The sequence below is a fragment of the Rattus norvegicus genome, chromosome 5 (assembly GCF_036323735.1).
Source record: "Rattus norvegicus strain BN/NHsdMcwi chromosome 5, GRCr8, whole genome shotgun sequence".
Classification (NCBI taxonomy): domain Eukaryota; kingdom Metazoa; phylum Chordata; class Mammalia; order Rodentia; family Muridae; genus Rattus; species Rattus norvegicus.
In genome coordinates, this window is record NC_086023.1 from 86549496 (window position 1) to 86621584 (window position 72089).

The following is a 72089-nucleotide window of genomic DNA, read 5'->3' on the forward strand; positions in this document are numbered from 1 at the left end:
AACCCAGTGGGTTATAGCTGAAAAGTTGAATCCCAATCCTTTCAGCTTGGCTGCCAAAGCAAATCAAAGAACAGGAAATCCTCATCAAAGAGAGTGATTTTCAACAAGATAAAGACGGAAAAGATTTCACAGAATATTCTTTTAACCACTTTTTTGTCCATTCAAGCCTCACTCAGCCTAGGATATTAGAAAGAATAATCAGTATGAATGCTCATTTAGGAAATTTATTGGGTTAGTAGTATACGAAACATGTGACTTAATCTTATGTTCTTTAAATGATAAACCTGCAAAACATGCACAAATATAAACAAGGTCTAAAGGAACCTATTTTTGAGGTCTATCATTCATTTCCTGCAAAGAATTGATTATCCCAAAAATACACATTAAATAATCATGAATTATTTGCTCTAAAACCTACCCAGAAGCTCTGGAGTTATGCTAAACCATACAACACATTCTTCTTGTTTGATCTTTTGCTGTTTATCTTTTGTTAGGATCAAAATGGCATTGCTTAGGTCATAGGCTCTCAACCTGTAGCACTCCACTCCTATGCCAAAATTCTATCTCCAAAATTATTTTGATTCCTAACAGTAGCAAAATTATAGTTATGAGGTAACAACAAAAAGTAATTTTGTGGATGAGAATGATATTAAATTACACAGCATTAAAGGTTCAGAATCACTGACTTAGGTATTTTGTAATCAAAGGAAAAGTTCAATGTCTACTTAGTGAAATGGCTCAATATGTAAAATCTCTTTTCTTTAAGATTAAGAAACCACTTTGATATTTAGTATTCTAGGTAGAGAGGCAGAACAGATTATATGCTCAGTATATCCTTGGGATGTGCCTGAACAGACGGTAGAGGAGGTGATGCCCAGATCAGGGGCTCCTACTTCTCAGAGAGACGGGACGGGAGGAAGGGGGAAGCATCTGTATGAGGGAAAACTTCAAGGAGAGAAGGGCTGAAACTGGGGTATAAAGTGAAAAATAAGCATTTTTTTAAAATACAGAAGCCTCTGACCTCCATGTATATGCAATCCCATATACACACACAAGAAATACATATTTAAATAAAACTTCGGAATTTTAATATAAATGTGAAAATGGCTTGATGTATTATAAAGTAAAGACATTACCCAGAATGTAGAGCTCAATTCAATTTATAAGACCCACATGGCAAAAGAAGAGAAATGACTTCCACAAATTTTCCTCTGACATTTACCCTACACAAAATCTATAGATAAGAACTAACAAACACTCACTTCTACACGTACACACACACACACACACACACACACACACACACACACTCACATACACACACACATGGAAACACACATATCTTTCTAGATTTAGAAAGATGGAAAGGCTTAAAATTTATGATTTACTTTTCACGATCGTTATAACAGTATTGTTTTAAAGAGAGAAGTAAAGAAACATAGAAGTTAGGACCCATTATATTCAATTAGTATGTACATTTATCAAATAAGGGACAATTTGACCAAATATGAGACAAATAGGAGTATTTTAAGTCATTTGAAAGACACATTAGTAATAAAGATAACACAAGTTTTTCAGTAGTTCCCATGTTATATCTTTGGGGAGTTATTTCTGAAAGACACCATAGCTTAAACTCCAGTTTAAAGGCACACTTCACTGAACATGTGCTTGGATATTACAGTTTCTCTGCAATAAACAGCTGTTTCTACAAAAACATGTGAGGTGTGAGATAGCTTAGTAGGAAAACATACACTCAGTCAAATTCTATCACTTAGAAATATATTATAGTAATTTAAACATGACAGCTGATACCTTGGTCTTTCTGACAGCCTATACCTAATTCATATCCAATAGCTCCTGACATTGCACTCACTGATTGCTATTTTGCAAAGTGTAGTCATCAGTATATCTTATGAGCATTAATATGTGTATATTTCTGCCTCAAATAGGTGCATTTTAAAATTAGTATCTAGGACAATACTACAAGAGCTTTCAAACCACTTAAAAAGAATCAAGGCATTCAATATGTAAAAGGTCCCCATCACTTGTATCCCACACAACTTCTTTACACATATCTCCTATTGTTTCCTATTCTGAGCACCTGCTTTTAGACATATTTACTTTCTTTTCATTCCTTGATCATCCCAAAATTTTGTCTGTACAAGGACCGTCACATTAATTTCACATTAGTTCTTCATTTCATGTGTCTTCTTTCTGATGTTTGCCTGGTTCCTTAGCCTCCTAAAAAGTTTCAACAGTCTTCTGCCTCTTTTATTGACCAATCCTTATATTTTCTTTATCTACATATCAATGCTATCCCCTTTCCCAGTTTCCCCTGTGGAAATCCCTATCCCATCCCCCATCCTCCAGCTTCTATGAGGGTACTCTTCCTTCCACCAACCATCTCCTTCCTGCCTCCCCACCCTGGCATTTCCCTACACTGGGGCATCAAGTCTTCACAGGACAAAGGCCTCCCCTCCCTTTGATGCTAGATAAGGACATCCTTTACTGTGTATGTGGCTGGTGCCATAGGTCCAACCATTTGTATGGAACTTTCTCTGAGCCGTCTTTAAAACTTAAAACATCAAACTTCTACATCTGACATGGCTCATGACATATTCCTATTTGCTGTGTCTCTTTTGTAAAGATTAACCTGAAAACCAGAAGTCTATTTTCTATGTATATTCCTAAGGAAAAAGAACTTATTTTTGGTATCATTTTGCTTATCTACACAACAAGAATTATTGCTAAACCATGAAAATGGGCTGAATATTAGGTGAATATACAAGTAAGTCAATGGACATAATACATAGTTGGAAACCAAATGTTCATCCATGAGAGGAAACTATCAACCTTTAGCTGTGAGGAAGTAGAATACAGTAGCTCAAGCACACATACCAAATGGAAACAATTCTATGGCCTACAGTGGGAGAACCATTAATTCTTGCTCTCAGAGTTAGAAAAACAAGATGATTTTAGTACAACCTGCATGCTGTGCTTCCTATTCTGAGATACCGTGAAAAATTCAGCTCTCTCAGAATTACTATTAAAATCCATCTTCTACCTCAATAATTTGTCTTACTGTCAGTTTTTACTCTTCATAAACAGAAGTTTCAAGCAAAGCATTAAATCTCTGCATTGCTGATTCTTTTCTATATGGCAAATGCTTAATCTGGCATTCACACATATATGATCTCACTGACTGTTCCTATAAATTCTTTATTGTAAACATCATTATTCTCATTTTGTAAGAATAAGAAACTCCAAGAACTCATTTACCAGAGTTACACAGGCAAGCCTAGAGTTGAAAAGCAGACACTTTTAGACAAATAACATGACTCCTTTCTTGCTCAATTGTGTCTTCTGAGGATTCTTTAGTCTTTTGTTTTCAGGGGAACACGTGCCTAATTACTAACATGCTTCCTGGTGATGATTCTTAAACTCATATAATGTCTATTCCTTTACCTTATGATAGGTCCTAAAATATTTAACTTACTGTCTTCATTTTCAATGAGACCACAAAGCTAGAAGACAATGAATACCATTGTTTTCTTATCTTCAGAAAAGTACCACTTTGATTGTCTTCTCCCATTTCATCCTTTCTTGTAAGTAACTAGCTGGCCAAGACTGCCAAAACATCAAAGTGTTCAGTAGCCAATTACAAAGAGATGAAGCAGACATCTGACAGGAAAGAACATTCTTTGGCCCTTGATAGACAGTTGATCTACAATTAAAGAGATGATTTATGACTTAAAGGAAGGGGCAGCTACCTATGTCATGAGCACATACACATCTGTACATAAACAATTCATTTTTCTGGAAACCAAAAATCAAATTATTTAACAGTGAAATTCCTTATTCTCAATACACAAATACTATGAATGGATTGCTCAAAATAACAGAGACCGCCAGAATTGTATGTCTTCTACCCTACTTCACTTGTTCTTTCTCAAACAACGTCTAGGATATATCCTTGAAATTAAAAATCAAAGTGTTGACCTCATTTCCAAGACTCTCAACAACTTAACTATCTCTTAAGACACCCAAACTATGTACAGTGTTCAACTTAAACATTAACTCTTCTATAAAACATTGAACTCCCTTCAGCAATTAATTCTTCTCCTTTGCTAGCTTTTTATACAATGAAGTACCTCTTAAAAGCCATTTTCACTATCTGGGAAGATGCAATTAGGATATTATTTCTCTGACTTGTATATTTCTCGATGAAAAAGCCAAAGCTATCTATGATCAGTAAAAAGGAAAATGCTGGCATTCCCTATCTAGACAACATTCTCATTATCTAAGTTTCTAGGTATTTGAGCCCCCAGGATGGTGTACGTCTGTAATAAAAATCACCATTAGCAGTTATTTTCTATGGGATATCCAATGGAACTGAATGAAAGCAAAGCGGTAAAATAAAACAGAAACAAAACTCCCCTCATAAACTTTAAAATATTCAATCAACCAACTCCCAGAGGCACTGCCACCTCATTTGTCAGTAGGGAGATATAAACCAACCAAACAACAAACAAACAAACTAGTACAAGAATATTCAGAAACAATAATTCACACTTGAAAGCAGCCTTTCTAGTGAAGTTTAATTAGAACACTGCTGAGGCTTTCTATCTCTGGCTTTAATGTACCTCTAGTTTTCAAATCTAATCAATGGTAAGGGCCCAATGAGCTGCCCACTGATAATATTTCCCTTCAGTTAGAGACTAAAGAATCAGTATTAATGTGGAAAAGTTAATGTTGATCTGAACTGCTGTCTCCAGTAAAGCAGGCTTAAAAACATAAGAATATCTAAAATCTTCTCAGTACCTAAATGTTTATGCTTCCTTTCCTTTTCCTTAGCCTGCTACATATTTAACAATGATGTGGAAGTCTTGTGTGAAGCTGTCATCCATATTACTTCATGTATACCTATTCTAGTGAGCCAACATCCTTTGTTGAAATGTTAAGCTTGACTTGTGAGCCAGACTCTTGGCCAGTGGAGTCTATATTCTTGCTCATCAGAAGTAGATAAGATGGAAAGATCTCCCATGCTCATGGATTGGCAGGATAAATATAGTAAAAATGGCCGTTTTACCAAAAGCAATCTACAGATTCAATGCAATCCCCATCAAAATACCAATCCAATTCTTCAAAGAGTTAGACAGAACAATTTGCAAATTCATCTGGAATAACAAAAAACCCAGGATAGCTAAAGCTATCCTCAATAATAAAAGGACTTCAGGGGGAATCACTATCCCTGAACTCAAGCAGTATTACAGAGCAATAGTGATAAAAACTGCATGGTATTGGTACAGAGACAGACAGATAGACCAATGGAATAGAATTGAAGACCCAGAAATGAACCCACACACCTATGGTCACTTGATTTTTGACAAAGGAGCCAAAACCATCCAATGGAAAAAAGATAGCATTTTCAGCAAATGGTGCTGGTTCAAGTGGAGGGCAACATGTAGAAGAATGCAGATCGATCCATCCTTATCACCCTGTACAAAGCTTAAGTCCAAGTGGATCAAGGACCTCCACATCAAACCAGACACACTCAAACTACTAGAAGAAAAACTAGGGAAGCATCTGGAACACATGGGCACTGGAAAAAATTTCCTGAACAAAACACCAATGGCTTATGCTCTAAGATCAAGAATCGACAAATGGGATCTCATAAAACTGCAAAGCTTCTGTAAGGCAAAGGACACTGTGGTTAGGACAATTGGCAACCAACAGATTGGGAAAAGATCTTTACCAATCCTGAAACAGATAGAGGCCTTATATCCAAAATATACAAAGAACTCAAGAAGTTAGACCGCAGGGAAACAAATAACCCTATTAAAAAATGGGGCTCAGAGCTAAACAAAGAATTCACAGCTGAGGAATGCTGAATGGCTGAGAAACACCTAAAGAAATGTTCAACATCTTTAGTCATAGGGAAATGCAAATCAAAACAACCCTGAGATTTCATCTCACACCAGTGAGAATGGCTAAGATCAAAAACTCAGGGGACAACAGATGCTGGCGAGGATGTGGAGAAAGAGGAACACTCCTCCATTGTTGGTGGGATTGCAAACTGGTACAACCATTCTGGAAATCAGTCTGGAGGATCCTCAGAAAATTGGACATTGAACTGCCTGAGGATCCAGCTATACCTCTTTTGGGCATATACCCAAAAGATGCCTCAACATATAAAAAAGTCACGTGCTCCACTCTGTTCATCGCAGCCTTATTTATAATAGCCAGAAGCTGGAAAGAACCCAGATGCCCTTCAACAGAGGAATGGATACAGAAAATGTGGTACATCTACACAATGGAATATTACTCAGCTATCAAAAACAACGACTTTATGAAATTCGTAGGCAAATGGTTGGAACTGGAAAATATCATCCTGAGTGAGCTAACCCAAACACAGAAAGACATACATGGTATGCACTCACTGATAAGTGGCTATTAGCCCAAATGCTTGAATTACCCTAGATGCCTAGAACAAATGAAACTCAAGACAGATGATCAAAATGTGAGTGCTTCACTCCTTCTTTAAAAGGGGAACAAGAATACCCTTGGCAGGGAATAGAGAGGCAAAGATTAAAACAGACACAGAAGGAACATCCATTCAGAGCCTGCCCCACATGTGGCCCATACATATACAGCCATCCAATTAGACAAGATGAATGCAGCAAAGAAGTGCAGGCCGACAGGAGCCGGATGTAGATCGCTCCTGAGAGACACAGCCAGAATACAGCAAATACAGGGGCGAATGCTAGCAGCAAACCACTGAACTGAGAACGGGACCCCTGTTGAAGGAATCAGAGAAAGAACTCGAAGAGCTTGAAGGAGCTCGAGACCCTGTATGTACAACAGTGCCAATCAACCAGAGCTTCCAGGGACTAAGCCACTACCTAAAGACTATACATGGACTGACCCTGGACTCTGACCTCATAGGTAGCAATGAATATTCTAGTAAGATCACCAGTGGAAGGGAAAGCCCTTGGTCCTGCTAAGACTGAACCCCCAGTGAACGTGATTGTTGGGGGGAGGGCAGTAATGGGAGGAGGGTGGGGAGGGGAACACCCATAAAGAAGGGGAGGGGGAGGGATTAGGGGGATGTTTGCCTGGAAACCGGGAAAGGGAATAACACTCGAAATGTAAATAAGAAACACTCAAGTTAATAAAAAAAAAAGAAAAAAAAAAGAAGTAGATAAGAGCCATGATCTTGTACTGCCAAGGCTAAATTTATTGCTTTGTGATTGATCTTAATGAACCTTCTTTCCTATGCTAAGTTTTTTTTTCTCATAAGACAAGGAACCAAGTCCCAACTCCAAGAAACAGGTTATGTGGAATTTAGATATTTCTGTCTTCCTTTGCTAATAAATAAGGTCTTCTATCTCCTTAGAGTAAAAGGAAAATATCACTAAATTGTGAATAATGCAAAAGCGACCTGCTTTGCTGTGTTCTTCAGATTCCTTTTACTTGGTTTTCAATAATACATTCATCTAACTCAGGATTGAGATGCAGATCATATTAGAGCACCCCTGTCTATTATTTGTACAACTTTATATCACAGGGGATAGATCTAGAAAACAGACTTGAAAGTCTGGGAAAGGTATGCATTATTTTTGAGTGATCGCATCTTTCTCTTCATTCAGTGAAACTCTAAGCTTGTCAAGAGTGAGCAGAGGAATAAGACTAATCTCCCTAACAATATTACAGGTTCATCAAAGCCAAAGGTAAAAGGAGCCAGTTGGCATAAGGAGTCATAAATTAGTATATAATATAGTGGTGTATGTGTACTTATGAACATGGACTGTACGTTTAGATGACTATTCAAAACCAAGCCTTGCATTTACTTTATCTTTTCATCAGCATGAGTCCTGAAATTTTTATATGCAAAGTTGAGATTATAATGTTTAATGAGATTGTTATTGATAAATATTGTATTAAAAACTGTTTTAGACATATGAACCCTTCAACAATTTTGTTGAACATGTCCTAAGAGGAAATATTAGAAAATGGAACAGGACAGGAGCAGAGAGCAGGGTCTGAGTATGGAAGTGTGAAATGTGAAACGTCTATTGCCTAAAGTGTTGTACTATGACATTCCCACAAGTTATATGGAATAGTTGGTTTTATTTAAAATATGAAGGCAATATGGTACCCATTATTTTCATCATGTTAGACTCAATTGGAGCTATTTCCTGAATAATTTGTAATATTAAGGTATGAAGAGGTTAGGAGATTGAATGATATTCTTGTTCTATTATTTACTTAACTATTGCTTAAAAGGGAAATGATTTTGAATGCTTTATAGTTTAGAAAAGCAGACTTAATGTAATATTGATATATTTTATTGCATACTTGTGCAGTTTGAATATGCATATATGTATATGACTGTTATAAAGATTTTTTTTCACATTATTGCCTACTTTAATCATTGAATCATCCTGTGGTCAGCTTCGGATTTTTGTCTTTTATCAGAAATCATTGTTAAAAATATTTTGTTCAGAATTTCTTTTATCATTAATAAGATATACTGGCACAACATATATACCCAAACATTAAACATAGTTATGGTGGTTTGAATATACTTGGTTCATAGGGAGTAGTATTGTTAGGAGGTGTGGCTTTGTTGAAGCTCTGGTAGGCTTTAAAGTTCACCACAGTGTGGAAGAGTGAGTCTGCTATTTGGCTTCCTTTGGATGAAGACACATAACTATCTGCTCCTCAAGCCCCATATATGCCTAGATGCTGACATGATCCTGCCTTGATGGTAGTACACTGAACCTGTAAGCAAGCCCCACTTAAATGTTGACCCTTATAAGAGTTGCCGTGGTTATGGTCTCTGTTCACAGCAGTAAAACCCTAACTAAGAAAATAGTATATATTATTTTTTTTTTTGCTCCTGCCTCCATGTTCCTGCCCTAACTTCTTTTAATGATCAATAGTGATGTGGAAGAGTAATGCAAGCAAACCCTTTCCTCCTCAAGTGGCTTTGGTCATAGTGTTTTATCACAGCAATAGTAACCTGAGGGCCCAGACTAGTATGAACAGCACCACCTCTGGAGCCAGTGGTCCTGGGTTATAAAGAAGGCAAACCGAGAAAGCAACAAGCAGTATGCCAGTAAGCATGGCCTCTGCCTCAGTTTCTCCTTCCAGCTTCCTGCCTTGAGCTCTGCCTTGGCTTCCATTGAGAATGGACTGCAAGCTGTGAGCTGAAATAAAACAGCTTGTCCCCAAGGTGGTTTTAGCCAGTGCTTATCACAGTGGCCAGAAGTCACTGGGACAATGAGTGACACCAGCACTGTTTGAGAATTCTGGGAGCAAGACTGAGAACAAAAAGCTGATGAAATAATGCTGGCAGCCAGTAAGAAGCTAGGGTTAGGGAAGATGGGTGAAAAGAATGAGATTTAAGAAGTGTAAAACTGAATCACATTGGCAATGGAGTGGCTAGCCATAAGGACAGATGGTAATCCAGTGTCACATGAGAAACTGCATGGAAGATCACATTCAATAGTTTTGCCTTGGAAAGGACTGTAAAAATCTTTATCAGAACAGAGTTTCACCCCAATCGAACAGGGGAAAAGAAGGGACAAAAATAAAGGGAAAAACTTACTTACATTCTTTTTTTTTTTTTGGTTTGAGGGTAGTTTATTTATTTATATTTTTAAATTTTTTTATTAACTTGAGTATTTCTTATATACATTTCGAGTGTTATTCCCTTTCCCGGTTTCCGGGCAAACATCCCCCTCCCCCTCCCCTTCGTTATGGGTGTTCCCCTCCCAACCCTCCCCCCATTGCCGCCCTCCCCCCCATAGTCTAGTTCACTGGGGGTTCAGTCTTAGCAGGACCCAGGGCTTCCCCTACCACTGGTGCTCTTACTAGGATATTCATTGCTACCTATGGGGTCAGAGTCCAGGGTCAGTCCATGTATAGTCTTTAGGTAGTGGCTTAGTCCCTGGAAGCTCTGGTTACTTGACATTGTTGAACATATGGGGTCTCGAGCCCCTTCAAGCTCTTCCAGTTCTTTCTCTGATTCCTTCAACGGGGGACCTATTCTCAGTTCAGTGGTTTGCTGCTGGCATTCGCCTCTGTATTTGCTGTATTCTAGCTGTGTCTCTCAGGAGCGATCTACATCCGGCTCCTGTCGGTCTGCACTTCTTTGCTTCATCCATCTTGTCTAATTGGGTGGCTGTATATGTATGGGCCACATGTGGGGCAGGCTCTGAATGGGTGTTCCTTCAGTCTCTGTTTTAATCTTTGCCTCTCCCTTCCCTGCCAAGGGTATTATTTTTCCTCATTTAAAGAAGGAGTGAAGCATTCACATTTTGATCATCCTTCTTGAGTTTCGTTTGTTCTAGGGATCTAGGGTAATTCAAGCATTTGGGCTAATAGCCACTTATCAATGAGTGCATACCATGTATGTCTTTCTGTGATTGGGTTAGCTCACTCAGGATGATATTTTCCAGTTCCAACCATTTGCCTACGAATTTCATAAAGTCATTGTTTTTGATAGCTGAGTAATATTCCGTTGTATAGATGTACCATATTTTCTATATCCATTCCTCTGTTGAAGGGCATCTGGGTTGTTTCCAGTTTCTGGCTATTATAAATAAGGCTGCAATGAACATAGTGGAGCACGTGTCTCTTTTATATGTTGAGGCATCTTTTGGGTATATGCCCAAGAGAGGTATAGCTGGATCCTCAAGCAGTTCAATGTCCAATTTTCTGAGGAACCTCCAGACTGATTTCCAGAATGGTTGTACCAGTATGCAATCCAACCAACAATGGAGGAGTGTTCCTCTTTCTCCACATCCTCGCCAGCATCTGCTGTCACCTGAGTTTTTTACCTTAGCCATTCTCACTGGTGTGAGGTGAAATCTCAGGGTTGTTTTGATTTGCATTTCCCTTATGACTAAAGATGTTGAACATTTCTTTAGGTGTTTCTCAGCCATTCGGCATTCCTTAGCTGTCAATTCTTTCTTTAACTCTGAACCCCATTTTTAATAGGGTTATTTGTTTCCCTGCGGTCTAACTTCTTGAGTTCTTTGTATATTTTGGATATAAGGCCTCTATCTGTTGTAGGATTGGTAAAGATCTTTTCCCAATCTGTTGGTTGCCGTTTTGTCCTAACCACAGTGTCCTTTGCCTTACAGAAGCTTTGCAGTTTTATGAGATCCCATTTGTCGATTCTTGATCTTAGAGCATAAGCCATTGGTGTTTTGTTCAGGAAATTTTTTCCAGTGCCCATGTGTTCCAGATGCTTCCCTAGTTTTTCTTCTATTAGTTTGAGTGTGCCTGGTTTGATGTGGAGGTCCTTGATCAACTTGGACTTAAGCTTTGTACAGGGTGATAAGGATGGATCGATCTGCATTCTTCTACATGTTGACCTCCAGTTGAACCAGCACCATTTGCTGAAAATGCTATCTTTTTTCCATTGGATGGTTTTGGCTCCTTTGTCAAAAATCAAGTGACCATAGGTGTGTGGGTTCATTTCTGGGTCTTCAATTCTATTCCATTGGTCTATCTGTCTGTCTCTGTACCAATACCATGCAGTTTTTATCACTATTGCTCTGTAATACTGCTTGAGATCAGGGATAGTGATTCCCCCTGAAGTTCTTTTATTGTTGAGGATAGCTTTAGCTATCCCGGGTTTTTTGTTATTCCAGATGAATTTGCAAATTGTTCTGTCTAACTCTTTGAAGAATTGGATTGGTATTTTGATGGGGATTGCATTGAATCTGTAGATCGCTTTTGGTAAAATGGCCATTTTTACTATATTAATCCTGCCAATCCCTGAGCATGGGAGATCTTTCCATCTTCTGAGGTCTTCTTCAATTTCTTTCCTCAGTGTCTTGAAGTTCTTATTGTACAGATCTTTTACTTGCTTGGTTAAAGTCACACCGAGGTACTTTATATTATTTGGGTCTGTTATGAAGGGTGTCGTTTCCCTAATTTCTTTCTCAGCTTGTTTCTCTTTTGTATAGAGGAAGGCAACTGATTTATTTGAGTTAATTTTATACCCAGCCACTTTGCTGAAGTTGTTTATCAGCTTTAGTAGTTCTCTGGTGGAACTTTTGGGATCACTTAAATATACTATCATATCATCTGCAAATAGTGATATTTTGACCTCTTCTTTTCCGATCTGTATCCCCTTGATCTCCTTTTGTTGTCTGATTGCTCTGGCTAGAACTTCAAGAACTATATTGAATAAGTAGGGAGAGAGTGGGCAGCCTTGTCTAGTCCCTGATTTTAGTGGGATTGCTTCAAGTTTCTCTCCATTTAGTTTAATGTTAGCAACTGGTTTGCTGTATATGGCTTTTACTATGTTTAGGTATGGGCCTTGAATTCCTATTCTTTCCAGGACTTTTATCATGAAGGGGTGTTGAATTTTGTCAAATGCTTTCTCAGCATCTAATGAAATGATCATGTGGTTCTGTTCGTTCAGTTTGTTTATATGATGGATCACGTTGATGGTTTTCCGTATATTAAACCATCCCTGCATGCCTGGGATGAAGCCTACTTGATCATGTTGGATGATTGTTTTGATGTGCTCTTGAATTCCGTTTGCCATAATTTTGTTGAGTATTTTTGCGTCGATATTCATAAGGGAAATTGGTCTGAAGTTCTCTTTCTTTGTTGTGTCTTTGTGTGGTTTAGGTATAAGAGTAATTGTGGCTTCGTAGAAGGTATTTGGTAGTGATCCATCTCTTTCAATTTTGTGGAATAGTTTGGTTAATATTGATATGAGGTCTTATATGAAGGTTTGATAGAATTCTGCACTAAACCCGTCTGGACCTGGGCTCTTTTTGGTTGGGAGTCCTTTAATGACTGCTTCTATTTCCTTAGGAGTTATAGGGTTGTTTATCTGGTTTATCTGTTCCTGATTTAACTTCGATACCTGGTATCTGTCTAGGAAATTGTCCATTTCCTGAAGATTTTCAAGTTTTGTTGAATATAGGTTTTTATAGTAAGATCTGATGATTTTTTGAATTTCCTCTGAATCTGTAGTTATGTCTCCCTTTTCATTTCTGATTTTGTTAATTTGGACGCACTGTCTGTGTCCTCTCGTTAGTCTGGCTAAGGGTTTATCTATTTGTTGATTTTCTCAAAGAAACAACTTTTGGTTCTGTTGATTCTGTCTATGGTCCTTTTTGTTTCTATTGGTTGATTTCAGCTCTGAGTTTGATTATTTCCTGCCTTCTACTCCTCCTGGGTGTATTTGCTTCTTTTTGTTCTAGAGCTTTTAGGTGTGCTGTCAAGCTGCTGACATATGCTCTTTCCTGTTTTTTTCTGCAGGCACTCAGCGCTATGAGTTTTCCTCTTAGCACAGCTTTCATTGTGTCCCATAAGTTTGGGTATGTTGTACCTTCATTTTCATTAAATTCTAAAAAGTTTTTAATTTCTTTCTTTATTTCTTCCTTGACCAGGTTATCATTGAGTAGAGCATTGTTCAATTTCCACGTATATGTGGGCATTCTTCCCTTATTGTTATTGAAGACCACTTTTAGGCCGTGGTGGTCCGATAGCACGCATAGGATTATTTCTATCTTTCTGTACCTGTTGAGGCCCGTTTTTTGACCAATTATATGGTCGATTTTGGAGAAAGTACCATGAGGAACTGAGAAGAAGGTATATCCTTTTGCTTTAGGATAGAATGTTCCATAAATATCCGTTAAGTCCATTTGGCTCATGACTTCTCTTAGTCTGTCGACATCACTGTTTAATTTCTGTTTCCATGATCTGGCCATTGATGAGAGTGGGCTGTTGAAATCTCCCACTATTATTGTGTGAGGTGCAATGTGTGTTTTGAGCTTTAGTAAGGTTTCTTTCACATATGTAGGTGCCCTTGTATTTGGGGCATAGATATTTAGGATTGAGAGTTCATCTTGGTGGATTTTTCCTTTGATGAATATGAAGTATCCTTCCTTATCTTTTTTGATGACTTTTAGTTGAAAATTGATTTTATTTGATATTAGAATGGCTACTCCAGCTTGCTTCTTCTGACCATTTGCTTGGAAAGTTGTTTTCCAGCCTTTCACTCTGAGGTAGTGTCAGTCTTTGTCTCTGAGGTGTGTTTCCTGTAGGCAGCAGAATGCAGGGTCCTCGTTGCGTATCCAGTTTGTTAATCTATTTCTTTTTATTGGGGCATTGAGGCCATTGATGTTGAGAGATATTAAGGAATAGTGATTATTGATTCCCGTTATATTCATATTTGGATGTGAGGTTATGTTTGTGTGCTTTCACTCTCTTTGTTTTGTTGCCAAGACGATTAGTTTCTTGCTTCTTCTAGGGTATAGCTTGCCTCCTTATGTTGGGCTTTACCATTTATTATCCTTTGTAGTGCTGGATTTGTAGAAAGATATTGTGTAAATTTGGTTTTGTCATGGAATATCTTGGTTTCTCCATCTATGTTAATTGAGTGTTTTGCAGGATACAGTAACCTGGGCTGGCATTTGTGTTCTCTTAGGGTTTGTATGACATCAGTCCAGGATCTTCTGGCCTTCATAGTTTCTGGCGAGAAGTCTGGTGTGATTCTGATAGGTCTGCCTTTATATGTTACTTGACCTTTTTCCCTTACTGCTTTTAATATTCTTTCTTTATTTTGTGCGTTTGGTGTTTTGACAATTATGTGACGGGAGGTGTTTCTTTTCTGGTCCAATCTATTTGGAGTTCTGTAGGCTTCTTGTTTGTCTATGGGTATCTCTTTTTTTAGGTTAGGGAAGTTTCCTTCTACGATTTTGTTGAAGATATTTACTGGTCCTTTGAGCTTGGAGTTTTCACTCTCTTCTACACCTATTATCCTTAGGTTTGATCTTCTCATTGAGTCCTGGATTTCTTGTATGTTTTGGACCAGTAGCTTTTTCTGCTTTACATTATCTTTGACAGTTGAGTCAATGATTTCTGTGGAATCTTCTGCTCCTGAGATTCTCTCTTCCATCTCTTGTATTCTGTTGGTGAAGCTTGTATCTACAGCTCCTTGTCTCTTCTTTTGGTTTTCTATATCCAGTGTTGTTTCCATGTGTTCTTTCTTGATTGCTTCTATTTCCATTTTTAATTCCTTCAACTGTTTGATTGTGTTTTCCTGGAATTCTTTCAGGGATTTTTGCGATTCTTTCAGGGATTTTTGCGATTCCTCTCTGTAGGCTTCTACTTGTTTATTAATGTTTTCCTGAGTTTCCCTAAGGGAGTTCTTCACTTCTTTCTTTAAGTCCTCCAGCATCATGATCAAATATGATTTTGAAACTAGATCTTGCTTTTCTGGTGTGTTTGGATATTCCATGTTTGTTTTGGTGGGAGAATTGGGCTCCAATGATGCCATGTAGTCTTGGTTTCTGTTGCTTGTGTTCCTGCGCTTGCCTCTCGCCATCAGATTATCTCTAGTGCTACTTTGTTTTGCTATTTCTGACAGTGGCTAGACTGTCCTATAAGCCTGTGTGTCAGGAGTGCTGTAGACCTGTTTTCCTCTCTTTCAGTCAGTTATGGGGATAGAGTGTTCTGCTTTCGGGCGTGTAGTTTTTCCTCTCTACAGGTCTTCAGCTGTTCCTGTGGGCCTGTGTCTTGAGTTCACCAGGCAGCTTTCTTGCAGCAGAAAAGTTGGTCTTACCTGTGGTCCCGAGGCTCAAGTTCGCTCGCGGTATGCTGCCCATGGGCTCTTTGGGGCAGCAGCAACCAGGAAGACCTGTGCCGCCCCTTCCGGGAGCTTATGCAGCCTCAGGAGTGCCCACCTGACCAGGCGGTGAGGTCTCTTTCCCACGGGGTCTGGGAGCAGAGAGCTGTTGTGGGCCGGGATCCGCGGGTGTGGGATTTCCGGTAAACACAGGACGTACCCGGTCCTAGAGGAGTTCTGCCTCTGTGTGTCCTGATTTCACCAGGCAGCCTTCTTGCAACAGACAATTTGGTCTTACCTGTGGTCCCGAGGCTCAAGTTTGCTCGCGGGGTGCTGCCCACGGGCTCTCTGCAGCGGCAGCAACCAGGAAGACCTGTGCTGCCCTTTCCGGGAGCTTCAGTACACCAGGGTTCCAAATGGCCTTTGGTGTTTTCCTCTGGCGTCCGAGATGTATGTACAGAGAGCAGTCTCTTCTGGTTTCCCAGGCTTGTCTGCCTCTCTGAAGGTTTAGCTCTCCCTCCCACGGGATTTGGGTGCAGAGAACTGTTTATCCGGTCTGTTTCCTTCAGGTTCTGGCGGTGTCTCAGGCAGGGGTCCTGCCGCTCCTGGGCCCTCCCCCACGGGAGCCCAGAGGCCTTATACAGTTTCCCTTGGGCCAGGGATGTGGGCAGTGGTGGGCAGTGTTGGTGGTCTCTTCTGCTCTGCAGCCTCAGGAGTGCCCACCTGACCAGGCGGTGAGGTCTCTTTCCCACGGGGTCTGGGAGCAGAGAGCTGCTGCGGGCCGCGATCCGCTGGTGTTTATATTATTTTTCTTACTGTTAATGTTTTATTTATTTATTCTTTCCATGTGGATTTAAATTTATCTGAACAGTTCATTGAAAAGCATTCATGTTTACTTCTATATAATATTCTCTTGTATAGAACTATGCATAATAATGTTCACTGAAAAACTTTTCAGAACATAGATGAGAATTCAACTTCATCAATTTTTGTAGTGACTCATATTTTCATTTTCTTAATTCTATATCTCTTTATGTCCAAACTAACTTGTGTGACTGGGAAAACATTCTTTCCCGAATATGTCAGAGGATTTTAGTAACTTTTATTTTAGTGTCTTCTTGTTGTTTCTGCTGCTGCTCTTGTTATTGTTGGTGATAATGTTGTTATTTTGGACTGTAATATAAAATTCAGTTTTATTCTCTGATCCAGCACTGCACTAGATGAACATTTCTTTCTAGTCTCATCTCCCTCTGCCATTTCTCTCTCCTACTTGAGGCAATCTGTGTTTTTCTAGTTCCAGCACCAAGAACTATACCATTCTCTAAGAACATCTAAATGTCTTTTGAACTTTGCCTTTATAATTTTATTTATTTTAAATATAATCTCTTTTCTCTCTCTTTCTCTGTCTCTTTCTCTGTTTCTCTCTCTCTCTCTGTTTGTGTGTGTGTGTGTGTGTGTGTGTGTGTGTTTTATGTCAAAGAGGTACTAGATATCTTTGAAAATTTAGTTTTAAAGTCATGTAAACTGGGAATGTAAAAATAGTTCAGTTGTTAGTAGAGCTGTTTTCTCCTCAAGATGTCTCTGGTTTGATTCTCAGCACACACCTGGCAGCTTACAATTATCTCTAACTCTTGTTCCATAGCATCTGTCCCTTCTACTGGCGACCAAAGGCATAGCATGCACATGGTGTACAGACATGCTTTCAGGCAATATCTTCACACACAAAACAGAAATAACTTAAAGAAAATAGTAAAGTCAAGTAGACTCCTGGTGATTGGAAACTGAACTCTATTGTAATCCATAATAAATCATGAATTGCTTATGTATTTATTTGTTTTCCCTTTTTTCATTGTATTAAAAAGAAACCTAACTTGTACATATCTCACCAGGTCAAAGTCCATATTCCTTTCCTGTTGTATCACTCATGTCTTCTGTCACTGTGTCTATGTGAGCCTCTGGTACATTAAGATAGACTGAGTGACAGTTGCAAAAATGAGCAGATCTAAGGAACCTGAAACTCCCTCTATTGGCTCTGTTTAGAAATCACTATGATCTTTTTTGATGAATGCATAGCAAATTGGATTTACCTTTTCAATTTTGCATTATTCTTGTGCTATTGAGATTATGATGAATAATAAGATAATAACAGCAATTAGCCTCTGGATGACTAATGGTCCCTTAAATTGATTTTGAACATTCAATTTGAACATCTTCCCATGGCCAAATTAGAATAGAGAGGGACAGAGAGTTTCCATACACATTACTGAGAAAGAAAGTGATAAAATCTTATCAAACACTGACAATGATGTGGAAGCTCCCTCAGGTTTGGAAACGACAGCAGATATAACTGCTTATATTTTCCTTTTGAAAATGAGAAATTTAAAGTTGGCTGGAGAATTTTATTTCTTTGTTGTTTATTTCAAGGTTTATGATATTTTAACATAGGAAACATATGTTACATTATAATTTTAGTACCTCTCAATATGATAGTTTTTATTGAACCTTCAGTAAGCTGAAGTGTAATATTCAGCCTTAACCATAGATTACTAATCTCACCATGTACCAATGCTTTTATACAACCTTCACCACCAAGTGAATGCTCTCCCCTACTATACCTGATATTCAATTATGACTATATTAGCTTAAGATGAAGTCTCAAAATCTAATGGTAACCATGAGTTTGGCTTCTATCTGGACTCCTTGAAGTTGTGGGAGGATGAGGAAAGACATGAATGAAATGCAATGAAAGGAAACTATCTTTTAGGTGTATAGTATATTAGTGGAGGGACTAGCTTCCTGGCAGTAAAAGCCCTATTTGTATTTTTAAATATTCACTCCTTTAATTTTTTCTAAAATATTTTCTTATAGTATTGATTATCTCTGAACAGTTTTGAGTGTTCCCACCAATCCTTGATGTTTCTAATAAGACTTAGTTCCTTTTTCATATATTGAACCAATCCAGAGATATGCAGAACTGTATTAATAATGAAATATGTTACTATATAAAAGATAAATTCACTATGCAAGATATTAAAATGATCTCTTTAAAAAGAATACTAATGGTAGAAGTTGGGAGTGAAGAACAGGTTGGTGAGAAAGACAGGCTTCAGTATCAAAATCCATAACAAATTCTACAGCTGAGTTATATTTGAGCTATCAAGTAAAGATAATTATTTTTTTGCCTGCACCCAGAGCTGACATGATCCCACAGTTGTCTGTACCCAGATCTCCTGGAGAAAGAGGCAGACTCCCAGAAGTGTAGACAATCCTGAGAGCACAGGGCAGACCACCAGTTCTGCTCACATTCTGAGCCAAAGAGAAACCCATCTGGAACCCTGTGAACAAAGGAACCAAGGAGCTTTTTCAGACATGATCCTTCCCCTTTCCACCTGTGCCTGGAACTGACCTTGTAACACAATTCTCTGTAAATAGATCCTGCTAGGAGAAAGCTGGTTTTCAAGACTGCTGACACACAGGCTTAAAGGAGAGTTAAGCCACTGTCGGAGACAGCAAGGCCAACTAACACCAGAAAAACCAGATGGCTTGAGGCAAGCACAGGAACATAAGCAACAGAAATCAAGACTACATGGAAACATCAGAACCCAGTTCTCAAAACAAAGCAAATACTGGATATGGTTTGGATTTAAAATCACATCTCATGATAATCATAGAGGACTTTAAGGAGGAAGTGAATAATTCACTTAAAGAAATACATGACAACAGAGATAAACAAGTAGAAGCCCTAAAAGAAGAAACACAAAGATCCCTTAAAGAATTACAGGAAAACACAGCCATACAGGTAAAGGAATTGAACAAAACCACCCAGGTTCTAAAAATGGAAATAGAAACAATAAAGAATCAGAAAGAGAGATGACCCTGGAGGCAGAAAACCTAGGAAAGTGATCAGGAGTTATAGATGCAAGCATCATCAACAGAATAAAAAAGAAGAGAGAATCTCAGGGGCAGAAGATACCTTTAAAAAAGGGAACACAACTATCAAAGATAATGTAAAACACAAAAAGCTCCTAACCCAAAACATCCAGGAAATACCAGATACAACGAGAAGATCAGACCTAAGGAGAATAGGTATAGAAGAGATCAAAGATTCCTAATTAAACGGGCAAATAAATATCTTCAACTAAATTAAAGAAGAAAACTTCCCTAACCTAAAGAAAGAAATGTCCATAAACACACAAGAAGCCTACAAAACCCCAAAAAAGAAACTCCTCCCGTCAAAATACTAAAGGTACAAAACAAAGAATATTAAAAACAGTAAAGGAAAAAGGCCAAGTAAAATATAAAGGCAGACCAATCCGAATTATACCAGATTTCTCACCAAAGACTATGAAAGCCAGAAGATCCTGGGCAGATATCATACAGAGCTTAAGGGAACAGAAATGCCAGCCCAGGGTACTATATCCAGCAAAACTCTCAATTAACATAGATGGAGAAACCAAGATATTCCATGACAAAAACCAAATTTACACAATACCTTTCCACGAATCCAGTCCTACACAAGATAAAAGATGGAAATCTCAAACACAAGGAAGGAAACTACACCCTTGAAAAAATAAGAAAGTAATATTCTTGCAACAAACCTTAAAGAAGAGTGCCACACAAACAGAATTCAACCTCTAACAACAAAAATAATAGGAAACAACAATCACTATTCCTTAATGTCTCTTAACATAAATGGACACAATTCTCCCAATAAAAAGACATAGACTAACAGACTTTATATGTAAAGAGGACCCAGGATTTTGCTGCATACTGGAAACACACTTCAGTGAAAAACATAGACACTACCTCGGAGTAAAAGACTGAAAAACAATTTCCTAAGCAAGTTGTCCCAAGCTGAAGTAGTCATTCTAATATCAAATAAAATCGACTTTCAATGAAAAGTTATCAAAAAAGATAAGGAAGGCACACTTCATATTCATCAAAAGGAAAATCCACCAAGATAAACTCTCAGTTCAGAATATATGTCTGCCAAATGCAAGGGCATACACCATTCATAAATGAAACCATACTAAAGCTCAAAGCACACATTGCACCTCACACAATAATAGTGGGAGACTTCAACACCCCACTCCCATCAATGGACACACAATGGAAATAGAAACTAAACAGAGTTACAGAGAAACTGACAGAAGTTATGAGCCAAATGGATTTAACAGATATTTATAGAACATTACATACTAAAACAAAAATATATACCTTCTCAGCATCTCATGTTATGGGCACTTTCCCCAAAAGTGACCATATAATGGGTCACAAAAAAAGCCTCAACAGAAAGAAGAAGATTGAAATAGTCCCATGCATGATATCAGATCACTACAGATAAAGTTGGTCTTCAATAACAACAAAAATGACAGAAAGGCCACAGGGCCATGAAAGCTGCACATGCTTTACTCAATGATAACTTGGTCAAGGAAGAAGTAGAGAACGAAACTAAGGACTTGCAAGAATTTAATGAAAATGAAGGCACAACCTATTCAAACTAATGGAACACAAGGGAAGCAGTGCAAAGAGGAAAACTCATAGCTCTAAGTGCCTCCAAAAAGAAACTGAAGAGAACATACATACACTAGCCAATTGATACCACACCTGAAAGCTCTAGAACAAAAAGAAGTAAATATACCCAAGAGGAGTAGACTGCAAGGAATATCCAAATTCAGGGCTGAAGTCAACCAAGTAGAAACAAAAAGAACTAAATAAAGAATCAACAAAACCAGGAGCTGGCTCTTTGAGAAAATCAACAAGATAGATAAACCCTTAGACAAACTAACCAGAGGGCACAGAGAGAGTATCCAAATCAACAAAATCAGAAATGAAAAGGCGGACACAACAACAGAATCTGAGAAAATTCAAAAAATCATCAGATCCTACTACAAAAGCTTATACTCAAAAAAAAATGTAAAATCTGGATAAAATGGAAATTTTTCTAGACAGATACCAATTACCAAAGTTGAATCAGGATTAGATAAACCATCTAAACAATGCCATATCTCCTAAAGAAATAGAAGCATTCATTAAAAGATTCTCAACCATAAAAGCCCAAAACCAGATGGGTTTAATAGAGAATTCTATTCAACCTTCATAGAAGACCTAACACCAATACTCTCTAAACTATTCCACAAAATAGAAACAGAAGGAACATTACACAATTTGATGCCACACTTATGTTTATACCTAAACCACACAAAGACCAAAAGAAAGAGAAGTTCAGACTAATTCCCTTTACAGATTTTGATACAAATACTCAATAAAATTTCAAGAACTCAAGAACACATCAAAATGGCCATAAATCATGATCATGTAGGCTTCCTCCTTCATGGGATGGTTCAATATGTAGATATCCATCAACGTAATCCACTATATAAACAAACTCAATGGAAAAAGAAAACACATGATCATCTCATTAGATGCTGAGAAAGCATTGGACAATATTCAACAATAAAAATCTTGGAAAGATCAGGAATCCAAGGCTCATACCTAGACATAGCAAAAGTAAGGTACTGCAAAACTGTAGCCAACATCAAACTAAATGGAGAGAAACTTTAAGCAATCCCACTAAAATCAGGGAATGGCATAATCTGAAGGGACCTACCGGATAAAGAGTTCTCTGCACCCAAATCCCGTGGGAGGGAGAGCTAAACCTTCAGAGAGGCAGACACGCCTGGGAAACCAGAAGAGACTGCACTCTGCACACATCTCAGACGCCAGAGGAAAACACCCCATGAGCAAACTTGGGCCTCGGGACCACAGGTAAGACCAACTTTTCTGCTGCAAGTGACCTGCCTGGTGAACTCCAGACACAGGCCCACAGGAACAGCTGAAGACCTGTAGATAGGAAAAACTACACGACCGAAAGCAGAACACTCTGTCCCCATGACTGGCTGAAAGAAAACAGGAAAACAGGTCTACAGCACTCCTGACACACAGGCTTATAGGACAGTCTAGCCACTGTCAGAAATAGCAGAAAAAAGTAACACTAGAGATAATCTGATGGCGAGAGGCAAGCTCAGGAACCCAAGCAACAAAAACCAAGACTACAAGGCATCATTGGAGCTAAATTCTCCCACCAAAGCAAACACGGAATATCCAAACACACCAGAAAAGCAAAATCTAGTTTCAAAATCATATTTGATCATGATGCTGGAGGACTTCAAGAAAGACGTGAAGAACTCCCTTAGAGAACAAGTAGAAGCCTACAGAGAGGAATCGCGAAAATCCCTGAAAGAATTCCAGGAAAACACAATCAAAGAGTTGAAGGAATTAAAAATGGAAATAGAAGCAATCAAGAAAGAACACATGGAAACAACACTGGATATAGAAAACCAAAAGAAGAGACAAGGATCTGTAGATACTAGTTTTACCAACAGAATACAAGAGATGGAAGAGAGAATCTCAGGAGCAGAAGATTCCATAGAAATCATTGACTCAACTGTCAAAGATAATGTAAAGCAGAAAAAGCTACTGGTCCAAAACATACAGGAAATCCAGGACTCAATGAGAAGATCAAACCTAAGGATAATAGGTGTAGAAGAGAGTGAAGACTCCCAGCTCAAAGGACCAGTAAATATCTTCAACAAATTATAGAAGAAAACTTCCCTAACCTAAAAAAAGAGATACCCATAGACATAAAAGAAGCCTACAGAACTCCAAATAGATTGGACCAGAAAAGAAACACCTCAAGTCACATAATAGTCAAAACACCAAACACACAAAATAAAGAAAGAATATTAAAAGCAGTAAGGGAAAAAGGTCAAGTAACATATAAAGGCAGACCTATCAGAATCACACCAGACTTTTCTTCAGAAACCATGAAAGCCAGAAGATCCTGGACAGATATCATACAAACCATAAGAGAACAGAAAAGCCAGCCCAGGTTACTGTATCCTGCAAAACTCTCAATTAACATAGATGGAGAAACCAAGATATTCCATGACAAAACCAAATTTACACAATATCTTTCTACAAATCCAGCACTACAAAGGATAATAAATGGTAAAGCCCAACATAAGGAGGCAAGCTATACCCTAGAAGAAGCAAGAAACTAATCGTCTTAGCAACAAAACAAAGAGAAGAAAAGCACACAAACATAACCTCATATCCAAATATAAATATAACAGGAATCAATAATCACTATTCCTTAATATCTCTAAACAACAATGGCCTCAACGCCCCAATAAAAAGAAATAGATTAACAAACTGGATACGCAACGAGGACCCTGCATTCTGCTGCCTACAGGAAACACACCTCAGAGACAAAGACAGACACTACCTCAGAGTGAAAGACTGGAAAACAACTTTCCACGCAAATGGTCAGAAAAACAAGCTGGAGTAGCCATTCTAATATCAAATAAAATCAATTTTCAACTAAAATTCATCAAAAAAGATAAGGAAGGACACTTCATATTCATCAAAGGAAAAATCCACCAAGATGAACTCTGAATCCTAAATATCTATGCCCCAAATGGAAGGGCACCTACATACGTAAAAGAAACCTTACTAAAGCTCAAAACTCACATTGCACCTCACACAATAATAGTAGGAGATTTCAACACCCCACTCTCATCAATGGACAGATCATGGAAACAGAAATTAAACAGAGACGTAGACAACCTAAGAGAAGTCATGAGCCAAATGGACTTAACAGATATTTATAGAACATTCTATCCTAAAGCAAAAGGATATACCTTCTTCTCAGTTCCTCATGGTACTTTCTCCAAAATTTACCATATAATTGGTCAAAAAACAGGCCTCAACTGGTACAGAAAGATAGAAATAATCCCATGAGTGCTATCAGACCACCACGGCCTAAAACTGGTCTTCAATAAGAATAAGGGAAGAAAGCCCACATATACGTGGAAATTGAACAATGTTCTACTCAGTGATAACCTGGACAAGGAAGAAATAGAGAAAGAAATTAAAGACTTTTTAGAATTTAATGAAAATGAAGATACAACATACCCAAACTTATGGGACAAAACGAAAGCTGTGCTAAGAGGAAAACTCATAGCGCTGAGTGCCTGCAGAAAGAAACAGGAGAGAGAATATGTCAGCAGCTTGAAAGCACACCTAAAAGCTCTGGAACAAAAAGAAGCAAATACACCCAGGAGGAGTAGAAGGCAAGAAATAATCAAACTCAGAGCTGAAATCAACCAAGTAGAAACAAAAAGGACCATAGAAAGAATCAACAGAACCAAAAGTTGTTTCTTTGAGAAAATCAACAAGATAGATAAACCCTTAGCCAGACTAACGAGAGGACACAGAGAGGGTGTCCAAATTAACAAAATCAGAAATGAAAAGGGAGACATAAATACAGTTTCAGAGGAAATTCAAAAAATCCTCAGATCTTACTATGAAAGCCTATATTCAAAAAACTTGAAAATCTGCAGGCAATGGACAATTTCCTAGACAGTTACCAGGTACTGAAGTTAAATCAGGAACAGATAAACCAGATAAACAACCCCATAACTCCTAAGGAAATAGAAGCAGTCATTAAAGGTCTCCCAACCAAAAAGAGCCCAGGTCCAGACGGGTTTAGTGCAGAATTCTATCAAACCTGCATAGAAGACCTCATACCAATATTATCCAAACTATTCCACAAAATTGAAACAGATGAATCACTACCGAATACCTTCTACGGAGCTACAATTACTTTTATACCTAAACCACACAAAGACACAACAAAGAAAGAGAACTTCAGACAAATTTCCCTTATGAATATCGACGCAAAAATACTCAATAAAATTCTGGCAAACCGAATACAAGAGCACATCAAAACAATAATCCACCATGATCTAGTAGGCTTCATCCCAGGCATGCAGGGATGGTTTAATATACAGAAAAACATCAACGTGATCCATTATATAAACAAACTGAAAGAACAAAACCACATGATCATTTCATTAGATGCATTTGACAAAATTCAACACCCCTTCATGATAAAAGTCCTGGAAAGAATTGGAATTCAAGGCCCATACCTAAACATAGTAAAAGCCATATACAGCAAACGAGTTGCTAACATTAAACTAAATGGAGAGAAACTTGAAGCAATCCCACTAAACTCAGGGACTAGACAAGGCTGCCCACTCTCTCCCTACTTATTCAATATAGTTCTTGAAGTTATAGCCAGAGCAATCAGACAACAAATGGAGATCAAGGCGATACATCGGAAAAGAAGAAGTCAAAATATTACTATTTGCAGATGATATGATAGTATATTTAAGTGATCCCAAAAGTTCCCCCAGAGAACTACTAAAGCTGATAAACAACTTCAGCAAAGTGGCTGGGTATAAAATTAACTCTAATAAATCAGTAGCCTTCCTATACACAAAAGAGAAACAAGCAGAGAAAGATATTAGGGAAACGACACCCTTCATAACAGACCTAAATAATATAAAGTACCTCGGTGTGACTTTAACCAAGCAAGTAAAAGATTTGTACAATAAGAACTTCAAGACACTGAAGAAAGAAATTGAAGAACACCTCAGAAGATGGAAAGATCTCCCATGCTCATGGATTGGCAGGATTAATATAGTAAAAATGGCCATTTTACCAAAAGCGATCTACAGATTCAATGCAATCCCCATCAAAATACCAATCCAATTCTTCAAAGATCTAGACAGAACAATTTGCAAATTCAACTGGAATAACAAAAAACCCAGGATACCTAAAACTATCCTCAACAATTAAAGGACATCAGGGGGAATCACTATCCCTGAACTCAAGCAGTATTAAAGAGCAGTAGTGATAAAAACTGCATGGTATTAGTACAGAGACAGACAGACAGACCAATGGAATAGAATTGAAGACCCAGAAATGAACCCACACACCTATGGGCACTTGATTTTTGGCAAAGGAGCCAAAACCATCCCATTGAAAAAGACAGCACTTTCAGCAAATGGTGCTGGTTCAACTGGAGGTCAACATATAGAAGAATGAAGATCGATCCATGCTTATCACCCTGTACAAAGCTTAGGTTCAAGTGGATCAAGGACCTCCACATCAAACCAGAAACACTCAGACTAATAGAAGAAAAACTAGGGAAGCATCTGAAACACATGGGCACTGGAAAAAATTTCCTGAACAAAACACCAATGGCTTATGCTCTAAGATCAAGAATCGACAAATGGGATCTCATAAAACTGCAAAGCTTCTGTAAGGCAAAGGACACTGTGGTTAGGACAAAACGGCAACCAACATATTGGGAAAAGATCTTTACCAATCCTACAACAGATAGAGGCCTTATATCCAAAATATACAGAGAACTCAAGAAATTAGACCGCAGGGAGACAAATAACCCTATTAAAAAATGGGGTTCAGAGCTAAACAAAGAATTCACAGCTGAGGAATGCCGAATGGCTGAGAAACACCTAAAGAAATGTTCAACATCTTTAGTCATAAGGGAAATGCAAATCAAAACAACGCTGAGGTTTCACCTCACACCAGTGAGTATGGCTAAGATCAAAAACTCAGATGACAGCAGATGCTGGCTAGGATGTGGAGAAAGAGGAATACTCCTCCATTGTTGGTGGGATTGCAGACTGGTAAAACCATTCTGGAAATCAGTCTGGAGGTTCCTCAGAAAATTGGACATTGAAATGCCTGAGGATCCAGCTATACCTCTCTTGGGCATATACCCAAAAATGCCCCAACATATAAGAAAGTCACGTGCTCCACTCTGTTCATCGCAGCCTTATTTATAATAGCCAGAAGCTGGAAAGAACCCAGATTCCCTTCAACACAGGAATGGATACAGAAAATGTGGTACATCTACACAATGGAATATTACTCAGCTATCAAAAACAATGACTTTATGAAATTCGTAGGCAAATGGATGGAACTGGAAAATATCATCCTGAGTGAGGTAACCCAATCACAGAAAAACACACATGGTTCGCACTAATTGATAAGTGGCTATTAGCTCAAATGCTTGAATTACTCTAGATGCCTAGAACAAATGAAACTCAAGACGGATGATCAAAATGTGAATGCTTCACTCCTTCTTTAAAAGGGGAACAAGAATACCCTTGGCAGGGAATAGAGAGGCAAAGATTAAAACAGACACAGAAGGAACACCCATTCAGAGCCTGCCCCACATGTGGCCCATACATATACAGCCACCCAATTAGACAAGATGGATGAAGCAAAGAAGTGCAGACCGACAGGAGCCGGATGTAGATAGCTCCTGAGAGTCACAGCCGGAATGCTGGCAAACAGGGGAATGCCAGCAGCAAACCACTGAACTGAGAATAGGACCCCCGTTGAAGGAATCAGAGAAAGAACTGGAAGAGCTTGAAGGGGCTCGAGACCCCATATGTACAACAATACCAAGCAACCAGAGCTTCCAGGGACTAAGCCACTACCTAAAGACTATACATGGACTGACCCTGGACTCTGACCTCATAGGTAGCAATGAATATCCTAGTAAGAGCACCAGTGGAAGGGGAAGCCCTGGGTCCTGCTAAGACTGAACCCCCAGTGATCTAGATTGTTGGGGGGAGGGCAGCAATGGGGGGAGGATGGGGATGGGAACTCCCATTATTAAGGGGAGGGGGGAGGGGGATGTTTGCCTGGAAACCGGGAAAGGGAATAACACTCGAAATGTATATAAGAAATACTCAAGTTAATACAAAAAAAGTTGGTAGTGGGTTCTTTTCTTTAGATGTGTGCATCCTGTTTTGTGTGTGGGCATGAGTACGCTGAGGAATAAAGCACTCATAAGCCAACACAATGAGTTCAGGCAGGAAAGGAACCTACGGTGCAAGCCTGAGAAAATCATTTCATCCCAAGATATGCACGAGCACACACACAAGGCAGACATGAATGTGTCTTGAGCATCAAGGGGTCAAGTCGCAGCACAGGTGAAAAGTAGCTATGTAACTTTGAACAGCGCTCTTTAAAACTGCTTTTGCTTTTGTTCTTACAGTAAAATACAGATTGTGATCATCCAAGTTTGTGGAAGGCTGTGCCAAATCGCTTCCTAAATCCTGGACTACTAGACATGTTACAGGTTGTAATTACTGTTTTTATGCGGGAGACCTTTTCTTGGCTACCCAGGATTACAAGCAAAGTCACACCAACTGGACTGGCCTAAAACCACTATTGCAAAAGACCAACCCTGCTCTCATTGAAAGGTTTTATTGCGGGCTGGAGAGATGGCTCAGCGGTTAAGAGCACCCGACTGCCTTTCCAGAGGTCCTGAGTTCAATTCCCAGCAACCACAAGGTGGCTCACCACCATCTGTAAGGAAATCCAATGCCCTCTTCTGGCAGCTACAGTGTACTTATATATAATAAATGAATAAATAAATCTTTTTAAAAAATCAGGGAATGGATAAGTCTGTGCATTATCTCTCTACCTATTCAATATGGCACTCAAATTTCTAGACAGAGCAATCAGACAACAAAGGTAGATCAAATGGATACAAATTGGAAAATGTGAAGCCAACATATCGCTATTTGCAGATAATATGTTAGTATATTTCAGTGACCCCAAATGTTCCACCAGCGAGCTCCTCAGCCTGATAAAAGACTTCAACAAAAAGGATGGAATTAAAATTAACCCTGAAAACTCAGTAGCCTTCCCCTACTCAAAGGAAACACAGGCTGAGAAAGAAATTAGGGAAAGGACACCTTTCAAAATAGTCAGAAATAATAGAAAATACCTTATTGTGACTCTAAGCAAGTGAAAAATCTGTATGACAAGAACTTCAAGTCTCTGAAGAAAAAAATTGAAGAAGATCTCAGAAGATGGAAAGATCTCCCATGTTCATGGATTGCAGGATTAATATTGGTAAAATGGATATGCTGCTGGAATCAATCTACAGATTCAATACAATCCCCATCAAAATTCCAACTCAATTCTTCATAGAGTTAGAAAGAGCAACTTGCTATTTTATTAGGAATAACAAAAACTCAGAAGAGTGAAAACCTTCCTCAAAAATAAAAAAAGAAATAATAAAAAATAAAAAAAAAAACTTCTCAGCAATCTCCATCATGACCTTAATTTGTATTACCAGGCATAGTAATAAAAACTGTCTGGTATTGGTACAGAAACAGGCATGTAGATCAATGGCATAAAATTGAAGACCCAGAAATGAACCCAGACACTTATGGTCATTGATCTTTGACAAATGAGCTAAAACCATCCAGTGGATAAAAGTAGCAATTTCAAGTATAGGTGCTGTTTGAACTGGCAGCCGCCATGTAGATGAATGCAAATCAATCCATTCTTATTGCCCTGTACAATGCTCAAGACTAAGTGTATCAAGGACCTCCACATAAAACCAGATTCATTCAAATAAATGGAAGAACAAGGGGAGAAGAGGATGGAACACATTTGCACTGGGGGATATTTCCTAAACAGAACTCCAATGGCTTATGACCTAAGATCAATAATCAATAAGTGGGACCTCATAAAATTGTAAAGCTTCTGTAAGGCAAAAGACACTGTCTTTAGGAGAAAATAGCAACCAACAGATTAGGAAAGGAACTTTAGCATTTCTACATCTGATACAGGTCTAATATTCAATATGTACAAAGAACTCAAGAAGTTAGACTCTAGACATTCAAATAACCCTACTAAAATGGAGTACAGAGCTAAACAAAGAACTCTCACCTGAGCAATATCGAATGGCTGAGAAGTACCTAAAGAAATGCTCAACATCCTTAGTCACCAGGGAAATGCAAATCAAAATAACCCTGAGATTCCAACTCACACCTGTCAGAATGGCTAAGATCAAAACTCAGGTGGCAGCAGATGCTGGTGAGGATGTGGAGAAAGAGGAACACTCCTCCATTTCATTTTTTGTAGGATTGCAAACTGGTACAATTACTCTGGACATCAGTCTGGAAGTTCCTCAGAAAATTGGACAGAGTACTAACTAAGGAACCATCTACATCACTCTGGGGCATACCCCCAAAAGATACTCCAACCTACAACAAGGACACATGATCCACTATGTTCATAGCAGCCTAATTTATTACAGCCAGAAGCTGGAAAGCACACCGTTGTCTTTCACCAGAGTAATGGATACAGAAAATGTGGTACATTTACACAATGGAGTACTCAGCTACTAAAAACAATGAGTTCATGAATTTCATAGTCAAATGGATAGAACTAGAAAATATCATCCTGAGTGAGGTAACTCAATCACAAAAAAACACATTATGTACTGACTGAAATGTGGAGATAAGTCAAAAGCTCAGATTTCCCAAGATACAATCCACAGACTACATGAAGCTCAAGAAGAATGATCAAAATGCAGATGCTTCAGTCTTTCTTAGAATGGGGGAAAATATTCATAGGAGAAGATAAGGAGACAAAGTTTGGAGCAAAGACTGAAGGAATGGCCATTCGGAGACTGCCTCACCTGGGAATCCAGCCCATATGCATACAGCCACCAAACCTAGAAAATATTGCTGATGCCAAGAAATGCATGCTGCAGGAGCCTGATATAGCTGTCTCCTGAGATACTCTGCCAGAGCATGACAAATACAGAGGTGAGAGCTCACAAGCAACCATTGGGCTGAGAATGGCTTCCTCACTGGAGGAATTAGAGACAGGATTGATGAAGTTGAAGGGGTTTCCAATCCCATAAACACAGCAATACCAACCAACCAAAGCTCCCAGTGACTAAACTACCATTAAAAGAGTACACATGAACAGCCCCATGGCTTCTGCTGCATATATAGCAGAAGATGACCCTTTTGGGTACCAATAAGAGGAAAAGCCCTTGGTCCTGCCAAGACTGGACCCCACAGTATAAGGGATTGTCAGATAGAGAGGTGGGAAGTGATTGGTGGATGTCTTGGGGGAACTCCTCATAGAAGAAGGGGGATATGGATGGGATAGGTGGGTTATGGCAGAAAACCAGGAAAGGGGATAACATTTGAAATGTAAATTAAAAATTCCAATGAAAATATTTAAAGAAAGAGATAATTATTTATATTGCATGGGATTTGAAGCTCCCTTCACAGAGATAAGGCATTGTGGTTCAAGATTGTGAGGAATGTCAAATTCAGATGTTTTATGAAACAACCCACATCCTACACATCTCTCAACATGAATATTAGCCCCCAAATTCTGTAACCTCAGACATTCAACACTGCTATGAAATTTCTTCACACTCTCAATGAGCTTTTATTTATATTGTTTGAGCCCCTAGTTTACCAGTTTCAGACTGTCTTCTGTCTGGTGCCTTACATCTGGTGAATATTCCACCCTGTGTTTGCTGAACATAATTCTTTCTACATTTCACTCACAGGCATGCGTGTGCGCGCATGCGCGCGCACACACACACACACACACACACACACACACACACACACACACACACCACAATCAAATACACAGGCAAATACACATTATGACTATTTATTATTTTTACTTGTTTTACCTGTATATAATTACTCTTTATTATAATTTATTTCACTAAAACTTTCTAGTGAAAATTTTATGAAGCTAAAATGTTTTACATTTTTGTAATTAAACCACATAAAATATTAAATATAAATGATTATAAACTTCCTTCGTGTGGCTGGAAAATAGAAAGAATATATATATCACATTTTCAGAATAAATGAGTGTAGTTGTCAGTATGCACATTGGGAGGCTTACAGCGGCCTATAATTCCAATTCCAAAGAATCTAATGCCTCTTTCCTTTGGAAGTTACACTCATGTGTACATATCTTCTACACACAAATAAACCATTAAGAAATAAATGTAATTCTTAAAAAATAACCTGTCGTTGTAACCAATAACCTATTGTTAAGGCTGAAGAGATGCTTCAGTAGGCAACACCTGAGAACAAGAACCAAATAATGCCAGACAGAGCAGATCAATACTCCTAGGTAACATGGGAAGCAGAAAGAAGGCATTTCCCATAAGCCTGTGAGAGTTAATATGCCAAATGAAGCTGCAGAAAGAAATCCTACTTCAAACAATTTAGAAATGAGAACTGAAAACCAAGGTTGTTCTCTTATTCCCACATAAGCACTTTCGCTTGTATTTGTCTACACTCATATACATTCATGTAAACACACACATCCATCATTCATTCATACGTACATACATAATACATGTAAACAAAGAAACTCCTTTTGTTGTTTAATTAAGCATTTTTCTTCATGTCTGCTTCATCTTTCAATGTAGTCTGACATTTTCTTGGAGGATTCTGACTTCTGTATTTTCTCCTATTTTTTTCCATGCCTCATCTCTTTAAACTGCACTTGGGAATTCCAAGATATAATTTCTCCCATATGATGAGTGATCTCTGCCCAGAATCTCCTTTTGACCCACTTCTATGTCCACCCTTCATTTTCACAATTCATTAAATAATATCTGTCTTGCTTAGAATCCATTGATAAAAAAGGAAGAGATTATTACTTCATAGGCTATATAGAATTAAAGTGTCACAGTAGAAATAACTGGAAACATTTAAACTCTTTAATTAATGTACTTTTTTATTTGTCTAGAAATTCATCAGTTTGTACCTTAATGATTATTGTCTTAGTTAGGGTTTCACTGCAGTGAAGAGACACCACAACCAAGGCAACTCTTGTAAGGACAATATTTATTGTGGCTGTGTTACAGGTTCAGAGGTTTCAGTCCATTATCATCAAGTCAGAAGTATGGCAGCATCCAGGCAAGCGTGTTGCAGGCAGAACTTAGAGTTCCACATCTTCATATGAAGGCTGCTAGCAGAATACTCAAACCCAGCCAGCTAGGACTAGGGTGTTAAAGCCCATGTCCACAGCGACTCACCTGCTCCAGCAAGGCCATGATTCCTAGTACTGACTCTCCCTGCATCACGCATATCTAAACCACCCATTTATATATTTAAATATTTCAGGACATATAATAATTCTAGAATGGTAAGAATGAATAAAATATACATTCATAATTACATATTGCTCTTTTACATTAATATTCAAGACCACATATGATACTGTAAATGGACTAAAATGAGAGTCTATGACATTAAAAAGAAGCTGTATTGCATAGCATAAAGTTAAGAAACTCCCATGTGTTTAGTGAGTTATGAGGGATAAAGACTACTAAGTTTCATGTCATTCATATACACAACACTTCATATATGATGAGAAAGGGTGTAGAATCAGTGGAGCTAACTATGATTAATTGACAAGAGTAGGAAAAAAATCACAGAAAAAATGACCATTCTTTCCTCCTGCACTTTACTTTAGCTTGAGTAGCCTGAGAACCTCTCCAACTATGCAACTGTCTTAGCAATGCTTAAATTAAGGGATGATTAAAAAATATATATAATGTAAAAAGATATCCTGTATATGCTTTAGAGTACATTTTTCTAAATATTATTTGACCTTCAGGTCGACATTAAGTTATTGATATTTTATTCCTTTTTTAGATTATACACAAAGCTAAAACAAATGAAAGATATGAATTGAATTGCTTAAGGTCACAGAAATAATAAACGTCAAAGCCAGAATTTAAACCTAGTTTTCTGATCTTTAGTTCATGATTCTTTCTACAGGAACAATATATTGCTAAAATATTAGATCCAAAGTGTATGTTAGAGATTATTTTATCCTAGGATGGAAGATACATTTGAAATAATGTGCCAAATCTAATCATTCACATCTGTTTAGAGTATGTGCTTGGAATAGGGAGATCCACTGATGGCTCCCTAGGAAAAGCAGTGATTGATTATTAATGTCTGCCACGGGCACATATGCCAGATACATTTCAGCCTGTGTCTATTTCTTTCCCTTCAATTTTACCAATAGAACAAAATGAACCTGAGAGTTTTTAAATAATTGCCCAAGAACACTTAGAACCATGTTTTAAGAACTATGACCATGCTACTACCTCACATGACTTCATAATTACTGCATTTAACATGAACCAAGTTCTTTCCCTAGAGTTCTGGGAGATGTGCAAAATCACCCACTTGTCAGAATTGTTTTCTGCTTCTTTTTCCCTGTCTCAAATGTGAGAATACATTGAACTTTGTGTTCTTAAGATGCTTTAAGTTTCTGAGAAAAAAATGAGTAAGACCATATAGCCAGTGATTGACAGACTCTGACTGATGATGTCTAAATGGATGAGCAAACACAGATTTGTCAAGTAACAAGCAGATATGTTCAACTCGATGCAATGTGAGGGAATCTTTCCTAAAGTGCTATGATCTAGTCCTCTCAGAAGCATCTTGCAACTTTCCATTGGTGTTTGGTAACCACAGAGGCTGGACTATAAAATAAGGAGACTCAGATTGAAGATTATTACTATCATTGGAATGACCTCCACACAGAAATAGGGGGAAAGAGCACACAGTTAGAAAAATGGAAATTTGTAGAATCGATCTAGACAATTAATCAGAAAAGTATTCGATGGTAGCTCCTCACTCATGAATTACTGGCAAATTAAATGAGACAATGCTCATAAATTATATAGCCAGTGCTAGGAAAATGATAGTTTTTCAACAAAGAATAAATAATAATATTTTAAAATTGAAATGGTTGTAGAATCTGTGCTAATACATATGTCTTTGAGTGTGTATTTTCACTCTGAATCACCTGCTTGACTGAACTAATTGTATTTGCTTTGTAGACATGCTTTTAAATTTTCTCCAGATCTGAAAATGGAGAACAACTTCAGCTTTAACTGGGAAACTCTTATATTGCTTTTCGTTTCACTAAACAAGGACATCTTATTAAAATTTCTGTTTTTCACATATCTGACTAAGGAGAATTATCAGGCTAGAAATGCTATTCATGCAAATGAGTCACAGAGAGGTTAAATGCTTAGCTCCAAGTCACACTGCTCTCCAGTGCTGAGCAAAGAAGAGGAACAGCATTTCTCAACTAACTCCTAATGCAAGAGTATTTGCTCTTCACTTAGTGTCAAAAAATGCCACTGTTACTCCTATCACTGTCATTTGTCCTTTTATCTGGATTCCTATTATCTTTTTCTCCTGTATCAATTTTTGTTCCAAATTAATAACTGTTTAAGAAGTCCTTTCATGCATGCTCTGTTGATCATTTAAACTAGAAGAATCACAATTGTTCTACATTATTAGCACATGATGTAGAAAGTAAACCCCAAACCATATTTTTCTTTTTAGCAGAGGTTTTACCCAAACATCAATTTGTGATTAGCATAAAAAGGATAGTGCTATGCTAAGCAACAAGAATATATTCTGACCACCATTATTTACCCACGTCTCTGACATAGATGTACTTAACTAATGTTATTAGGTCACACTCTGGACAGAGAAAGAAGGTCTACTCAGGCTTGTTGCTAAGGCTTGTTGGCTACAAGGTTCCAGAACAGGGCTTAATTTTCTTGTATTAGATATTAATTAGATTATCTGGGTGTGAAGCTGTGATGGTTACTATTTATTGTTAACTTCGTAGAGTCTAACTCTCTGAACACATCTATGAGGAAGTCTCTAGATAAGGTTAATTGAATTGGGAAAACCCATTTTGAAAGCAGGCACCACGATTCCATGTGCTGTGCCCTGGGCTGAAATGAAAGGTGAAAGCAAGCCGAACACTATTACTGTTGATCTATGGTATTGTTAACAGCAGCAGGCACTGTGGACACAACTCAAGCCTAGTTCCTTATCTTTACTGTTCTTTAACATGCAATTTTAAGAAATCACTTGATATTTTATTATTCAAAACCCATTAATTTATTCTGCTTTATTTTTCTGGCAGTATATATGGCTCTTATGCAAAATTATACATTTTACTATATATGTTTATTTTTTTTATTAACTTGAGTATTTCTTACTTACATTTCGAATGTTATTCCCTTTCCCGGTTTCCCGGCCAACATTCCCCTAATCCCTACCCCTCCCTTTCTTGATGGGTGTTCCCCTCTCCATCCTGCCCCTATTATCTCCCTGCACACAACAATCATATTGACTGGGGGTTCAGTCTTAGCAGGACGAAGGGCTTCCTCTTCCACTGGTGATCTTACTAGGCTATTCATTGCTACCTATAAGGTCAGAGTCCAGGGTCCGTCCATGCATAGTCTTTAGGTAGTGGCTTAGTCCCTGGAAGCTCTGGGTGCTTGGCATTGTTGCTCATATGGGGTCTCAAGCCCTTCAAACTCTTCCAGTCCTTTCTCTGATTCCTTCAACAGGGATCCTGTTCTCAGTTCCGTGGTTTGCTGCCTGCATTCGCCTCTGTATTTGCTGTATTCTGGCTGTGTCTCTCAGGAGAGATCTACATCCGGCTCCTGTCAGCCTAAACTTCTTTGTTTCATCCATCTTGTCTAATTGGGTGGCTGTATATGTATGGGCCACATGTGGGGCAGGCTCTGAATGGGTGTTCCTTCAGTCTCTGTTTTAATCTTTCCCTCTCTATTCCCTGCCAAGGGTATTCTTGTTCCCCTTTTAAAGAAGGAGTGAAGCATTCACATTTTGATCATCCGTCTTGAGTTTCATGTGTTCTGTGCATCTAGGCTAATTCAAGCATTTGGACTAATAGCCACTTATCAATGAGTGCATACCATGTGTGTTTTTCTGAGATTGGGATACCTCACTCAGGATGATATTTTCCAGTTCCAAATATTTGCCTATGTATTTCATAAAGTCATTGTTTTTGATAGCTGAGTAATATTCCATTGTGTAGATGTACCACATTTTCTGTATCCATTCCTCTGTTGAAGGGCATCTGGGTTCTTTCCAGCTTCTAGCTATTATAAATAAGGCTGCGATGAACATAGTGGAGCACGTGTCTTTTTATATGTTGGGGCATCTTTTGGGTATATGCCAAAGAGAGGTATAGCTGGATCCTAAGTATTTCAATGTCCAATTTTCTGAGGAACCTCCAGACTGATTTCCAGAATGGTTGTACCAGTCTGCAATCCCACCAACAATGGAGGAGTGTTCCTCTTTCTCCACATCCTCGCCAGCATTTGTTGTCACCTGAGTTTTTGAACTTAGCCTTTCTGACTGGTGTGAGGTGAAATCTCAGGGTTGTTTTGATTTGCATTTCCCTTATGACTAAAGATGTTGAACATTTCTTTAGGTGTTTCTCAGCCATTCAGCATTCCTCAGCTGTGAATTCTTTGTTTAGATTTGAACCCCATTTTTAATAGGGTTATTTGTCTCCCTGCGGTCTAACTTCTTGAGTTCTTTGTATATTTTGGATATAAGGCCTCTATCTGTTGTAGGATTGGTAAAGATCTCTTCCCAATATGTTGGTTGCCATTTTGTCCTAACCATAGTGTCCTTTGCCTTACAGAAGCTTTTCAGTTTTATGAGATCCCATTTGTCGATTCTTGATCTTAGAGCATAAGCTATTGGTATTTTCTTCAGGAAATTTTTTCCAGTGCCCATGTGTTCGAGATGCTTCCCCACTTTTTCTTCTAATAGTTTGAGTGTATCTCATTTGATGTGGAGGTCCTTGATCCACTTGGACTTAAGCTTTGTACAGGGTGATAAGGATGGATCGATCTGCATTCTTCTACATGTTGACCTCCCGTTGAAACAGCACCATTTGCTGAAAATGCTATCTTTTTTCCATTGGATGGTTTTGGCTCTTTTGTCAAAAATCAAGTGATCATACGTGTGTGGGTTCATTTCTGGGTCTTCAATTCTATTCCATTGGTCTATCTGTCTGTCTCTGTACCAATATCATGCAGTTTTTATCACTGTTGCTCTGTAATACTGCTTGAATTCAGGGATAGTGTTTCCCCCTGAAGTCCTTTATTGTTGAGGATAGTTTTAGCTATCCTGGGTTTTTTGTTATTCCAGATGAATTTGCAAATTGTTCTATCTAACTCTTTGAAAAATTGGATTGGTATTTTGATGGGGATTGCAGTGAATCTGTAGATCGATTTTGGTAAAATGGCCATATTTACTATATTAATCCTGCCAATCCATGAGCATGGGAGATCTTTCCATCTTCTGAGGTTTTCTTCAATTTCTATCTTCAGAGTCTTGAAGTTCTTATTGTACAGATCTTTTACTTGCTTGGTTAAAGTCATACCGAGGTACTTTATATTATTTGGGACTATTATGAAGGGTGTTGATTCCCTAATTTCTTTCTCGGCCTTGATTTCTTGTTCTTTCCAGGACTTTTATCATGAAGGGGTGTTGAATTTTGTCAAATGCTTTCTCAGCATCTAATGAAATGATCATGTGGTTCTGTTCTTTCAGTTTGTTTATATAATGGATCACGTTGATGGTTTTCCGTATATTAAACCATCCCTGCATGCCTGGGATGAAGCCTACTTGATCATGGTGGATTATTGTTTTGATGTGCTCTTGGGTTCGGTTTGCCATAATTTTATTGAGTATTTTTGCGTTGATATTCATAAGGGAAATTGGTCTGAAGTTCTCTTTCTTTGTTGGGTCTTTGTTTGGTTTAAGTATAAGAGTAATTGTGGCTTCATAGAAGGAATTCAGTAGGGCTCCATCTGTTTCAATTTTGTGGAATATTTTGGATAGTATTGGTATGAAGTCTTCTAAGAATGTCTGATAGAATTCTGCACTAAATCTGTCTGGACCTGGGCTCTTTTTGGTTGGGAGATCTTTAATGACTGCTTCTATTTCCTTAGGAGATGTGGGGTTGTTTCACTGGTTTATCTGTTCCTGATTTAACTTCGGTACCGGGTATCTGTCTAGGAAATTGTCCATTGCCGGCAGATTTTCAAGTTTTGTTGAATTTAGGCTTTTGTAGTAAGATCTGATGATTTTTTTTGAATTTCCTCTGATTCTGTAGTTATGTCTCCCTTTTCATTTCTGATTTTGTTAATTTGGACACACTCTCTTTGTCCTCTCGTTAGTCTGGCTAAGGGTTTATCTATCTTGTTGATTTTCTCAAAGAACCAACTTTTGGTTCTGTTGATTCTTTCTATGGTCCTTTTTTTTCCTACTTGGTTGATTTCTGCTCTGAGTTTATTTCCTGCCTTCTACTCCTCCTGGGTGTATTTGCTTCTTTTTGTTCTAGAGCTTTTAGGTGTGCTGTCAAGCTGGTGACATATGCTCTCTCCTGTTTCTTTCTGCAGGCACTCAGAGCTATAGGTTTTTCTCTTAGCACAGCTTTCATTCTGTCCCATAAGTTTGGGTATGTTGTACCTTCATTTTCATTAAATTCTAAAAAGTCTTTAATTTCTTTATTTCTTCCTTGACCAGGTTACCGTTGAGTAGAGCATTGTTCATTTTCCACATATATGTCTGCGTTCTTCCCTTATTATTATTGAAGACCAGCTTTAGGCCGTGGTGGTCTGATACCACTCATGGGATTACTTCTATCTTTCTCTACCTGTTGAGGCCAGTTTTTTGACCAATTATACGGTCTATTTTGGAGAAAGTACCATGAGGAGCTGAGAAGAATGTATATCCTTTTGCTTTAGGATAGAATGTTCTATGAATAGCTGTTAAGTCCATTTGGTTCATGACTTCTCTTATTCTGTCTACGTCTCTGTTTAATTTCTGTTTCCATGATCTGTCCATTGATGAGAGTGGGGTGTTGAAATCCCCTCTATTATTTTGTGAGGTGCAATGTGTGTTTTGAGCTTTAGTAAGGTTTCTTTTACGTATTTAGGTTCCATTATATTTGGGGCATAGATATTTAGGATTGAGAGTTCATCTTGGTGGATTTTTCTTTGATGAATATGAAGTGTCCTTCCTTACCTTTTTTGTTGACTTTTAGTTGAAAATTGATTTTATTTGATATTAGAATGGCTACTCCAGCTTGCTTCTTCTGACCATTTGCTTGGAAAGTTGTTTTCCAGCCTTTCACTCTAAGGTAGTGTCTGTCTTTTTCTATGAGTTGTGTATCCTGTAGGCAGCAGAATGCAGGGTTCTCTTTGTGTATCCAGTTTGTTAATCTATGTCTTTTTATTGGGTGTTGAGGCCATTGATGTTGAGAGATATTAAGGAATAGTGATTACTGCTTCCTCTTTTATTCATTTTTGGATGTGAGGTTGTGTTTGTGTGCTTTTCTTCTCTTTGTTTTGTTGCCAAAACTATTAGTTTCTTGCTTTTTCTAGGGTGTAGCTTGCCTCCTTATGTTGGGCTTTACCATTTATTATCCTTTGTAGTGCTGGATTGTAGAAAGATATTGCGTAAATTTGGCTTTGACATGGAATATCTTGGTTTCTCCATCTATGTTAATTGAGTGTTTTGCAGGATACAGTAACCTGGGCTGGCATTTGTGTTCTCTTACAGTCTGTATGACATCTGTCCAGGATCTTCTGGCTTCATAGTCTCTGGCGAAAAGTTTTTGTGATTCTGATAGGTCTGGCTTTATATGTTACTTGACATTTTTCCCTTACTGCTTTTAATATTCTTTCTTTATTTTGTGCGTTTGGTGTTTTGACTATTATGTGATGGGAGGAGTTTCTTTTCTGGTCCAATCTATTTGGAGTTCTGTAGGCTTCTTGTATGACTATGGGCTTCTCTTTCTTTAGGTAGGGAAGTTATCTTCTATGATTTTGTTGAAGATATTTACTGGTCCTTTGAGCTGGAGTCTTCACTTTCTTCTATACCTATTATCCTTAGGTTTGATCATCTCATTGAGTCCTGGATTTCCTGTATGTTTTTTTTGTTTGTTTGTTTTTTTGTTTTTTTCGGAGCTGGGGACTGAACCCAGGGCCTTGAGCTTGCTAGGCAAGCACTCTACCACTGAGCTAAATCCCCAACCCCCCTCCTGTATGTTTTGGACCAGTAGCTTTTTCTGCTTTACATTACCTTTGACAGTTGTGTCGATGATTTCTATTGAATCTTCTGCTCCTGAGATTTTCTCTTCTACCTCGTGTATTCTGTTGGTGATGCTTGTATCTACGGATCCTTTTCTTTTTGTTTGGTTTTCTATATCCATGGTTGTTTCCCTGTGTTCTTTCTTGATTGCTTCTATTTCCATTTTTAACTCCTTCAACTGTTTGATTGTTTTTTCCTGGAATCCTTTCAGGGATTTTTGTGATACCTTTCTATAGGCTTCTACTTGTTTATTTATGTTTTCCTGTGTTTCTCTAAGGGAGTTCTTCATGTCTTTCTTGAAGTCCTCTAGCATCATGATCAAATATGATTTTGAATCTAGATCTTGTTTTTCTGGTGTGTTTGGATATTCCGTGTTTGCTTTGGTGGTAGAATTGGGCTCCGATGATGCCATGTAGTCTTGGTTTCTGTTGCTTGGGTTCCTGTGCTTGTTTCTCACCATCAGATTATCTCTGATGTTACTTTGTTCTGTTTATCTGGTCTGTCCTTTCAGTGGCTAGACTGTCCTATAAGCCTGTGTGTTAGGAGTGCTGTAGACCTGTTTTCCTGTTTTCTTTCAGCCAGTTATGGGAACAGAGTGTTCTGCTTTTGGGCGTGTAGTTTTTCCTATCTACAGGTCTTCAGCTGTTCCTGTGGGCCTGTGTTCTGAGTTCACCAGGCAGGTCGCTTGGAGCAGAAAAATTGGTCTTACCTGTGGTCTAGAGGCTCAAGTTTGCTCGTGGGGTGTTGCTTATGAGCTCTCTGCGAGGGCAGCTACCAGGAATACCTGTGCCACCCTTTCCGGGAGACCCCATGCACCAAGGTCCCAGATGGCGTTTGGTGTTTTCCTCTGGAGTCAGAAATGTGGGTAGAGTGTATTCTTTTCTGGCTTCCCAGGCGTGTCTTCCTCTCTGACGGTTTAGCTCTCCCTCCCACGGGATTTGGGTGCAGAGAACTGTTTATCTGGTCTGTCCTTTCAGGTTCGGACGGTGTCTTGGGCGCAGGGGCCTGCTGCTCCAGTGCCCTTATCTACAGGATCCCAGAGGTCATATACAGTTTCCTCTTGGGCCAGGGATGTGTGCAGGGGTGGGCAGTGTTTGTGGTCTCTTCATGTCTGCAGTCTCAGGAGTGCCCACCTGTCCGGAGGGTGACCTCTCTCTCCCATGGGGTTTGGGAGCAGAGAGCTGTGGGCAGGGTGTCCGTGAGGTTGGGATTCCTTCTAAAAACCGGAAGTGTCTGGTCCTAAAGGGATTTTGCCTCTGTGTGTCCTGAGGCTACCAGTCAGGTCGCTTGGAGCAGAAAAGTTGGTCTTACCTGTGGTCCCGAGGCTCAAGTTTGCTCATGGGGTGTTGCTTATGAGCTCTCCGTGAGGGCAGCAACAAGGAGGACCTGCGCCGCCCTTTCCCCTATATGCTTATCTTTATGCAAATATATATTTACATAATACACACACAGAGCTTTTGCTTCCTTTGAAAATTTTTATTGGTTATTTTATTTTTTCACATTTCATATGTTATCCCTCTTCCAGGTTTCCACTCCACAAACTCCCTTTCCCACACCTCTTTCCCCTGCTTCTATGAGAGAGCTTCCCCACCCATGCATTCCTACCTCACCACCCTAGCACTCTCCTATTTTGGGGCATCAAGTCTCCACTGGACCAAGGACCTCCCCTCCCATTGATGCCAGATAAAGACATTCCTCTGCTACATGAGTAGCTCGAGCCATGGGTCCTTCCATGTGTAGTCTTTGGTTGGTAGTTTAGTCCCTGTGAGCTCTGGCAGGTCTGGTTGGTTGATAATGTTTTTCTTCCTATGGATTTCAAACTCTTTCAACCCCTTCAGTTCTCGCCCTAACTCCTCCATTGAGGTCCCCATGATCAGTCTGATGTCTGGCTGTTAGCATATCCAGCTGTGTATGTCAGGCTCTGGCAAAACTTCTCAAGAGAGAGCCATACCAGGGTTCTGTCAGGAAGCACTTTTTGGTATCAGCAATAGTGTCTAGGTGTGGTGTTTGCAGATGGGATGGATACCTAGGTGGGGCAGGTTCTGGATGACCTTTTCTTCAGTCTCTGCTCCACTCTTTCTCCCTGCATTTCTTTTAGAAAGGAACAATTCAGTGTTAATGTTATTGAGATGGGTAGGCCTTGCCTAAGTTCTGGATATGGTCTCAACAGGTTCTCTCTCTGCCTTGTTGGGTATTTCAGCTAATACCTTCCCAGTTGGGGCCTGGGAATCTCTTGCTTTCGTGGCATCTGGGACTTTCTAGTGACTTCTCCCTGTTCCCCATCACCCACTGCTACATATCTCCATTCAATTTCCTGACCCTCTGTACTTCTCAGTCTCATCCCACACCTGATCCTGCCCCCTTTGTCCCTCCCCCTCACAGATTCCTCCTTCCCTCTACCTCCCATGACTATTTTGTTCCCCCTTCTAATTAAGACTGAGGCATCCACACTTCGGTCTTCCTTCTTCCCGAACTTCATAAGGTCTGTATGTTGTATTGTGGGCATTGTGAGCTTTTATCCTAATATCCACTTATCCGATAGGTAAGTACAAACCATGTGTGTTCTTTTGTAACTGGGATACCTCACTCAGGATTATATTTTCTAATTCTATCCATTTGCCTATGAATTTCATGAAGTCATTTTGTTTCAATTTCTTCATCTTCAGTGTAAATCTCTGAGGATTCAAGGCATTGAATCTGTATCTTCTGAATGAACAGCCTAGCAATCTGATCAATTTAGAATTGCTTTGCAAACTGCTTAACAATTATCAATGAAGTAGAAGGACGCATATCACAAGATGTTCATAACAAATGAATCAGGCTAAGGATGGATATATATATATATATATATATATATATATATATATATATATTTCCTTGCTTTGAATCCCAAAGATTAATAAGGTCATACAAAGTAAGTCTTAAAATAAGATGATTTGGGGAATATCATGAACCAAATCAAGCAACATGTTAACATCAAAATAATCCATTGTAGCTCAGAATGCTGTATTAACATAAATAATAATATCTTCAAGTATTTTTAAATATCCTGATATGTAGACTATAAAGCCAGACACTTATGTAAAAGTCATTCTTAGGTTAACATTGGTTGAAGTTCATCTGCCATATCACCATCTATCCAGAAATGATAAATGCATAGATTTTGGATAATTGGACATGATGCAATTAGCAGTTGAGATATTTTCTAGATTCCAAACCTCCCCACTTCCATACATTTCACTTTGTTTATTATCTCCAATTTTTCTCTAATCAAATATCTATGTTCAGTTAACAAATATTTACATGTATTGCCTGAATACAGCCTTGATGTTAGACATTACTGAACTCCTCAAACTGCTATATTGAAATCCTGTCCAATTTACCCAATTCAATATACATCCCTGGAGTTTTGTAGGTACAAACATTTTTAAATTACAAGTTTGTGAAACTATAGCTTTGAAACTGTAAGTTAGCAATCAATTATAGGTTTCCTTTATTGTTTTCTGCTTGTCTGATCAATTAGAAAATGGTTAGAAGCGTCCCATAATATCTCCCTCATAATCAGAAGTACCTTCCAGAAAAACAGAATTAGTATTAGGAGAAAGGATAATATTTTTGCATTGTGTCATTTTTATCCTCAAACTAATACATATCTGACTATAATCATTCTATACCCTACCATTAAATTTTTGTACACATATATCATTTAACCTTTCAATGATCTAATTTTGGAAGATACTATAATAAAGACGCTAGAAAATATAGTAGTTAAAATAATTCAGTTAATATAGAATATATATATATATAGAAATGTCTCCAATTAGAAATTGTACTTGAGCATTCAGATACAAATTTGTATAGTGAACCTATTACATATTGTCACATACATTGACATTCCTGGGTTAGAAATCATTTGATTACAAAATAGAAACAACCTGTAGTTGTAGAAATTGAGAATTAATTGCAATATCTTTTACTGATATCTGGGAGAATAATTTCTAATATCTGGATTTCAGCATATGTTTAAATTTTTGAGTAAAATTTTTTATGACAAGAACACTACACATGAATGAAGTGTTCATTCCAAAAATTAAAAATGAAGTTTGTATACTTTCTAAATATCTGTATTAATTACTGGTGTTATTACACAGTATATAAAATTTCTATAATAAACCAGTTTGGTAGAAAAAATAGAAGAGTATTTTATTGGAAGGCAAAAGATAGCACTTAGGACTTGTGTTTCATGAAGTCACAAAGGGAGTGTGATTATAGATATTATAAAAGACACTTGATGTGGATGATGTTTAATGAAAAAGAAACAGGAAACCAGGAAAAAGGTCTTTATTGGACTGCAAGAGGTAGGAAGAAGAAATGAGTCACATCTTGAGACCAAGGAAAGAAAACGTGACCACATGGAGTAAGTGACGGATGACAGTTGTATGTAGAATAGCTGTTTGACAAAACCTTGGGAAGTTAATCAACAATAATAATATAGTATTGGCCTTATGTGGTAGAAAATAATGTGAATTTGAACATAACATGTACTTATAAACAGCACATATAAATAAAGGAAGGAGACAAAAACATGAACACTTCTCTATGATTATAATAATAGATATAATGAAGCCAACTGTACACTGTAGGACACAATACATCAAATATCAACTTATACTCATAAAGTCAAGTGTCATACTCATAAAGTCAAAATTCTGCAACTGTATTTATTTTCTCTATGCATTTTAGCACAATCCCAGCCCTATTTAACACACCCACACTCACACACGCACACACACACACACACACACACACACACACGCGCAGAGAAAGATAGAGATAGATAGATAGATAGAGAGAGAGAGAGAGAGAGAGAGAGAGAGAGAGAGAGAGATGCTTTACACAGAATTCACAGTAATACTAGAGACTGATCATGAACATACTTCAAGAAGCCTTAGCTGGTTTAGAAGGTAAACCAGGCTATTGAGGTTCTGGTGTTGCTGACATTACCAGATGGCATTAATTTCATTCCACTCAGTTATGCTCTTAAATTTGATTTGAGAAATGTGTCATAAAATGCTATTGAAAAGTGCAGTGCTGCATTTGTAAGCAGTCTGGGAGTTTAGGAGCTTGTGTCTGCTCAGGAAATCCTTTAGAAAAAAAATGGATTGAGAACATGTTGTGCCTGCACACTTTTACAGAGAATTAGTTATTCTTTGTTGACTCTAGTGACAGACATCTACTGATTCTGGAATTCTCATATTGAGAGGATTTCAGAAGCAAAGACATCGCTCTAGAGAACTGAGGAAGCGATTAAAAAAATAATTGCAGTCATATGAAAGCTATATTTTAACACATTACACTGAATTTTAAAATAATTTGCATATGGATAAAGCTGAATATATGTTAGCGTGTTACATGCACTTACCTTACTGAATGTTTGTATACACTCTTCTAATGTCTTTCTGGCCTGAATATCTTTAGAGATGATTTGTATGTATGGCACTAAATCCATTGTCTCAAAAGAGAAACATAGACATATTCTAGTGTAGCATATTGAACTACTGAAGTATGAAAGGAAATCTGATGACATATTTTCAAGTATTTTAGCTAATATTTTTAATATATTGTATTTTAATATATTTAATTTTAAAACATATATAAGGTATTATTGTTTTATTTATCACCTTCTGCTTGTTCTCCATTTTTTCCCTTTTAATTTATTTATATATTCTTCATGTTTGTACTTGTAATAAATGGAATAAGTTAGATGTATATTCTATTTCCTCCATATTTTGCTCTTCCCTTTTGATTCATTGACTAATTTATTAATGTATTTTGCTAGACACACAGAATCACAATAATGTTGAGGTGGGGGTTTGGGGGCTCACCTGATGGGTCTCATATAACATCTATAGTTCTATTTGTCTTAATGATTTTATGTCATTGGATTGGCTTATTTTAAACATTATGATTATCAGTGAGAAGTAAAAAAGAAGCTGAACTGTCAAACACACTTCTTTGCTTTCACCTTTCCGATAAGGAAAAAGGAAAAAATAATAACTCTTAACTACTATTACCAGGAAAGTATAGACCATTGTAAGCTGTCTCAATTTCTTCATTCAAAATGGCCTTGTGTAATACCTTGCATGAAATTTCAGAAGAGCAAAGAGTTTGGATCTTAGTTCAGAATGCCTGTACCATTGTCCCTGATCTAATATTGGCTGACAGTGAGAGCCTGGGTTGGCCACACTGGGCGCGATTCTGTAAGGAATTTTTCAGCCAGGGGTTTCCTGAACCTACCATGAAGGGTTGAATGTTCCTTTGTGTGCAGCCCTGTCCTATTGACTCCTTTGTTGTCTTCATAGGTAATCATCCCATGTTGCAATCACTTCTAATTGACTAGTGTTGCTGAAGTATTTCTTTCCTGTATTCTCTAACTAAAATGTGATTCCATGGAAACTGCTGGAAATGTAGGCAGATGTACCCAAACCTTGTGAAATATAAGTTTCAGTGACTCATAAGGTTGCCTTAGTAATGTGATCATAAGGTTCTGAGTTTTTCCAAGATTTTTAAATGGAAAATAGTCTATTATATAGCAGGTCAAGACTACAGTCTTCTTGTACTTTCCCTTCATTACACATTGCACTTTACTTACTGTCCATTGGGTGGACATTTGGTGACCTAGATTAATGAGATTTTAGTTGGGTCTATAATACATAGGACTTGTGACAAGATTTCAAATAGCTACGTTGTTATTAATAAAATTTCATAGATAATGAAAGGCAGAGCTCAGGTTCAAGAAGAGTAAGTCTGCTTCAACTTTAAATAATCCCCATTTTAGGCTTTGTACCACTTGTGGATTTAGAGATAAGTCAAAAGACATTCGCTTCCAATACCAAAAAGTAAGTTAACATCTCTTAATCCATCTTCAATATTTAACAAGCATTTTCATCCTACAATGCTGTCTTTGGGGTGTTTCTCATCTATTACCCTTTTTCTTCTACATTTGCATATATGTATGGAAGGTTTGCTATGTGTGTGCACATGTGTGCAAACATCCGAAAGTGGAGAGACATGCATTTGTGTCTGTGTACCTGTCACAGTGTGAATTTTGGAAACTTAGGGCATACTTGGGAACCAGACCTCCATTTCTACTTTGTCTGATTCAGGATTTTGCTTTTGTTACTTGCGTGTCTTTCCATCTCGCTATCTGTCTGAGAGTTTGTTGGGAGTCTCCTGTCTCATCTTGCAGTTTGTAGTTATAACACTAAGACTATAGACATGTGCTACTCAGCTTGGTGTAGATTCTAGGAATTCAATTTGGACTACTCATGCTTGCATTGTTAGTGCTTTAAATACAGAGACTTTGCCTAATTCTCATCACCTGGTTTGGACTTCTCTGGTCACTCTGCATTATTTCATCAATGCTTCAGGCCCCTCTACTGTTGAGTCTGTGCCTTTACTTCATTACAAAAATTACCATGACCACTACTCTCTTTGTATATTCCTATTATCTTCTTAGTTTTATTTATCTTGACATGCTAACAACAAATGTGCATGAAATTAAGCTATACTACTACCATACTGCTCACACACTGGGTCAATCTATCCAAACAATATATAAAATACAATGGCATACCTGAGCAAACATATCTAGAAGTCTCCTGAAATCTTAATGCTTCTTAGAAAAATTAATATAGGAAAAATTGACTCTGCTTTTGTGAAACACACAATAGTGCTAAATATGTAATTACTACTTTCAATAACATATTACAAAGAAGTAAAATATCTTCAAATATTAAACCATATATGTTGAAGAAAACTGAATCAAATTTTCTTACCAAAATACAGAAAAATAGGAAATATCATCATATAAATATATGGCATATCTTTAATACTGTAGAAGTATTACATGGCAGGTCACATACTCTGTTTAGTTTGATTTTTGTAAAAAATTTCTCAGCCTCTCAGGCCTGGTAACAAATAAAAATTATAATTTGCCTTTGTTAATTTGAAATAGAATGTATTCATTATTTTTTAAACTGTATTCTTCCTTAAGCCCATCTCTCAAATTCTGTTATAGTGCCCATCAAACATAAATTCATCCTAGCAGAAAACTTGAGTTTCCTACTAAAGCTTTTATTCCTGGGTTTTAGAGTAAGGAAGAGACAAAACTTACTTGGAAAAAGAAATCACAAGATGTTCTTTACCAATCTCTTTTCAACTTGGTTTTCTGTTTCTCTTGAGAAGCATATAGTAGAATCTTTGACCTTTATTTCTTCAAGGCCACTATGAATTGCCCCCATGGATATCTGTTTCTGGTGAGGACTACAGAATTCACTTTAATAAGCACCCCAGTGCATTCGCATGCCATACTCTAAGACCCTCTGAAGTAGTTGCTGTAGCCTCCATGGTGACCTAGCATATACACAGATATCTCCTCTGGCTTGCCTGAGCTTATTGGCTGAGGTACAGGTCAGACTTCCCTGTAGGTAGCACAACTCAAAGGTCCTAGATTCCAATACTAAATCATGTCACATAGTTAAACCAACATCCCTACTGTTACAGCTTCTCTCTTTCCAGAAGCTGATGGAACCTTTCTTTCCCATCAATAATATATCTTAGAGATTTGGGTTGATGTGAATCTTGTTATCCTATATCAATGTACATCTTTCTCTACCAGTTTGCTTCTTTTATGAGATCCCTAATCTATGCCATTAGGAATGAGTCAGTCACTGTCAGTGACAAAAATAACAGAAAAGCAAACCAAAACACTCTTCTGAAGTTTTTTTTGTTTGTTTCATTCTTTAGAGAATGAGGTTTTTACTCTAAGAATGAAAGCCATAGTCCTAGGTAGTTTCAAATATCTATTCTGACCCCTTTAACTGACAAACCACTGATGAGAAGAATAATGCAATCATTGTCTCCATCAAAATAGTACTGATGACTGCCAAACCTGAGAAATGTTCATCTCACCTCAGGTTATGAAGTGGATTCTTCTCTAGGACTTCCATATAATGAAGATTACATATATGTTCTCCTTCTTTGGAATCTTACATAAATAAAAGACTATTGTTTCTTTCAAAGTAAAGTAGAATTTCCCTTGAATTTTGTATTACCAACAAGAATTAGAAAAGAACTTGCTGCAAAGGAAAACTGAGTAAGTTTTCATTAAGGTGTAGTCTTTACAGACTAAATCTTTCAGTTATCAAGATTGTTTCTGTGACTAATACATGGCTAAGCATAGACTGCAAAAGGTCACAAAAAGCCAGAGTATTAATACTATATTAAATATATTTTCTCACTTCGAATATTCCTACTGAAGATAAATTAAGTTCTATTATATATAAATCACTTTATTTATGTATGTTCATGTATATATTCTTTTGTGTCTATAGGTGTAGGTTGTGTGTTTGTGGCATGTGTGTGTGTCCTTGTGTGTATATAGGTCATGAATAAAAGTTCTTCTATAACTTTATTTAAATAATTAACCTGGAACCTCATTGAACCAACTGGCTAGCCACTAAATGCAGTATCAGTCTGTGTCCCTAAGACTACCACAACCCCAGCTCAGGTTGCAGACTTGTGCACACACATTAACATGGGTATTGTAAGTCATAATTCAGGTCCTCACAATTGCATAACCAATGCTTCACTCACTGAGCAATGTGCCCAGCTCATGTTTAACACCTGTAAGGATGATACCTTGACATGGTATGTTATCTGATTGATACAAACTATTTTGTAGTTGTAATGAACATTTTTAAAATGAATGAATAAAGCACTCCATTTCAATAAGTTAATAAGATCGAGAATCCGAACATAAATAAGGGGATTTAGGACAGGAATACTTTATAACAACCACATCTCATTTCCCTCCTACTTTGTAAAATAGGAATCATTTGTTAATAAAAATTAGATTTATTCTTGAATTTTTCTTTTGTTGAAACTCTCTAATCTCTGACTTCCTATGCACCAGTCACTATCCCCATGATTCTCACTGAGAACTAATTAAGCATACTATATAGTTAATTTTCATTTTCTGTTTTGTCTACCTCCATATTTCTGACATTAGTGAGTTACATCTTCTATATAGCTTCCTAAGAAGCACAGACTAAAACTCTGAGGCCCTCAGGCCACAAGCTGACCATGGCATAATGAATGACCTGCAGCGTCTACTTCTGGAATGCCAAATGAGCACAGTTCGATGCCTTTGGAATGTTCAATGTCCTTAGCATTAGCCAGGTGACCACAGATGCACATTACTGGGATGGGAAATAAGTCCTGGCTGCTAGAATGCCAAATGCCTGTTTGGCATTATTAAGACAAGGTGAATTTTGTGGATAAGTCTTCCCAAAAGGATAGTGATAGACTTCCAGCTAGGAGATATCATCAGTTAATACTCATTTCACTAGAGTCTGAGTCCCCACTTTCCTGTGAAATTCCCACTGAAAAATGTTCAACTCTCCCCCTCCCCATCATAGAAGCAGATCTGTTCTACTGCTCAGAAATAGAGTCCCTGTATGCACACTTCCTATGCTTTGCCTAAGAGAAGAAACATAAAGCAGTTTTAAAAATTCATTTTCCAGTATTTTAATTTAGACTTACAAAGCTTTGCTGTTGCCTTAGATGGGGTTGGCAACTACAAAGTCCTTTTCAGAGCATATAACTCCCTCATGACAAAGCCTGAGCCATCATGGAATTTGCCTGTGCAGGAATAAAGAAAGGTGTAAAGAGTTTTTCATCTGTCATACTTCATAAGTTGAGTTAATGAGTCTCACTACCTCTTTTAATTTTATCGTATTTATTTATTTGATTTTTTTCAGTGTCATTCCTTTGTGAATATTTCGTTTTTCTCTTGGCTTCCATTGCATTTCAACGTGTCAGGTTTAAAAGGAGGATTTGCAAACTGGGTATTAAAACTCCAGGGTACTACATCTCCAAAATCTATAAGACGATAAGAAGATAAGAGGCCAAACCTGCTGAAAGCTTCAGAACTTGCGAGCTTGTCTTTAATACCCTTAAGCCAAAGCAATCTGCCCACCTCCCCCAATGCTGTTCGCCTAACACAGGCAGAAAAACTCAGCATTAAAATTCCTTACACTTTGGCAAATGAGTCAACCAGGAGGCTGCCTCAATCAGAGCCTGTTTTACTTACAGTGCAGTACAGAGAAAGGCCATAAACTTCAGCCTGACAGATCTGTAATGTTCACTTCAATATGCTTTCCCTGTGTGCAGGCTTGCTGATCAAGTTTCATATTGCGCCAACAAAATATAGCAAACATATTAACGACGTGTGGTAAATTGCCACTGGATATGCTGAGTCCCAATGATGCAAAGATGTGTGGGCAAATGAGAATATCTGGCTGCCTTATACCACTTTGAGGGCCAGGGATGATGTCCCATCCTGAGGGATGACAGCTATGAAAGAGGGACATGCCAGTTACAGACAGGTTCTGATAGTCATACTCAGTGTGGGAAGCCTGGGAGGACATAATGCCATATCTGGGGGAGGGGTGGGGAGAAAAAGCTATAGCCACTATCTTGTAGCCCATTAATCTTGTGTACGTTAAAGTGAACTTAAAGAGTGGGGATGCACGAGAGATAATGTGAAACTACAAGCCTATGATCCTGAGTAAAAAGCCAGTGCTCTTGTATTCATGTATTTATTTTTATTGACAATTGTCATAAGGTAGTACCTGGACCTAAAGGAAGACAGAAATATCTCACCCGATTCAGTCAGCCTGTATCTTTGAACTCCTCAGCAGCTCTGGGTATTACTGAGTGAGACTTTCCCTCTTATACTAGTGTTTGGTCCTTCTACTGAGGACATTAAAGGAAAACACATGGGAAACGATGTGAACATGTGCAAGTTTTCTTTTCTAGAATCAAAAAAGGACAATTCCTTAAACATGTTATGGCTTGGGAATGATTCATTAGCAAAACAAAATGCAAGGTTACTTTCCACCACTATGAATGGCCAGTAAGATGAAACTTGTTCATACTCTGATTTACAAACATAATCTAAGTAAACGTCTAAGTAAATGGATGAATTATGAGAGCCTCCTTCATATAATCCCATCTTGTCCTTTCATTTCTTCTCTTTCTTCTTTAATCCTTGTATCCTTCCCTTCCTCCCTCCTTCCCTCCTCCACCCCTCTCTCCCTCTCTCCTTTCTGCTCTTCTTTCCATCCCTGCCTGCCTGCCTGTTTGCCTTTTGCTTTTATTTCAACCTTCCTTCATTTCATCCTTTTCCTTCCACCAATGTCTCCTTACACACTCAGGTCCTCTGTGAGTTCCTAAGGTATAAAATGCAGTTTTTCTAACATCCTGTTCAGTGCACTAAATCAATTGTCACACAATAAGAAATCTAATAATGAGAAAGTGAAAGTCATTATGGGAGCTGAGAAGGAAATTTAGTATAGTCCATGTAGAAAACTAGTCAATATAAGCTTCCTCAAATGATTGATTTTCTATACTAATGTCCAAAAGTACTGGTTAGAGATAACTACACTAAGGTCAGTGACAAGCGAAATCACCAAACAAATGATATTTAGATTAAATCTAAATTAATCCCTGAGAGCATCATATATACTTTGTGATATAGATGACAGCAAAGGAGATCAGAGAGCTAGAAGTAGACAAAACCTATGAAGGATTTGCAATGCATCCCAAAAGCAGAAGCAGTGGGGATATAGCCAATGAATGTGACAAGCCTGCCTTCTTGGAAAAATGGGTTCATATGCAATCCTTCTGGAAACTATGAAGCATGACGTTTTTATCAGTTATGTCAGTTCATATATATGTATAAAATAAACTCAAGAATGCATATACATGTCCATACATACAACAAACCCTCTACTACCTTTTATCTGAGAGATTGTGCACCTTAGGTTTTTATTCTATTTTTCATGTGTTTATATGTATGTGTATATATAGAGAGAGCATGCGTATGTATGTGATACACAGAGGCACATGTGTATACCTATGTATAGAGGTGCATGTTTACATATATGCACATGAATGTGAACATCTGATATTGATATCTCTAATCACCCTTCAAAGTCCTTTTAAATTAAACATGGAGGCAGAGCTCACAAGAAAACCTAGAGCTTATAGATATGGCTAGTCTCACTATACAGACTCTTCTGGGTGTCCTCTTTCCATGGCAGGAATTACAACCATATACATGAGTTCTGGGAGTCTGAACACTGGTCTACACACTTGCAGAATAAGAACAAACAAATTAGTTATGCTCTTAGCCCCACACATTGTTGTTTTTGTTGTTGTTGTTGTTGTTGTTGTTGTCAAGTTTCTTTCTGAACATGGGGCTCAGTGATTCAGCTAGGCCTTCTGATCAGTGAGCACTCTGTCTCTTCTTTACCGGTGCTTGAATCACAGAAGATGTAATTGTACATTGTGCAACCCTTCCTTTTCTTGCTTTTTTTTTTAACCATGATTTTCACTTGAGTAATGAGGATCTAAAGTCAGTTCCTCATGCTTGCATAGCAAACACTTTATCAACTGAGTCTCACATTATCTAATTGGCAGCACAAGTACCACGTGTATGGAGAGTAAAATAGAAAATGTAGATTTTGAAAACAATTCAAAGACATTTACAAGGAACTCCTCCAGTGTGTCTTTGGGATCACTGACATTCACTTTACACCAATTAAGCATTAAATGTAGGACTTAATGTTTGCCTCAGTCTCTTAATTCATACTGATTTTATCTTGCAGCAAAGAAATAATTAATAAGAACTGCAGAGAAGGAAGTGTAAATGATGTACACTTTGCCTTCTTCAAAATGTCATTGAAATCTACAGAGACAAAGAGTATCCCATTAATATCTAAAATGTGAATAATGTGAATCTTTAAAATAGCAAGAAATGTTTGGATGGATGGGAAATCTCAGGACAAAATGAAATAACCGGGTCATTAACTGGCTTGAAAGTATTCACTACATACTTAAGTGCTAGAAACGAGTTGTCTGTGGTATTCATTTGGAAGTAAGCATTTTATAAATGTTACAACTGTTCTGAAGTTTGCCATTAGACTGGCCTCATTGACTAGAATTAGTTGAGGTTTGGGTTTGCTGCAATATATGAGCAGAAATAGAGTAGTAGGGTTTGTGTTGAGTTAAACAGTGTATAGGAAGGAAACATTGTCAACAGTGAGGAAATACTAAGGAGGATTTCCATGCTCTCAGTGCAAAAGATGAGGGGAGAAATGGATAGGAATCAGGACATAAGGTGAATAAATAAAAAATATAAGATTTTCAAACTATAAAATAAAAGCATCATTTTGACCTTCCTTTTTCTTTCTTCAAGATCTCCCATAGAACCACACGTGACCCTTCTACTCTCCTTCAAAATTATGTTTCTTTTTAATTTTGGTTACCTATATGTGTTGTGTGTATGTATGAATGTATGTATGTATATATATATGAGTATTTGCACACACCCACGTATAGTCCTTAATGTATTCATAAATGTAACTATCTTAGTATATATAATATTACCTATATATGTATATTTTCAGTGATGACTATGTGCTGTTAGGTATCATTGGATATCTATTTAAAATGTGAATATAGAAGTGAAGAGATTGCTCAGTAATTAAAGGAGGTTACAGCCCTTCCAAAATATTGGAGTCTGGTTTCTAGCACCTACATTAGGAAACATGCAACCACCTATAACTGTATCTCCATAGGATTTGATGCTCTCTTTTGCCCTCTAAAGGCAACTGCACCCCGTGCACATAACCCTATACAAATACACATGCAGACAAAAAAATTGAGAATTAAAATACATAAATAAAAGGCATGGTGCTACATTATCATGATGTACAAAAGAATATATCTATAAGAAACACATAGAAGGTAATTTGGTCACAGATTTGATGGTTACTTTTCAAAACATATACTGTTTAGTAAGAATCTACTTATTAATTACTGACTGGATAATTTCACAATCAAGTAATTTTATGTTTTTATGCATCTAATTTAAAACTAAGTATGATACTGTTCTCATTAAATAGAATTTTTAACCCAGTGAGGTATACAGAAGCAAAAATGCACTCGAAATGGATAATTGCAAACACTAGGATGAAGAAAATTAAATAGAGAAATGATACTGAAAAAGAGGATGCACAGAAGGGCTCTGACATTCTTGGAAATGTTTCATTTAGCTCTCCAAATTAGCATAGTTGGGATTTTCAGATGCTGTCACCTCACAAATAACCAAGACACACTCCCCACAAGCCCTTCCTAGTCAGCCACAGAGTGTGATTATAAACCAATTCTGTTCATGGAACATGACTGAACTCTTTGATATGTAACCTTGACTCAAGCATTTACCTATCACTATGCCTTACCTTACTGTTCAACTTAAATAATTTGTACCCAAGTTATATCCTTCTACTTCATACTGGCTCAAAACTACACTGTGGCCTGATAATCATTTAGTCCCTTCCCTATTTTCTTTCATGTTCAGATTCACTGATAGTTTTGTTTTTATGTTTAATTCTACCTTGGCATCTTTACCAATTAGTTTATAAATAAAATAAAATGACTATATCCTAAAAAGGGTGATATTCAAACAAGTAACTTACAATTAGCTAGAAAGCTATGGAAAAATTAAAGGGGAAATAGTCTAAAGAAGTGAACATTAACATAAAAATCTCTAGGAATGTATACTAAGAGATTGAATGGCCAGAGAAAAGGTCATGACTGACAAATGGTAGGAATATATGTAGTTAAGAGGCTGTGGTCAAGCTTGAGGTTGGAGCTTTTGAAAACAGCTGAAGGGAGTCCAAGAATATTTTATATTCATCAGCTATCCTCTGTCTACTCTCATTCCTCTGTTCACTAATTGCAAAGCACAGTCTCACCTTTGAGGTTATAATGCTGGAGTTGCAACCTGAGTTTAACTGTCCTCTATCTGCCACAGTATGTTATTTATTCAGCCTTTGATTAATACCAGGAACCAGAGCTGGCTCAATCATAAGATGAAGCTATAATTTAGCAACTCAGTGTACATCACAATGTACTTAAACAAGCTAGGAATCTCTTCTCATCTTCTGCATGTTTCCTATCTTGATTGGGCATCCACTGTGTGTGCTGCAGGTCCAGTCATGGAAATGAACTGTAATGGGGCATGTGTATACAAATTTATATTTGCATACATACAGGTATTTATATTTTTGCAGGAGGAGAACATCCTCCATATTTTATATTCTGGACTTAATTTCTACTTCCGTAAAATGAGGGAGCTATTCAAGACACACTTGTCTCAAAGCAGAGCTATTAGGAAATCTGATGGCGCATACATAAGAGATTAAATTTCAAATGTTTACTCTCTCCTTTTCTCTAACTTAAAAAAAAGTAGCATTCTTTCATTCATTTTTATATACATTTGTACATACATACAAATTTTATCTTTATTACCATTTTCTTAATTCTAAGCCTGATGTTATTTCCTGGTATTTTAACAGATTTGGATTAGAATGAGATGAAAATTTTCCCCAAAAAATGTGAGAAATGATGCAAGTAAAATAATATCTATATATAGAAAGAATCTAATCAGTCCAACAAGAAATGATTTAATTTGTGTAAGTATTCATTGTTGCTTCATAACATTTCCTTAAAAAAGTTATATATTAAAATTACATCATTCAAATTCAACTTTCATGTCCTAAAAATACATTAATATTTTATAAAAACTGTATAATTTACACAGATTAAACCTACAGCATTAAATAAAACTAATTATAAGTTTAGAGTGCACATTTTCAGTACTGAACCCACTACTTAAAAATTAAAATGGTAGAGAATATGAATACTATTCAAGTGTATTATGAACAGCAAATCATATTTTATGTGAGTTGTTTTGATATAATTTATGCATGTCAGGAAAGAATTGAGGGAGGGGAGGAGACACAGAAATAATATAGACAAAATAAAGGTGTCCAAAGAAAAAGAATTAAAAGGGAATTAAGACAACAACACCACACACAAAGCCATATTCCTGTGCACAAATACTTAAAAGCATGTACTAATATAACTACCAGGTCTTTTATTCCTACATTACTTGAGACTGATAAATTACTGTCTCCCTGATATCCTGTCTGCAGAAAACTAAAGGCAAGCAAATATGACTTTTGTGAATATATTGCTACACCGTAGAGAAGATGGAACTTGAATCCCTCAAAAGCAAACAAACAAAAAAATGAGTTTCATACAAGAAATAGATGTACAGTACTATCTAGAGAAAAAGGAGTCTTAACCAAGCTCTGTGGTTAAAACACTCCACTTCCAGAAGAAGTGGGTCCATAACACCTACAAGTCGCAGCTGTTAACCGCCTTCTAGAAGTTTCCCTATACGTGTAATGGTCATTCACAAAGACATAAGCACATACCCATTAAAATATAATAAAATGTGACATACAATGATAAGATTATTTTCATGTTCAGTCTAAGAAACACTTTAAAGCAGAAATGGAAGTTGAATATGTGTGATAGAAAGAAGAGGAAGTTGATATTAAATGATTATCTCAAGGAAATGTAGAACTAATGTGTAAAATCTCAGTAATTGTTTTTCTTAACAATTATTGAAGCTTCAAGGGACGGGAAAATTACATTTTATCACAGGGAAACATATATTTGAATGATGGATTTCTTAAAGTGCATAAAATGTAATAAATTTCACCAAAGATGCATGAATATATACATGAAATATTGTTAATATCACTACTTGTCTTGAGCATACTCTCAGACATAGAAATGTTTTCCGTAACACCAGAATTTATTAAATAACAATAAATTCACAAGTTATGACAATTTTCCCATAATTTCTGATTTTACCTGATAGGGTAGTCATTAGTGATCAGACTATTTATTTTGAATGTATATTCTTTTACTGTACAGCACATTCTGACTGCAGTCATTTCATTCCCCCTTTCTTCCACCTCTGCTCTCCCCAGATCCACCCTTTCTACATTTTCTTTTAAATATAACAGAGCAGGACTCCCAGGAATATCCACTGAACATACAATAAGACTGGGCACAAGATCTCATATCAAGTCTGAGAAAGGCAACCTCATAGGAGTGAAAGGATCCCACATGCAGATAAAGGAGTAAAACAATCAGAGAAACAAACCGAATACCATTGTTAGGAGTTCTCCAACAGCACCAACATACACCACCATAAGATATATGCGGAGACTTGCTCAGACCCATCGTTTTGTTTGAATCCTCTTGAAACTTCAATAATGGGTAAGAAAAAGTGCAGAGATTCTATAGCATTAGTTCTGTATTTCCTTCAAAAAATCATTTTAATTATCACTTTTATTTTCCTTTACAGTCCAGATATTACCTATTCATGGTTTGCTTTCCCAAGTCCCTCATCCCAAAACTCTTCATCTCTGTCTCCAAGAAGATGTCACCACGCCCCTTCCCATCCCACTCCATTGGACCTGAAAACTCTCAAGGGTTAAGTGCATCTCCTCTCACTGAAGCCAGACCAGGCAATCCTCTGCTGTATATGTGTTAGGGGCCTCTGAGTAGATGCTGCCTGGTTGGTGGCTCAGTATCTGAAAGATCTCAGGGGTCCAAGTTAGTTGCAAGCTATTCTTCTTATGGGGTCACCTTCCTCCTCAGATTGTTTCAGACTTTTATCTAATTCAACCACAGAGGTTCACAACTTCAGTCAAATGGTTGGGTGTAATTATCTTCATTTGTTTCATTCATATGCTTGTTGGGCCTCTTGAAGGACAGCCATGCTAGGCTCCTATGTAAAATTACACTGTAGCATCAGTAATAGTGTCAGGCCTTTGAGCATCCTCTTGTGGATCTCAGTTTTGGCTGGTCACTAGACATCCTTTCCTTCAGTCTCTTCTCCGTTCTTGTCACTGGAGTTCTTTTATACAGGAAAAATTCTAGGTCAGAGTTTCTGACTGTGAGAGTGCAAACTCATACCTCCACTTGATGTCCTATCTTTCTCCTGTAGTTATGCTCTACAAGTTCACTCTGCTCACTATTGGGCACTTTATCTAAGATTTAGTTCTGAGATTCTCTTACCTCCCATGTCTCTTCTACATTCTAGAAAGTCCCCCCCCCCAAACCTGACCCCAAGCTTGCATATTTCCTTTCATTCTGTTGGCCCTCAGGACTTCTCTCCTGTTTTTCCTACCTCCAATACTCCTCTTTTCCCATCTCCATGCATTCTTCCATCCAGATCTGTCCCTCCCTCTGCCTCTCATGATTGCCTTCTTCCCCCTCCCAAGTGGATTTGAAACATACTCACTTGGGCCCTTTGGCTTGATAAGATTCTTGAGTTCTGTGGGTTGTATTCTGGCTATTCTGTACTCTTTTGGCTAATATCAACTTATTAGTGAGTACATACCATACATGCCCTTTGAGTCCGAGTACCTCATTCAGGATGACATATTTTAGTTCCATCCATTTTCCTGCAAAACTCATGATGCCCCCCCATTCTTAATAGCTGAATAGTATTCCATTGAGTAAATGAACCACATTTTCAGTACCCATTCTTTCTTTGTGAAACATCTGGGTTGTTTCCAGCATCTGGCTCCCACAGATAAGACTGCATAGTGGAACATGTGCCCCTGTGGCATTGTGGGGTATATGCCAAAGATTACTATAGCTACATCTATTTCCAATTTTCTAATGAACCTCCAGAAGGATTACTGGAGTGGTTGTACTGATTTGTAATCTCACCAGCAATGGAAGAGTATTCCTCTTTCTCCACATCCTAGCCAACATGTACTGTCACCTGAGGTTTTGATCTTAGCCATTCTGACTGGTATAAGATGAAATCTAAGGGTCATATTGATTTGCATTTCCATTATGACTAATGCCTTTGAATTTTGCTTTAAGTGCTTCTAGACCATTGAAGATTCCTCTGTTGTGAATTCTCTCTTTAGCTTTATACCCCATTTTTGATTGGGTTGTTTGGATTTGGGGAGGTTAGCTTCTTTATACATTTTGAATATTAGCCTTCTATGGGATGTGAAATTAGTGACGATTTTTTTTCCCAATCTTAGGTTGCTGATTTGTCTTATTGACTATATCCTTTGCCTTACAGAACCATTTTAGTTTCATGAGGTCCCATTTATCAATTATTGATTTTAGAGCTTGAGCCACAGGGATTCTGTTTAGAATACCCTTGCCCCTGCTGTTTCAATGAGTTGGAGGCTCTTTTCCAATTTCTTTTCTATTATATTCAGTGTACCTGGTTTTATGTTGAGCTCCTAGATCCTCTTGGACTTGAGCTTTGTGCCAGGAGACAAATGTGGGTCTATTTTTATTTTTCTCCATACTGAAGGCCTGTTACACTAGCACCATTTATTGAAGATACTTTCATTTGTTTATTTTCCTTCTAGAACTCTGTTGGGTTGGATTTGTAGACAGATGTTGTTTGAATTTGTTTTGGTCTTGGAATATTTTGGTTTCTCCATGTATAATGATTGAGATTTTCTGGGTATAGTAGCCTGGGCTGGCATTTGTGTTCTCTTAGAGTTTGCATGATTTCTATCCCGGCTTTTATGGATTTTATGTTCTCTGTTGAGAAGTCTGGTATAATTCTGATAGGTCTGCCTTTATATGTTACTTGGCACTTTTGCCTTAGGCTTTTAATGTTCTTTCTTTGTTCTGTGACTTTAGTGTTTTGATTATTATGTGAAGAGAGGATTTTTTTTTCGGGTCCAATCTATTTGATGTTCTTTAGACTTCTTGTGCATTTATGGCTATCTTTCTTTAGGTTGGGGAAGCTTTCTCCTATGATTTTGTTGAAGACATTTTCTCATCCTTTTAATTGGGAATCTTTACTCTCTTTTATTCCTATTTTTCTTAGGTTTGGTCTTTTCATCGTGTCCTAGATTTCCTGGATGTTTTGGGTTCGGAGTTTTTTATGTTATGAATTTTCTTTGTTTCTTGTTTCGGTATCTTCTAAGGTATCTTCTACAATTGTGATTCTCTTTTATCTCTTGTATTCTGTTGTTGATGTTTGCATTAGTAGTTCCTGATCCCTTTTCTAGGTTTCTCCATTTCCATGGTTGTCTCCATTTTTGTTTTCTTAATTTTTTTTCTATTTCCATTTTTAGGTTTTAGACCACTTTGTTCAATTTCTTCACCTGTTTGACTATGTTTTCCTGTATTTCATTAAGGGATTTATTTGTTTCCGCCTTAAGAGTTTCTACCTGTTTACCTGTGTTTTCCTTTATTTCTCAGTGAGTTGTTTATATCCTCACTAAAGGACTCTATTAACTTCATGAGATAGGAGTTTAGGTCCGCATCCTGGTTTCCAGGTGTGATAGAGTATACAGGGCTTGATGTGATGGGAGAATTGGTTTCTGATGATGTCAAAATATATTGGCTTCTGTTCCTTATGTTCTTGGTGCTTGCCTCTAGTCATCTGGTTCTCTCTGGTGTTATCTTGCCTGTGTGTCTCTGTCTCTAGCCTCCTTCCTGTGTTCCTGGGCTGTTGTAAGTCTTCTGCAAGGCATTCAGACTGTGGGGTCTTCAGAGGAGTAGACAGATAATCTTCTCTGGTGGAAGGTGCTGGCCAGAGAGAAGATGGACTTTGAGGGGAGGAGATGGCTTCTGAGTCTGTTGGGCTCCTCAAGGTTCCCAGCTTCTCTTGTTATTTGGGAGGGCCTCTTACCTGATGGCCTGTGTGCAACATATCTCCTGTGAGGGCTTCAGACTCTGTGGTTTTCAGAGGAACAGACAAGCTGATGATCTGCCCAGGCAGAAGAAATAGGCTGGAAGGTGGTCTAAAATAATCATTTAACATCATCATCTTTTTATTCAATGATATTCAACTTGCATTTTTCTTTCAAGTGTTTCGTCTCTTGAACAAAAAAAAATCTCGTCATTGTATAACATTTTATTTCTTTGTTGTTTCAGACTCTCTGAGCCTCTATGAGCCTTGCTTAGCAGATACTGTAGGCTGAGATCTCATGTTACAATCCCTCTATCTCAAACAATCTGTCTTAATTCTCTTCTGCTGGATTTCCGTGGCTCTGCCTAGTATTTTGGCTGTGGATCACGGCATCTGCTTTCATCAGTTCTAGGATGACACTCATCTGAGGATAATTGGAAACAGAAACAGATCTATGAGGATAGCAAAATATCATTAAGAATCATCTCATTCACTGACTTTATTTGTTTTTTGGTTGGTTTATTTGTTAGCCAATGCTGTTTAGTTCTATTGTGTGTCTCTGAGGTAAATTTTGTTAGCTTTTAGTTTTCTTACTGTCTTGGTTAGGTTTTCCATTGGTGTGAAGATGCATTATGTCCAAAGCAACTTGTATAAAGGAACATTTGATTAGAACTGGAATACAGTTTCAGAGGTTCAGTCCATCATCAAACATAGCTGGAAGCACAACAGTATGCAGACATACACGGTGTTAGAGAAGGAGCTGAGACTCCTGGTCTATGATCCAACGGACAAAACAAAGAAACTGGCCAGAAATAATATACATTCCTTTGCAGGAAGCCAGGAGAAGGGTTTCTAGGCAGACACTGAGAATAGGAATCCTCAAAGTACAGCCGTCAGTGACATATGGCATTCAATAATGGCTGCATTGAATAAGTAGAGAGAGAGAGTGGGCAGCCTTGTTTAATCCCTGACTTTAGTAGGATTGCTTCAAATTTCTCTCCATTTAGTTTGATGTTGGCTACTGGTTAGCTGTATATTGCCTTTACTATGTTTAGGTTGATTTCTCTCTACTACTGCTGCTGTTCCTTGTGATCATTCCATAGTGCTGTCATCTTCAATTCCCCAGAAGCCTCTCATAGACTATCTTCTGGGTGTCAAGTCTCAGCTCTTTTTATTATCTCTGCAGTACTATATCATCAACAACTGAGGCTGTACCTTCACCAATGGCCTTCCCTCGCCTCTCACAGTACCTAGCCTCAGCTGCTTTCCATGACCCCTTCATGCTTTCGAAACCAGTATGACCTTGGTGATTCTTACATATTTCCAAGTGTGCCTGGAACACAGCTTCTTTAGAATCTCAAAAAAATATTTCACAGAAGATTTCATCTCAGTGATGCTGTCTCTTCTTAATCATATTAATTTCTTAGCTCCAATTTCTAACACCAATTGTCCAAGCAACCCCTTCTACTCTTGACTTCAAAGCCAGAGCTACATGGCCCAAACTGCCAAGTTCTCCTGCTTGTTGGGATTGAAACATGCTCCTCTTAGTCTAATAAATACTTCATTGTAACCATACAACAGAATTCATGCCAGGTTGTATTGAGATTTTCTTCGCTAATACAATTAATTTAAATCTGTTCACTTTAGCTATATACACATACTATTACAAAGCCACATTCTTCCCAAAAATAGTCTCTAGGTCACATGCTGATATTCTTCTCCTCTGAACCCACTTTAGCCTGGCCCTGACAGATCAAATAACTATCAGCACCAATATCTTCCATAGTCCCACTAGGATGCACCATTAAGCCCCACTTAAAGCATTCCACTGCTTTCTAAATCCAACCTCCCAAATTTTACACTCCTCCAAACAAAAACATGGTCTGGCCTATAATAGCAATACCCCCTCCTAGTACAAACATCTGTTTTAGAGTTTCCATGGCTGTGAAGAGACAACACAAACAAGGCAATTCTCATAAAGAAAAGCATTTAATAGGGTCTGGCTTACATTTTCTGAGGTCTAGTTCATTATTATTATAGCAGAAAGCATGACAGCATGCAGGTAGACATGGTGCTAGAAAAGAATCTGAGTTTTACACCTTGATTTAAAGGCAGCCAGGAGACTGTCTCTTCTATAAGCAACTTCTGCACTCGGCAGAAGTTCATCATAGGAACACCAAATCCTACACCTACACACACCCTCTAACAAGGCCACATATCCTAACAGTACCACTTTCATTGTCCAAACATATCTAAGCCACCATATTTACAAACAATGATTTTTATTCCTTTTAAAATTTATACATCCAACCATGCAATCATGTCTGAATTCTTCTCTCCAATGTCTTGAAAATGAGCATACACACCAATACTTTTACCTTACCTGAATTTCCATGTGACATCATCATGTCTCTGAGTATGGTCCTGAGACTTTTCTGCCATTATTTGTTCTTAATCAGATGTTGGGTTAACCTTTTCTATTTCCTAAACATGCAACTCAGAACTCTGAGTAAACATTATATGTAAGTCAACAAGGATACCAATGTTCTCTTTTTGGATATCTGGTTCCCACATTTTGCACACATAAAATCTCTCTCCTTTATAATTAAAAAGGCAGATATCAAAGGCTCGCTCTTTCTTTCTTTCTTTCTTTCTTCCTTTCTTTCTTTTCTTTTCCTTTATTTTATTTAGCCAACTAAGTTAACAAACACTGATAACTTACTGAGTACAGAATGCCAACTGAATTGTGTTGGAAAAAAATAAAAGTATGAAATAGACTATCTTTAGAAAAGTAATACTGTGGTCCAGACACCGCCTAGACCTGAAGGGACCCGGTCAACAGCTCCCTGCTCCCAAATCACATGGGAGGGAGAGCTAAAACTTCAGAGGGGCAACACACCTGGGAAGCCAGAAAAGACTACACTCTGCCCACATTTCTAACTCCAGAGGAAAACACCTAACTCCATCTGGGACAGCTGTGCACCTGGGCCGCAGGAAAAGGCGGGGCAGGCCCTCCTGGTTGCCGCCCTCACTGAGAACTCAAAAGCAGCACCCAAGGAGCAACTTAGCCACTGGACCAGAGGTAAGACCAACTTTTCTGCTCCAAGTGACCTGCCTGGTGGACTCAGTACACATGCCCACAGGAACAACTGAAGACCAGCAGACAGGAAAGACCACACGAATGAAAGCAGAACACTGTTCCTATAACTGGCTGAAAGAAAACAGGAAAACAGGTCTACAGCACTCCTGACACACAGGCCTATGGGACGGTCTAGCCACTGTAGGAAATACCAGAACAAGGTAACACCGGAGAAAACCTGATGGCGAGAGGCAAGCACAGGAACCCAAGCAACAGAAACCAAGAATACATGGCATCATAGGAACCCAATGCTCCCACCAAAGCAAACACTGAATATCCAAACACATCAGAAAAGCAAGATCTTGATTTTAAATCACATTTGATCATGATGCTGGAGGACATCAAGAAAGACATGAAGAACTCCCTTAGAAAAACACAGGAAAACATATATAAACAAGTAGAAGCTTATAGAGAGGAATCACAAAAATCCCGGAAAGAATTCTGGGAAAACACAATCAAAAAGGTGAAGGAAGTAAAAATGGAAATAGAAGCGATAAAGAAAGCACAATGGGAGACGACCCTGGGTATAGAAAACCAAAGGAAGAGAAAAGAAGCTGTAGTTACAAGCATCAGCAACAAAATACAAGAGATAGAAGAGAAAATCTCAGGAGCAGAAGATTCCATAGAAATCATTGATCCAGCTGTCAAAGATATTGTAAAACGGAAAAAACTACTGGCCCAAAACATACAGGAAATCCAGGACTCAATGAGATGATCAAACCTAAGGATAATAGGTTCCCAAATCAAAGGACCAATAAATATCAAGAAAATCATAAGAGAAAACTCCCCTAACGTAAAGAAAGAGATGCCCATAAACATACAAGAAGCCTACAGAACTCCAAATAGATTGGACCAGAAAAGAAACTCTTTCCATCACATAATAATCAAAACACCAAATGCACAAAATAAAGAAAGAATATTAAGAGCAGTAAGGGAAAAAGGTCAAGTAACATATAAAGCCAGACCTATCAGAATCACACCAGACTTTTTGCCAGAGACTATGAAAGCCAGAAGATCCTGGACAGATGTCATACAGACCCTAAGAGAACACAAATGCCAGCCCAGGTTACTGTATCCTGCAAAACTCTCAATTAACATAGATGGAGAAACCAAGATATTCCATGACAAAACCAAATTTACACAATATCTTTCTACAAATCCAGCACTACAAAGGATAATAAATGGTAAAGCCCAACATAAGGAGGCAAGCTACACCCTAGAAAAAGCAAGAAACTAATCGTTTTGGCAACAAAACAAAGAGAAGAAAAGCACACAGACATAATCTCACATCCAAATATAAATATAACAGGAAGCAACAATGATTACTCCTTAATATCACCTTAATATTGAGGAATGGACTTAATTCCCCAATAAAAAGACATAGATAAACAAACTGTATATGGAATGAGGACCCTGCATTCTGCTGCCTACAGGAAACACACCTCAGAGACAAAGACAGACACTACCTCAGAGTGAAAGGCTCAAAAACAACTTTCCAAGAAAATGGTCTGAAGAAGCAAACTGGAGCAGCCATTCTAATATCGAGGAAAATGGATTTTCAACCAAAAGTCATCAAAAAAGATAAGGAAGGACACTTCATATTCATCACAAGAAAAATCTACCAAGATGAACTCTCAATCCTAAATATCTATGCTCCAAATACAAGGGCACCTACATACATAAAAGAAACCTTACTAAAGCTCAAAGAACACACTGCAGCTCACACAATAATAGTAGGAGATTTCAACACCCCATTCTCATCAATGGACAGATCATTGGAAACAGAAATTAAACAGAGACATAGAGAGACTAATTGACGTCATGAAACAAATGGACTTAACAGATATTTATAGAACATTCTATCCTAAAACAAATGGATGAAACTTATTCTTACCACCTCATGGTAATTTCTCAAAAATTGACCATATAATTGGTCATAAAACAGGCCTTAATATATACAGAAAGATAGAAATAATCCCATGCTTCCTATCAGACCACCATGGTCTAAAGCTGGTCTTCAACAACAATAAGGGAATAACATACACATATACATGGAAGTTGAACAATGCTCTACTCAATGATAATCTGGTCAAGGAAGAAATAAAGAATGAAATTAAAGACTTCTTAGAGTTTAATGAAAATGAAGGTACAACATACCCAAACTTTAGGGACACAATGAAAGCTGTGCTAAGAGGAAAACCCATAGCTCTAAATGCCTGCCAAAAAAAAAAAAAAAACAGGAGAGAGTATATGTCACCAGCTTGACAGCACACCTAAAAGCTCTAGAACAAAAAGAAGGAAATACACCCAGGAGGAGTAGAAGTCAGTAAATAATCAAACTCAGAGCTGAAATCAACCAAGTAGAAACAAAAAGAACTATACAAAGAATCAACAGAACCAAAAGTTGGTTCTTTGAGGAAATCAACAATATAGATAAACCCTTAGCCAGACTAATGAGAGGGCACAGAAAGTGTGTCCAAATTAACAAAATCAGAAATGAAAAGGGAGAGATAACTACAGAGTCAAAGGAAATTCAAAAATCATCAGATCCTACTGCAAAAGCCTATATTCAACAAAACTTGAAAATCTGCAGGAAAAGGACAATTTACTAGACAGATACCAGGTAAAGAAGTTAAATCAAGAACAGATAAACAATTTAAACAACCCCATAACTCTGACAGAAATAGAAGCAGTCATTAAAGGTCTCCCAACCAAAAAGAGCCCAGGTCCAGATGGGTTCAGTGCAGAATTGTATCAGACCTTCATAGAAGACCTTATACCAATACTACCTAAACAATTCCACAAAATTGAATCAGATGGAGCACTAACGAATTCCTTCTATGAAGCCACAATTACTCTTATACCTAAACCACACAAAGACCCAACAAAGAAAGAGAACTTCAGACCAATTTCCCTTATGAAAATTGACAGAAAAATACTCAACAAAATTCTTGCAAACTGAATCCAGGAGCACATCAAAATAATCATCCATCATGATCAAGTAGGCTTCATCCCAGGCATGCAGGGATAGTTTAATATATGAAAAACCATCAACATAATTCACTATACAAAACAAACTGAAAGATAAAAACCACATGATCATTTCAATAGATGCTGAGAAAGCATTTGACATAATTCAACACCCCTTCGTGATAAAAGTCCTAGAAAGAATAGGAATTCAAAGCCCATACGTAAACATAGTTAAAGTCATATACAGTAAGCCAGTAGCTAATATTAAACTAAATGGAGAGAAACTTGAACCAATTCCACTAAAATCAGGGACTGGACAAGGCTGCCCAATCTCTCCCTACTTGTTCAATATAATTCTTTAGTTCTAGCCAGAGCAATCAGACAAGAAAAGGAGATTGGAAAAGAAGAAGTCATAATATCGGTAATTGCAGAAGATATGATAATATATTTAAGTGATCCGAAATGTTCCACCAGAGAACTACTAAACCTGATAAAAAACCTTCAGCAAAATGGCTGTGTATAACATTAACTCAAATAAATCAGTAGCCTTCCTCTACACAAAAGAGAAACAAGGCAAGAGAGAAATTAGGGAAATGACACCCTTCAAAATAGTCCCAAATAATATAAAATACCTTGATGTGACTTTAATTAAGCAAGTGAAAGATCTGTATGATAAGAACTTCAAGCCTCTGAAGAAAGACATTGAAGAAGATCTCAGAAGATGGAAAGATCACCCTTGCTCATGGATTGGCAGGATTAATATAGTAAAAATGGGCATTTTACCAAAGTAATCCACAGTTTCAATGCAATCCCTATCAAAATACTAATCCAATTCTTCAGAGAGTTAGACAGAAAAATTTTCAAATTCATCTGGAATAACAGTAAACCCAGGATAGCTAAAACTATCCTCAACAATAAAAGGACTTCTGGGGGAATCACTATCCCTGAACTCAAGCAATATTACAGAGCAATAGTGATAAAAATTGCATGGTATTGACACACAGACAGATAGACCAATGGAATAGAATTGAAGACCCAGAAATGATCCCACACACCTATGGTCACTTGATTTTTGACAAAGGAGCCAAAACCATCCAAGGGAAAAAAGATAGCATTTTCAGAAAATGGCTCTGGTTCTACTGGATGTCAACATGTAGAAGAATGCAGATCGATCCATGCTTATCACCCTGTACAAAGCTTAAGTCCAAGTGGATCAAGGACCTCCACATCAAACCAGATACACTCAAACTAATAGAAGAAAAACTAGGGAAGCATCTCGAACACATGGACACTGGAGAAAATTTCCTGAACAAAACACCAATGGCTTATGCTCTGAGATCAAGCATCAACAAATGGGATCTCATAAAACTGCAAAGCTTCTGTAAGGCAAAGGACACTGTGGTTAGGACAAAACGGTAACCAATAGATTGGGAAAGATCTTTACCAATCCTACAACAGATAGAGGGTTTATATCCAAAATATACAAAGAACTCAAGAAGTTAGACCACAGGGAGACAAATAACCCTATTAAAAAATGGAGTTCTGAGCTAAACAAAGAATTCACAGCTGAGGAATGCAAATGGCTGAAAAACACCTAAAGAAATGTTCAACATCCTTAGTCATAAAGGAAATGCAAATCAAAACAACACTGAGATTTCACCTCACACCAGTGAGAATGGCTAAGATCAAAAACTCAGGTGACAGCAAATGCTGGCAAGGATGTGGAATAAGAGAAACACTCCTCCATTGCTGGTAGGATTGCAGACTGATACAACCATTCTGGAAATCAGTCTGGAGGTTCCTCAGAAAATTGGACATTGAACTACCTTAGGACCCAGCAATTCCTCTCTTGGGCACATACCCAAAAGATGCCCCAACATATAACAAAGACACATGCTCCACTATGCTCATAGCAGCCTTATGTATAATAGCCAGAAGCTGGAAAGAACCCAGATGCTCTTCAACAGAGGAATGGATGCAGAAAATGTGGTATATCTACACATTAGAATATTACTCAGCTATCAAAAACAATAACTTTATGAAATTCGTAGGCAAATGGAAGGAAGTAGAAAATACCATGGTGAGTGAGGAAACACAATCTCAGAAAAACACACATGTATGCACTCATTGATAAATGTATATTAGCCAAAATGCACGAATTACCATAGCTGTACAGAACACATGAAACTCAAGAAGGATGACCAAAAGGCAAATGCTTCACTCCTTCTTTAAAAGGGGAGCAAGAATATCCTTGGCAGGGAATAGGGAGGCAAAGTTTTGAACAGAGGCAGAAGGAACACCCCATTCAGAGCCTGCCCCACATATGGCCCATACATATACAGTCATCCAATTAGATAAGATGGATGAAGCAAAGAAGTGCAGGCTGAGAGGAACTGGATGTAGATCTCTCCTGAGAGACACAGCTAGAATATGGCAAATACATAGGCGAATGCCAGCAGCAAACCACTGAACTGAAAATGGGACCCCAGTTGAAGGAATCAGAGAAAGGACTGAAAGAGCTTGAAAGGGCTTGAGACCCCATATGAACAACCATGCCAACCAACCAGAGCTTCCAGGGACTAAGCCACTACCTAAAGACTATACATGGACTGACCCTGGGCTCCAACCTCATAGGTAGCAGTGAATAGCCTAGTAAGAGCACCATCGAAAGAGAAGCCCTTGGTCCTGCCAAGACTGAGCACCAGTGAACTGGGTTGTAGGGGTGAGGGGGTATTGATGGGAAGATAGGGAGGGGAACACGTATAGGGAGGGGAGGGTCAGAGGGATATTGGCCAGGAGACCAGGAAAGAGAATAACAATCAAAATGTAAATAAGAAATTCCCAAATTAATAAAGATGAAAAAAAGAAGTAACAGTAATACTAGTTTCCTGGCAATCCGTTATGAAACAAAAGTAAGAATACTGTATTAAATAAAATGCAAATGTATAAAACTATATTCTATCATTCTGTTTTTTTAAATAT